Here is a 72,089-nt window from a genome sequence, read left to right on the forward strand (position 1 = left end):
ACGGTAAAGCTCTATTGAAGGTACCGATATGTTTAGTACCAAGACCCCCCTCCGCCTTTTCACCATGTTGATGCCTTTTTGTTAGCCTTTGACTCACAACCCAATAGAATAACACTATTCACATCACCATATCTATTAACCAGCATTCGTTTTCATAGAGTTCCATCTTCTATTAGAATCAGCCATTTCCATTTGCACAGTAAAACTCTATTGAAGGTAGCGATATGTTTAATACCAAGACCCCCCTCCGCCTTCTGCTTACACGTATTATACCAAGACCCCCTCATAGCAGACCTGATGTGCAATGTGGCTAGTGGAGCGCTCCAAAACAGCTTTTTTAAATTTTATCCTTTAGCGCTCATCCTTATGCATTAAGTTTTCCAACTCAGCCTTAATTTCATCCCTTAAATCTCTGCCCTATCAGTCCTAACGTTGAGATTAAAAATATCTACCAACATCTTCTGGCTAAAGGCATGGTGAGTAGTGTTTATAAGCTCCTGATGTGAAATAACTTGTCACTAGAACTACTCCTGCACACACACACACAAATACATTAAAAACAACAAAAGAGAGCACATAGTGTACTCCATCCTATTTAATCTAAATTCATACAAAATACAATGAAATAGCACTAATAAATGTTAATTCTACCAGATAATTTAAATATTTCACAAATAATGATGCGTCTAGTATTTTGTAGAAAAACGTGTACACCAAACCAAACCTTGCCTTAAATTACTTTGAATCTGACTCATGCACTATAAATTAGCATTATCATTGCCAATGTATCATATTTAAATTATAGGGTTAAATATGTTTGACGTCCTCATAAATATCTTGGTTTTCGTTTTTAGTCCCTGTAAATATTTCCTTCAAACAATGGTCCCTGTAAACTTTTCCGTCCATAAAATTGGTCCTTCCCGTTAAAAAACGCAAACGGCTGCAGACGTGGCAGTGCTTAAGTTAATTTTGTTGTCCACATAATGCTTAGTGTTGCTGCCACGTACTTAATTATTTATTATTTAATTTTTTTGTACATAAAATATTAACCCTAATTTTGTCCCCAAACTTATTTCTTCCCAATCTATTCTGCTCTCCCCGTGTTCGTCTTCTATCCCCAAGTCTTCTTCTTCTTCTCTTTCAGTTCATGGCTTCTTCAACCAGACGTAGCAAGGCGGCCTCATCCCAGGACACAACAGGAAGGAATTTCGTTCAAGGGAGAAAGTGTGCTTGCAACCTTCGTTTGATTTCGTACCGTTGCAAGCAAGGATTTAACAAAGGGAAGCTTTTCTGGAGATGCCCTCTATGGCAAAGTGAAGAAGAAACCTGCAATTTGTTCATCTGGGATGAAGACCTGGGTAAAGAAGAAGAGATTCATGACGATGTGAACAAACTGAAAGAAATGCAAGCAATTTTGAAGGAACTCTATGAATCCTCACTGAAGAAGAATAAGAAGTTGAACATGAAGATGAAGGCTGAGGCTTTTTCTGGAAAATTGAAGCTAATGTTACTTGTAGTGTCAATGTTGATCAATATTTACTTGTTAGGGAAATGTAATTGCTGAGGCTGTTTTTGGTTTAGTTCTATATAATAGGTTTAGTTATATGTAATATTGTTATGAATATTGTTATGAATGTTGGTTTTGGTTTACTTGAAACAATTGATATTGTTGAAGACATGTAATGATGTTTAATATTCTGGTTTAAGTATTGTTATAAAAGTTGTTTTGAAGACTTGTAATATTGTCTTTGTTACAAAACTATGGTTATATTGTTGTTAAAGTTGTTGTTTTGAATACATGTTGAAGACATGTTGTATATGTCAGTTTATGTTGTATTGAAGACAAGTAGTATGTTATGAAACAAAGTAGATTAACAAAAATATCATCATTGCATAAGTTGTCACAGTACATAATATTGTCAATATTACAACATGAAATTAACCAAAATATGATGTTTAACCAAAACACATGACCAAAAGATGCTTGTAGTACACATATCTTCTCAGTTTGACCAAAAGAGTAAGTTTACATTACATTAACTAAAAGACCAGACAAGGCATAAAACATGACAGTTCCACATTCAATTCACTGGGTCATACTCCTGCAAATATCTTCCCAATTTTTGGAGTTGTTTTCATCACCATCATCTTCATTGATGACCACTGGATTATCAGGTTCTCGACCTGGGCCAGGAATGTCCCTCACTTTGAGTGTCTTGAGTCTCTCACTCTGCCTCTTTGATTGTGTGGAAGCCAATCCAGTCTTGATCTTTGCCTTTTTAGTGGGACTCAAAATTTTAACCTAAAACAAGAAGTAAAAGAATAATGAAATACACACCAAAACTGTAATAGTGAAATAACCAAAACTATGAAGAAAATATTATGCTCACAGGATCACTTTTGCTTGGCACTTGTTTAGAAGCTGGTGGTTTTTTACCAAAGAACACCTTAAGCCTTGACTGAGTTGCTTTTGATGGGCTATTCTTTGACTGATCTGCTGTAGATGAAGTTGCATTTGTATGATTTTTTTCCACAGGGATTGGAACTGACTTAGCTTTTTTGACAGGTGTGGTGTCAACTCTAATTGGTGGAATGTCCAACACACCTTCACAACTCAAAATAGCTTCCAAAGTTTCAGCATCCCAGTCACAATACTTGTCAAAAATGTTATGTTCTTCAGCATTCCCTCCTTCCACATTTTGTTGAGCATTCCCTCCTTCCACAGTTTCTTCAGCATTCCCTCCTTCCACATTTTCTTCACCATTCCCTCCTTCCACATTTTGTTGAGCATTCCCTCCATCTCCAGTTTGTTGAGCATCCCCTCCTTCCACAGTTTGTTGAGTACTTGTCTTAGCAGCAGTTTTGTTGTTCTTCTTTTTCTGAGGTTTGTCTTGCTTGTTCATTTTGTTGGAATTGCTGGTGCCTGCATTCATGGATCCCTTTGGCCTCCACTAATACCAACACAACCATCAGAAATATTCATCTAAAATTTAAAAACTTTATGAAATTTAAATATTCTGAAAAAGAAGTTTACCCTTTTTTTTGGTCCATTAGTTGTAGCAGGCTCAGTTGCTTGGTTTGGAACATTACCTTCAACAGTTTGACTTGCTTGTGTAGGTATGTCCTGCCTTACATTCTCAGATGGAACAAGCACAATTTGTTTGTTTTTCTTGCAAGTTCTAGCATTATGACCAAGTTCTTGACAAGTTTTGCACCTATGACTAGTGTTTGTCCTTTGCCATTTATGTTGGTTTGCCTCATCAGGTTCCCTCCTACGAAGTTTCTTAGGCCTGCCTGGGCCACGCTTGTACATGGGTGGTAATATAACTGGATCAGAGGTCTTAGGCCACTTGTTCTGACCATTCAAAGGTGTGATGACCTCACTATAACATCTCTCATAAGTGCTCTTGTGATAGTATTCACTAACATAGTTTCTAGGGTCATCCCCTTTTCTATATATTGCTGCCACACTATGCCTGCAAGGTATTCCCACCAACTCCCACATATTACAAGTACAAGTTTTTTGGGCCAGGTCCACTACAAAGCTATCAGATAGAAGGGTATGTGAGACTTGGAAAGTTAACCTCCCTGCATATGTTGGAGTCCAACTAGCAGATTTCTCTATTTCCCTATCCAATCTCCTAAGAGGTTTGGCCATTACCAGTCCCTTATACCTATCTACCTTTTCCCTAAGGGTTGCAAACCTACCCATCAAGTAATTCCTTATCCACTCAAACATAGTCAATATTGGTTTGTCCCTTTGTAACAAAATGGTTGCATTGAAAGACTCACTTAAATTGTTCATAAGGACATCACATTTAGAATAAAAAGGAAAGGCATGCTTACACCATTTGGACTTGGGAATAGCTTCTAACCATTCATATGCTTCCAAGCTTGCAGTCTTGATTTCAAGCATTTTAGCTTCATGTGCTTCATAATAAGTGGACTTAGCAGCAGCCATCATTAAGTCTCTAAATAAGGTTCCTCCTCCAAACTTCTTCTTGAAGTTTGCATACAAATGACGTAGGCAAAACCTGTGTTCCAGCCCTGGGTACTCTTCTTCAAATACATTTACCAGGCCCTAGAAAACAACAAGTATAAAACATTGAACAAAGTAAAACACATGTATAAAACATTGATCACAGTAATAAAACACATAGTAAAACACACTTGCCTTTTGCTGATCAGAAATAAAACACCAACTTTGTTCTCCAATGTCTTCAATGAGCAACTTCATAAACCAACTCCAAGTGTCCTTTGATTCTGTCTCCACAACAGCAAAAGCAATAGGTAGGTATTGATCATTAGGGTCACGTCCAACTGCAATTAGTAGTATACCACCATACTTGTTTTTCAAGTGACATCCATCTAAACCAATGAAAGGTCTGCAAGCTTTTATCAGAGCCTTTTTGCATCCATCAAAGCACATGTAGCATCTCTCATATCTAGGTTGCAGCCCAGGAGCAGGTGTCATAGTGTTTAACTTGAAAGTATTTCCTGATGATGCTCTTCTCAACTCAGCACCATATGACCATAATAAACTATACTGCTTGCTAGAGTCACCTTCCACTATTCTTCTAGCCAACTGTCTTGCTTTGAAAGCTCTACATCCAGGAATTTCAGTTGCATACTTAAGCCTTACATCTGCCACAACCTCATTCAACTTCATTTTTGTATTGTTCTTCAAACCATCAACTATCACCTTTGCAACCCATTCAGCTTTGGCACTTTTGTTAAAGAAATGTCTTCCACACTTGTGTTTGTGAAACAAAGTCTTGATCCTAAAAGTGGTAGTCTTCAAAACCCTACTACACAAGACAGTATAGTTACATATCTTCTTTTCATTACATACCACCCTACACCTATCAGCATCATTCTTTTCAAACTTCACTTCGCTCCCATTCAACACATTGTGCTCTAGGACTACTTTCTTAAACTGTTTGAGTGAAGAGAATTCCATCCCAACCTTGAATTTGAAGTTCTTACTCAAACCATCATCTTCTTTGAACCTAATTGTAGTTGGTCTATCATCACAACTGTCATCATCTGCCCCACTATCCAGTTCATCAGTGAGGTATTCTTCATCAATTACATGCTCTTTACCCATCTCATCTGTGATAAAAATGTTATCTGGCTTTTCACTAGCCTGCCCATCATCAGCTCCTTCTGCCTGCCCATCATCACCTCCTTCTGCCTGCCCATCATCACCTCCATGAATACCTTCATCTACACCATCATCTTCAACTTCAATCCCATCATCAGATTCCTTCATCCTTTCCTCCTCACTGTCTTCAAAGTGTACATCCTTGACTGATTCATCACTAGATTCATACTCAACCTCATCTCTCTTTCTTCCCTTTCCTTTATCTATAACCTTCTCCATGAATGTTGCCTCTCCTGTCTCTGGTTTTTCCTCACTATATATCTCAACATCAACATCGTTTGCACACGCATAGACACCCAGCTCAACAGCATCTCCATCATCCCTAAATGGTTTCAAATCTACTTCAAAGCTGCCACCATCATGTTTCCACCACATCCTGACTTTGCTAGCATCAAAATCAGGAGTAATCCCTTTAACTAAATCTATAGCTTCAAAATATGACCAAATATCTGGATCTTGACCAGTAACGGCAAACACATTTTCACCCTCGTATCGTATCTTGGGGTCTTTTACAAATGAACCCTTTGTGAAGAATATCACTTTAAAATTGCCCATTGAAGTCTGTGGGGTCATTAATAATGCAGAAAAAACAAAGTTACGACAAAAACGTGAAGGGGACATGGGGGACATAGTTAGGGCACAGAAATAAAAATTGGGACAAGTTTAGGGCACAGAACATAGAAAAACATTGGGACCACAGATATTGTTAAACAAACCAAAAACGGAGCAAAAGAGACAAACCTTTGAATGCAGTAAACGAAGAAGAGGGACCACCACCGATTAAACAATGTTGCTTTCAGAGAATCCAAGACGCACAGGGACCACCACTGGGACCGGCGATTTAAAAAGGCAGATTATGTGGATTTGGGGCCACGAAGGAAGAAGATTGATTTGGGGATTAGGGCGAAAATGGTTAGTGTGGATAGACTAAGTGAGAGCTGAGATTTTGTGGTAAGTATGAAGATTTCCCTAAGTGTGGATAGACTAAACACATTGGTTTTGATTCAATGTGAGCACACGCCACGTAGGTAAAATTTTAATAAACAATGCCACATGTAAAATGACACGTATGCAGCCGTTAGTTTTTTTTAACGGGAGGGACTCAATTTGTGGACGGAAAAGTTTTCAGGGACTATTGTTTGAAGGAAATATTTAGAGGGACTAAAAACGAAAAGTGCAATATTTATAAGGACTAAAAACTTATTTAACCCTAAATTATATTATTCTCCTAGTAAATTTTATGCTAAATACTTTTTTTTATCCCTTAAATTTATCTCGGAAGTCCACTGTGGTCCTTTATTTTTAAATAGTTTGTTCAGGTTCAAGGGAAGGGTTATCGAGGGGACCCAGACTTTAGATCTCTTTCTTCTCTATTCTATGGCAGGAGGTTTATTTCGTATCAAGAGTGTGTTGGGGAGGCCAGGTAAAGACTACTTTAATTATTCAAAAAGTCCACCAATTTTTTAAAACGATGTTAACTTTTGCACTAGTGGCATCTGACGTGGCACCTGTTTATACGCCAAAATTAAAGGTTATCAAAATTTTCAAAAAAAAATCCAAAATTTTGGCTTGACCTAAGATTCAAACCAAGGACACTTTGGATCTTGGATGTTACGCATCATGTTTACAACTAGGTTGATCTGAGTTTTGTGATACATGTTTGAATCAGTGTGATATCGTATTATAGCCATAGAGTTGAATGCACAATTCAGTGGTTTGCTTTTTTTCAATTTTTCATTTTCTTTGTCAATCTTCATAAGCGGAATTGAAATTTTAAGAGGCTTGGAATTATGAAAAGAGAAGGAACTAAAAGTACCCCTTTTGATTATTGATTTTGTTGCTTTGTTTTTCATTCTTAAACAAAGGCTTTGCATAGTTACCCAGAGTGATTTCAACATTGGAATCAATTTCTAATATTCTAATTTATTTGCATATCCGGACAGAAAAATGAAATACGTTTTCATATCGTATTACTGTGTAGTTTCAAAGAGTTTTTCATGAGGAAATAAAATCTTTTCTGGTTATATTACTAACCTGTTGTACAAAGGAAATAAAATCTCTTATAGTAATTATTATATTGTTGCCATTTTTCCACTGAGTAATTATCCATATTATTTAATTTAATTTCTAAGCTCTAGGGTTTTTGAACAAAATTTAAAATTAAATAAGGTTGACACGATTCTGGATTTGGTTTGGAGATTCGAGTTAAGGGCAAAAAAACGAGTTAAATCATATCTTTATTTTTAATTTTCCGTTGAATTTCGAGGTTGAGAAAAATTTGACCATGGAGGTTTTTAGAAGGGATGAACGAAGAAGATGACGAGAAGAGAGAGAGAAGACTGAAGGAGTTACTCTCTCTCATATTTCTCTTTTTTTATAAATTATATCATTTCTAAAGTATATTAACATGAGGTACATTGGCTCGGTGGTGAGCTTGTTGTTTAGTTAACGCTCTTTTAAAAAATTGGATAGAAAGGACTAATCAAAAAAAGGTATTTAGCTTATATTTAGTATATTTTAAAGTAATTGAAATACTTGGTCTATTTTTATTTTCTACATTATTTAATCTAGATGGTAGTTCATAGATTGGGATAATAATACTAACAACACGATGTTCACGCAACAGTTTGGTAGAAGATGAAGTCGTGCACAATGCGATTTAATTTATTCTCATAAAATGGACATTTGAAATCCACATCCACCATTTGAATGGGTTCCCGAACAAGCAATTCAAGAGTGAAATGATGTGTCCAGTTAAGCTTCCACAATCAAAAGTTAAACATCAACCTTGTGGATTTTATGGTGGAATCGATTTATTTTCCTAATGGACCAATGTTGTTGTCTGAGTTCTTGACTTTTACATCTCAAATACATATTGGAAGCAACAGGCATTTTTTAACTCGTCTTCTTGGAAGAATGTCTCACAATTTTTTGACTTTGTCTAATGCAATTACTAAAATATTGATTGCCTACCCCGCTTAAATAAGGTAAATTTGACAAAATTAAGTTAAACTAACATAATTTTTTGAAAGTTATTAATGTAGATTAGGATAGGTAGTTGTTTTTATACATCCCATTATAGCTTGATGCACATAATTATTCTATATTTATCACATTATAAATTATGATAGTTATTTGAGTGGTAGTTAGAGGAACTGGAATATAAGGAGTCATAATGGAGAAAGAAATTACTAGGATTGAATCGGCATCTTCTATTGGAGGAGTTGAAGTCATTGTCGTAGAATCGGGAGCGTTAACTCTCGTGACAATAGAGACGTCACATTACACTGGAAAGCTAATCGAGCAGACTTCGCATTATTTGAACAAAATTTTCTAGATGTTGGAGTAAAAGAGGATCAGTTCGATAGGATTGTTAAAATAATCAAACATTGGACTTCCAAACTACTTAGTTATGCTGGTTGTCTACAATTGATCAATAATGTGTTGTTTGATGTTACCTCATATCGGATGCAGGTATTTCCGTTACCGCACAAAGTTACTCGATAAATCGAAGCCATATGTCACAGCTACCTTTGGAGTGGGGTGGAGACAAGGCCGGTCCCGACTTTTTAGAGGCCCGGGGCAAATTATAAAAAATGACCCCTAACAAAAACATTGAATAATTAATCAAAACCAGGACCGTTTTATAAAATTAATTTTCATTAGATCTTTATGATCTATTTAGTCACGATAACATAATTAAAAATAATATAATAATTTTAGCAATATATCTCTCTATAATCAAAAGAGAAAAAATAAATCAAATCACATATAATAATTAATTGAATTTCATCATAAAAAATTGATAGTAAATAAGTTGGTTTATGATGAACTTCTAAATATTTAAGTATAACTTATAAATAGTCTATAAAATTTATACTAAAATAGATTAAAATAAAATTATTTTATAATAAAAATTTGGTTGCCATACTAATACATATATGTAACTATGTTCTTTGTTGCAAAATAAATAAATAATTGAAATTTTGAGAAAAGTTGAGCATGTCACTGTGTTCTTAGTTGTTTTTTTTAATAAACATATGTTCTTAATTGTAAAAAAATAAATAATTGAAGTTTTGGAAAGAGTTGAGTATTTAATTAAATAAATAATTGGTTGTAAGAAAAATAAATAATTCAAGTTTTGTAAGAAAAATAAATAATTCAAGTTTAGGAAAGAATTGAGTATTTAACTGCTCTTGGTTGTAAAAAATCTATAAACTTACAAATTTGGTCTCAAATGAGATTTGAACTCCTGACATTCAGCTTTATAGTCTTGAACTAAACCACTAAGCTGTAGGTTCAAGTTGCCAAGTAACTTCGCAAACAATATATATGTTTTAATGTTTCAGTATTATAATTTCAACCCCCCCCCCCCCCCCAAATTTTGAGGCCTTCATATTTTTGAGGCCCTGAGCTGTGGGCCTGCTTGCCCTGGCTTGATATAGAATATGCGATCCAAAAAACGCAAGAGGTTTGAATGTCACGTCCCTTCGAGAATGGAACAAAGCATTAATTGACAAATTATTATGGAACCATCAAGCTAAAGCGAATAAACTATGGATAAGGTGGATGAACATGTATTACCTCAAGGGTCATGATGTGAACGAAATTATTCTACTCATGATTTAGAACTGGATGCACTAATGTTTGTGTTAAAGATTCAGAGACATTACCTTTATGGCTCCAGGTTTGAAGTGTTTAGTAATCACATAAGTTTGAAATACTTGTTTGACCATAAAGAACTGAATATGAGGCAACGCAGGTGGTCAGAGTTATTAAAGGATTATAACTTTGGTTTGAATTACCATCCATGTATAACTAATGTTGTTGCGAATGCTTTTAGTCAGAAATCCTTACATATGTTTGGTATGATGGTTAGAGAGCTAGAATTGATTGACCAATTTAGAAATTTGAGTCTAGCCTATGAATTGGCGTCGCAGAGTGTTATGCTGGGAATGTTGAAGATTAACAATGATTTAATGAATAACATTTAAGAAGCTCGAAAGTTAGATGTGAAGTTAGTAGACTCGAAGTTTGCGAGTAATTGATTAGAGGATAATGATTTCAAAGTAGATGAGCAAGGTGTGTTGAGATTCCACAATAGAATTTATATTCCTGATAACGCAGAGATAAAGAAGATGATTCTAGAAGAGAGTCATAGAAGCAATTTGAGTATCCATCAGAGAGCTACTAAAATGAATCAAGACTTGAAGAAGTTATTTTGGTGGCCTGGATTGAAACGCGATGTGGCGCAGTTAGATTTTCTGGAATGGAAATGGGATAGTATATCAATGGATATTATGACGGGATTGTCCAGTACTCCAAGAGGAAATGATATGATTTGGGCGATTGTTGATAGACTGACAAAAACGGCTCGTTTCATTCTGATTAATATGAGCTTTCCTGTAACGAAGTTAGTAGAGATTTATATGTGTGTAGTCGTGTAGCTTCATGGGATTCCGTTGAATATTTTTTATGATAGGGATCCGAGTTTACTTATGAATTTTGGAAGATTTTGCAAAATGCATTGGGTTATAAGGTGAGATTGAGTTCTGTGTATCATCCATAGACAGATGGTCAAACATAGATGATTATTAAGTCATTGGAGGATTTGTTGAGAGCTTGTGTTCTTGAGTAGGGAGGTACATGGGATAGTTATCTTCCACTGATAGGGTTCACATGTAACAATTGTTATCATTCTAGTTTTGGTATGTCATATTTAGAAGCATTGTATGGTCATAGGTGTAGAACGCCTTTGTGTTGGTATGAATTCGGTAAAACTATAGTTTTTGACCCTGAGGTTGTTCGACAAACTGGAAAAAGGTGAAAAAGTTATCATGATAAGATAAATACTTTGCAGAGTAACAAAAAAATTTATCATGATAAGAAGAGGAAGGATGTAGAGTTTTAAGAGGGAGACCATGTGTTCTTGAGAGTCACTCCGGTGACTGGTGTTTGACGCGCCTTGAAATTGAGAAAGCTTACTCATCAGTTTATTGGTTCGTATCAGATTTCTATCAAGGTGGGGACGGTTTTGTATATGTGTCGCACCCTCGCAAAAAATACTAACTCGAAAAATAGAGTCTCCACCAAACTTTATTTATCTCCATGGAGAAGGGAAAATATTGATAAAACTCAGAAGGAAGAAAGGATAAGAAAAAGGTCTTACGACCAGAGATCGGGTAAAGAAGTCGGTTACGCAAAGGGAAGGTATAAACACCCCTCACATTTGTGGTACTCCACAGGATCCACTTAAGTTTGCTTTCTAATCTAAGGGTGTGTTATCTAAGTTTCTAAAGTCTAGTGCTAAGGAAAATGCATGCAAAAGAGGGAAAAGAAAATACGGGGAAAAGAAGGAAATATTTACAAATTTGTGCTCGTTCAGGCCCCACGACCCAATGCCTACGTATCCATTTTGAGGAATCAGAGTGTCGTAGTTCGGCTCAATATTATTTGTTTGTGCTTTTTAAGGAACAGTTACATTCACATTCTAGCATTAGGATAGCTGCTCGCTAGGTGGAGTCTTATGCGTTACCTGTCTGCGATCGAAAGGAAATAACGTGTCCGTTTAAGGGAAAGAAAGCCCTGAAGGCGAGAGAGAAGAGAATCATTTGGTTGAGTGTTTTTTTTATGTAGATAATGATGAATTAAATCTCAATGCAAGGATACTCACCCTTCTCTACTTTTTTAAGAGTCTGAAATTTATTACATATTTTATGTGTTTTGTTGGGTGTTTTTTTATGTAGATAATGATGAATTAAATCCTAATGAAAGAATACTCACTCTTCTCTACCTTTTTAAGAGTTTGAAATATTATTAAGTGTTTTGAAGGTTGAAAAAGAATAGAAGGAATGAAAATGAGGGGAATGACTATCCTATTATTATTATTATTATTATTATTATTATTATTATTATTATTATTATTATTATTATTATTATTATTATTATTATTATTATTATTATTATTATTATTATTATTATTATTATTATGTGAATCCTACCTTATATTTTTTTGGGTTTTTTTTTTATTATCTAAAGAAACATAAAAATCTAATTAATAGAATATATCTAATGTATTTTTGGATTTTTTTAATATAACAAATCAATTAAAATTAAGCACAATAAACAAATAAAAATAATAACAAAAACTAACTACAATTGGGCTAATCAAAGAAATAAGACAAGGGAGGTGCATTAAATATAGACAATTTCTTTATCCACCCCCTACCTTCTTAGAAACCCGCGACGAAATTCCTTAAATGTCTCTAAATTTCGGAAGTGCATCTCCGAATTCACTTTTTTCTTAAGAAAAAAAAAGTGATTTCGGAAATGCACTTCTGAAATCACCTTTTATCAAACAGGTATACAATGAACGGTACAATCTTAAAGTTGAGCAAATGGACCCGAGGTCGGAATTGCAACACCTTTTGAAGCTCTTACGAAATAAAAAGGGTATTTTGGGGTTTTCAGCAGGAGTTCTCACCACATGGGTTGGATAAAAAATTGTCTAAAAATAAGAGAGGCGCTGGGCCTAGTTGCAGAATGGCCGAAGATTAAATTAAAACCAGCTCAAGGAGAGTGTATGGATAGAAATCGGGTTGGGCTTCAAATATGCTAGTCCCAAATGACATTGAAACAAAAGAAACCCTAAACCCTGAACTATAAAACTATAAAATTATTTATAAAATTATTTTTTTTTAATTTTTTAAAACCTTTTTTTTACCTTTTTTAATTACTTGTCATATGACAAGTCATCACATACTCATAAGGCATATGCACCTAGAACTTTTTAGTTTTAATACATTTTTTCGTCCCGTATCTTATCGAAGTCCCCGTCTTGCTTGAAAATTTCATTCTTTTGAGCACATACAACTTATAATTTTAGGAAACTGAATTAAAGGCCTTCTTAAAATCCACTTTGAAGGCGAAAAGGTCTTTCTTATTCCTACAAGTGTAATCCACTACCTCATTGACCACAAGGATTATATATAGTATGTTTCTATTCGGAAATAATGTCGTTTGATTATTTAAGACAAGATATACTAATGATTTTCTTTAATCTTCCTACTAGGAGTTTTGAGATTATCTTTGAAGACACTAGTCATGAGATAGACAGGCCATAAATCATTAAAGAACTAGGGGTTATGAGACTTAGGTTAGTGCAATAAACATGATTGAGAATTCCTTAGAAAGATGGACCTTTGAGAAGAATTCATTGACACCTTCATGGAGATTATGACTAATGATCTTCCAACTTGCTTTATAGAAAGACATAATGAACCCATCCCGATTGAGACTTTCGTCCCCTACTAAATTTCAAATCTTTATGTCTTGCAATGAGAATGGAGGTTTAAAGCCTGGGCTTTCATTTGGAGATAGTGCTTTGAAGTCCATTCCATCCGATCTAGGGCGTCTAAAGTTTGGTTCATGGAATCTATTTGAAGTGATTCAGGGTCAAAGCCTTAATGTCATATACATCCTCAATTAAATAGTTACATGATCTTAAGGCCACTATTCCATTCCGCCTAAATCTTGCTTTCGTAAAAGCATAAAAAAGCTTGGAATTTTGATCACCATCTTTTATCCAATTGCACTTGGATTTTTGCCTTATGATAGACTCCTTGAGATTAACTTGTTTTCAAACTTGGTTATGAGATTTAACTCTCAACTCATAAATGATTGTGATCCAAAGGTGTGTCTTCATGTACCCAGCTGGTCCAATCTATTTAGATCATTTTACTGCTTCAACAATGTCTAGATCCAGCATCCCAAAAACTTCATAATTCCAAGCTTTCAATCTAGATTTCAACAACTTAAGTTTCTCTTTGAATATGAACATTTTCATACCTTGAATATTAGAGAAATTCCACACTTCATTAACTACCGAGAGAAATTCAGGGTGATCAAGCTAATGTGAAAAAATCTTGAAGGGTTTTGGCCTCCAGTGAGTAGGGGTGGGAATAGGCCAGGCCGACCTACAGGGGCTTATAGCCTAGCCTACTTAAGGTCAGGCCAGGCCAGACCTATTTGATAAAAAGGCTAGGCTTGGGCTTTTTTAAAAGCCTATTTAATAAAATAGGCCAGACCTAGGCTATTAAAAAAGCCTATAAAGCCTTGTAGGCCCGCCTATATTTTCATATATATTAAAATTAGTCTAAATAGGTTGGCCTATATATGCATATATATTAGAAAAAGTGTTAAATAGATTGGTCTATATATGCATATATATTAGAAAAAAATGCTAAATAAGTTGGTCTAAATGTTCATATATATGCGACCTATAAGACTTCTTAAGTAATATGAATTAATTGAAAACATTAATAAGAAAGAGGCTTTTAAATAGGCTTTCAGGTCAGGTCAGGCTTTTAAAAAGGTCAGGCCAGGCTGAAAAAACAAGCCTATAGTAGGCCATATACCAGGCTCAGGCCTTATAAGTTTATCGTAGGCCAGGCCCATGCCTTATAAAGCCTAGCCTAGCCTAGCCTAGCCTATTCCCACCCCTACCAGTGAGTAATATTGGCTTTAAACAAGATTGGACAATGGTCTGAAACTTCACGATTCCCTATGAATTGCCCCCTTTATGAACCATTTACTGATTAAACTTCCATAGATCAAGAAATAGTCGACCCTGCTTGTGGAATTTCCTGCAACGTTGAACCATGTGAACTTGTTTCCCAAAGCTGGTAGATCGATTAATTCCATTTCAACAGTGAATTCTCCAAAATTTTCATTTCTGAGAAGTTGTTTTGAGCTCTAAGTCCCCGCCTTTCACTTGGTCTCTTAATGGCGCTACAGTCCCCAACGATGCACCAATCTCCTAGGGGCAAAGAGTATTTCAACCTGCATAAATCAGCCCAAAATTCCTTCCTTTTTCTCAAGGAAACAAGAAGAATATACGTCGACTATATAAATAGTACTCCCTCCGTCCCATATTATAAACAAAAGTTACCTTTTCAGATTCATTGAATTATTAATGTATCTGAACTATATATTGTCCAGATACATTAATAATTAAATGAATCTAAAAAGGTAACTTTTGCTTATAATATGGGACGGACGGAGTATACTCTATCCAGATCACTTGAATCCTTTCAAAGCCCTCACCATTAGAACTGGAAAGAGAATTTATACGATCTGAATTTCACAAAAGTAATAACTCTCATCATCTTTCTGAGACCCCTCTCATCGTCCACATTACATCTTTATTTCCCCACATAGAATGCACTACTGATTCCTCTATGAATTGCAATTTTGTCTTTATTTTCCCAAATAGAACGCACTATTGATTCCTCTATGAATTGCAATTTTGTCTCCTGTAACCGACACAAATCTACGTTGTTTGATGCGATAAGCTTTATGATCGATTTTTTCTTTGCCGAATTTTCGCTCCCTCAAATATTATAAGATATAGGAGATTCATTTAACAACAGATTTGTTTCAATCCTTCGATTTGAGCTTCTATTTTTCCTTCAATTTGAACCGCTTAATTTCAGCTTCATATGCAATGTCGTCGTCATCCCCTATGATTCCCAGGTCTGATGCTTTCTTCCACACTTATGATGCCACTGGTTCCTCTTCTTTTTCCTAGAACCTCTAATTGCCTTGGATGACATTCCTATCTAAGGTGGGTTCACTGCATAGCGCCGAACCACCTGAATATATATCCATGGAGTCTGAGCCGAACCACCTGAATATCTATCCATGGAGTCTGAAGGAGATTGGGATTGGTTGGATTTAAAAGATGATTTAGGCGAAATTAGAGAGGAGAAGTAGGATGAATTTGCAAAAGATGTCATCCTTGGGATTTTTTGAGTTTGAGATTTTGAAGTAGAATGAGTGATAAGAACCTATACTTCTCAATTTTTCTCAAGAGGTTCCTAATTCTCCGAGAATTTATCTTGCCCCCCTAAATTATACATGCCACCCCTCCCTTTTTTATTCCAATTTTATCTCTTATGAGATATAAAGAATTTCCGGACGAAATTTCTGGTTCACCCTACCAAATTTTCGGTAGTGTATTTGAAATTTCCGATATACCAGAAATTTCAAATTTTCGGACAGATCCAGAAATTTCAAATTTTCGGACAGATCCAGAAATTTCATTATAGCTGTAATTTTTGGTATGTTTCAATATTAGGTTTTTCCAACGGTTGAGATTTTGCCGACACTTTTGGAGGGTCCTGATTGCACTGAAACATATGTGTGGTCTAGAATGCATCACCATTTGTATAAATAGGGGTCTTGGGGTTATTGGATAACATATCTCAACAAAATGTCTCTTCCTCGGTATTTGATTAATGTAGAAGTGTATTTCAATGGCTGCAACCCTGTTGTTGAAACCAAGATTCCAGATGGCCCCGAATCCTTTCACATCTTGAAAGAAACGTTCAATAATTTGTTGCTTGATTCCGATAACAGAAGGGTGACAAAAATCAAGTTTCAAGAGGACTGGATTGATACAAATGAAATGGTGAAATACAACCTAATCGAGTTGAAGAATGATGAAGATGTGAAGGCCATGTGGAAATCATTTCGCCGTAGGATAACTAAAGGTCTGATCGAGTTGGGCGCACAGATCCGAAGATCCCTGGACGACATAGGAAAATATAAGGAAAATAGCTTATTTTTATTTAAATTGAATACCTGAAATTTCGAAATTTTCAGTATGATAATAGACAAAATTTTCCGGTATCGTCAGAGAAAATCCGGTTCTTCTCGTAAATTTGTGAAAATGTGGTTATGAAAATTAGTTGGATAATTTAGTCTTTTCATAAGTTTGGCGGGTGGCATGTATAATTTGGAGGGTGACAAGATAAATTCTCTAATTCTCCGATACACTTTATTTATGAGTGGGTGAGATCAGTTTGGAAAGTAACCAAGCCCACTAGCAACAGACTGAAGCCCAGGACCTCCGGGGGGGGCAACTATTGGGATTTGGATTGGGTATGGTATGGCCCTTTGGACAAAATCTTGAGTGGATGCATTCTAAGTTCATTTGTGTTTTTTTCTCTAAAATAATTTGAAATTATCAACAAAAACAGTGTTATCGTGACTTCAAACATATTACAAACATTTTATGCAAAGAAATAAATTTCGAATCATACAATACAATACAGGACAAGGCCAAAAACCATATAGAAAACATTGAACTTGCACATTACTTTTTTTTAGGCAAAAGATAAAGCCACAAGCAACCTTTCTTATAAGGCAATTCAATAGCTATAGCATATTACGCATTATCTAGAAATAGAATAAATTAATAAATTCGGCTGCTAGTTATAGTTGTCACTTGTCACCAATTTCCTCAGTTTATAAGTGCATTTTAACATTTCTTTGGCAACAATATGATAAGGAAACAACCCCAAAACCCAGCTTTGATCCAAGTTTGTATATAAGGTTAGAAGCTTCATCTTGCTTAACAAATTCTTCTTATTGCTTTCTATTTATCACTCATCTGTGCCTACGCCTTTTCCCAGTATCCTCCGAGAATGACTCCCATTTATTATGATCAAGGTGACTCAAATCATCAAGCTCAGCAATGGCTAGTAAGTATTGGGTAAGTTTCACAAGCTCCTGGTCAGTGTCGCGGTTTGCATGAGCCTTCCTGAACGGTTTAATTGTCAAACCATTCTGCGGGTTCATCACAAAATTTCTTCGAAGGTCGTCAAACATAATAGTATTAGAAGCACTGTAGAACTGAAACAAAACAAGAAAGAAACCACCGTCAAGATAAACAGATCATGGCTGATTTTTGCAAAAAAATCTAACACTAGAAAACTTAAAACCAGATAGTGATTACAATTTGGCTTGTCAGATAGTTACAGTTTGCGTTTTAGTTTAAGTTATATCAACATTCTCCATACTCCACCAGTCTGCCTAGGGTTATATACTGTATAATACCACTAACACTGAACATCTTTTAAGTTTATAGAAAAACTTTACAATAGTACTTATTCCAGTTGTCCTGTTTCTCCCCAGAAAAAAAATGTAAACTTTGTGGGTGGCCGTATATGGAAAAGTATGACTATGACTATGATAGAACAAACATCTAAACCCAATTCTACTATTTACTTTGCATAATGAAGATATGACATTGTACATACCTCAGGGAACTGAGCCCAGATCAACCCAAGTGGCTTGCAATCAAAGACCCCACGTGAGGCTGTCTGGACAGTGATCATTGCCAAATGGTCAAGACATGCTGTAATTTTGTAGTTAGGATTGTCCAGAACCCCAAGTTGGCTCATCTTGAGGGTAATCCATTTCATACTGCAAGTCAAAAGATGAAGCATCGGATGAAACAAGCATACATTCATTCAATTATAGGGAACATAATATGTGTCCCAGTTGCAGTGAATCACAGCAAGTGTTATAGATTCTCCAAAAAGAACAAGATTTTTGATACAAGAGAAAAAATTAATGTACCTTGTCGCAGACCATATCATAATGTCATACTCAGCATAAACTGCTGTTAGAAACTCATGAAGGTCTGCAAAGAAGGATAAAAAAACATTGCATTCCAAAATCGCAAACACAGTAAATAATACTCCTTCCGTTCCAAATATTTGGTAGTGTTGACATTTTATTTATGTTTTTTGCATTGAAAAATAAGAATTTGCAAAACAGTCAATGATAAAGTCCTTAAACCACCAAAGATATGAAACGGAGGGTGTAACTAAACAAATAATTGAATGAAAAACAATTAAGAAGTGGAGAAAGCAATACAAGGTCTCATGAGTTGAAGAGGATTTTCGGCAGTAGACCGGTGATCAAAAAGGGTGTAATCAATATCCAGAACAAGGAGTTTCTTTCCTTGACGACAAGGGTTTTGAATCTCAACCTGCATTATCATAATCACATAATATAGTAAGGGTTTAATTTCGATACACTATATAAACAATCTCCTCAATTTTTTAATATCATGACACAACGAAAATGCAGAACAAATAAAAGAAATGAAATTGAGATAGTAGTATTACTTTGAAGTGATTAATGCGTCTGGTCAATTTCTGTTTGTTAACAAGCATATCTTTAGTATCAATAGCTTCTTCTTGAGCAAGTTCAAAATCATCGAGAATCTCAGGTGAATCCACAGGATCAACTATCAAATCCTCTTCAGTAGTACTGTTGTAACAAAAAGAACCAATTAAATCAATAAATTGAGAAACAAACAAACAAACCCTAAGAATGAGAGAAAGCGAACCCGATCATGGTGAATTTGACAGACGACTTATTGAGATCGATAGAAAGCTGAGAGAGTAAGAGAGAATCATCGTTGAGTTTAGAAGCAAGTTTAGGGTACAGAAGCTTCTGACGAATGGGTAAAACGTTGGTTACTTCGCAGATACGACGCTTGAGTTCTCCGACGGTGTCGTCGGCGCAGACTCGCACGGTGTATTCCTTTCCGGTCCATTTTACTTTCAGTGTTATCTCTTCCTCCGTCGCCGGTGATGAAGATGAACACGCCGCCATTTTTTCTTTGCTTCGTGTGTAGTGTAATGTAACTTCTCCTTCAACCTAACACCTTCACTTCAATTAGATTAGAATCTAACTAACTACCTAGGTCTTTACTTGTCACGCGTGGAATCCATATTTTAACTAGCATAAGAGGTGACTATAGTAAAAACATAAGGAAAGGTCTTATATGTAAAAATACAAATGATGTGACAATAATAACAAAAATGTTATTCATCAAATAACCAATAAAAAGACATGAGTTAGATTACTAAGAAAATATATTGTCAAAAAATATATATATTAGGTCTTTTAGATTTAAGCCATAATCTTAGTCTTTGGAGAGAAAGGGAGTGGGCATTTTGAAAAAAATAGAAGTATTGAGTGAAATGAATTGAATAATTTTGGTTGAGAGAGTTTTAGGACTAGGAGGTTTGTTTTTATTCATAAACCTCATAATATAAAGAATTCAAAATTTGTATCGAAGGAAAACTATGATGAGTTTTGGAGGGCTTACAAAATTTTTAAAATATCTTTAATGTTAATAAAGTATTCAAAAAATTACAAATATAATGATATACACCCTTTTATCATTATATACAAAATCATTTTTTCAAAAAACGTCAAATATTTTCCTTTATTTTTTATAAAAAAAAAATTCGGAAGTTTTTCCCTCCCCTCCCCTCCAAACTCCCAAACATAGCCAGAGAATTTCTCTTCATACATTTATACATTGGGCACGCTTTTACAAATTTTAAAATATTTTTAGATTTTTTCAGAGACATATCTCTAGACGCATCAAATTATACTTTTTGTTAAAATTTACTTTAGAGATACATCTCCATTTTTTTCTACATTATCACTGTATTGAAATCTTACAACTTCCATTCATAATTACTAGTCCATATACTATTATAGTGACAATAGTATAACAACAAAGAAAATATGATGCATAGTTCATGTCCATGCAAGTATACATGTTCTTCTATTTTCTTAATCCCAAGATGACATATCTATACATATTCAAGGTCAGAAGCGAACATATGCAAGTATGGAATTATGAATACGTTCGTCATCTGCGAAGTAATAAGTATAAGAGTATCGTACCCACAGAGAGTGCTACTACTTAGATATGACTTTGCATTAAAACTATTTTTTTGCTGTAAGCATAAGTAGGACAAAAAAACAACAATAGGTGATGGTTTTAGATCCAACGTTTTGATAATAAATTAAAATAAGCAAAGAGAACGATGTGTGTAAGAGTGTTGAGATAACGATAGTTGAGCTATGATCCATTAATAACTTTTAGTGTGTTCATGTGTTAATGATGAGTAACGTCGTGACATGCAAGGTCAGCAGGATCTAAAGGTGTATCTCTACAACAATCAGTAGCATGCATAAAAGGGCAAGGAAAGCAAATCTCTAAGTTCCACTTGTAACCCTAGTACATGTCCATTAAAAGTTCTGATCTTCCTTAATGATTGTAGTTTCTTATGTCTAAGCAACTAATTCAAGTAAATATATCTATTATACTTTTTCAACCATTTTTACTCATGAAATATACTTGTTGGATCTCTCACAACAACAAGCTTATACCTATCTCTAAGGTGATCAATCAAAGAAATATATGTTGGAGTTATAACACATGGTAAAGCATGCACTAATCACACAAGCATATAACATAAACACACTATTAATATTAACTTCACATAACTCAACTAAAAGGAGTTTAGCTCATAGTGAGTTGAGTACAAACAATGAACATGGTTCTCATAGAAAACATCTTAAGACAAGAAAATGCATAAAAGATAACAACCTAAGAGAGACTTAGAGTAGAACTTGAAACGGCTAAGTCTTCAAGAAGAAACTCTAGTCGCGCCAACGTTCATCAGCAAGCACAGGGATGAATGAGGAGAGGAAATGACAACGCTCTTCTGCAACACGCTTCAGGAAAATATGTAAACTTAGAACAAACGATGAACCCTTTCCAATGTTGCTTCAAGCTCCTTTTATAGGCCAAGGAATTAGAGTTTTTCGCCTATCTCATATCATGGGCCTATGGTCAAGAGTATCACCCAGTCCATTGCAATCAGCAACGTTTCAAACAAGACAAAGAGGATATTTGTACTACCGACCAGGGGGAGGGGACAAGGCGAAATGGACAGTCTAACGCAGCAGGTGCAGGCGGCCCGCATAGTATTTTTGTACCAGAATAGTTCTAGCGCTGCTTGCACTGCTTGGTTTCCACCTTGAATTTGAATTCATTCCACTATCTTTTTCAGTGCCATGTGAGTTTTTCCCTCCGTCAGTACTCCTTCATAATCCCTTGTTGCTAGCTTCCACGTGAGATTGATATTTCTTTATAGTTTCTCCTTCCTCACTCATAGCTCATCAACTATCTTGCCTAGTCGTGACTCAGCTTGCCTAATTGCTAACTTCTACACACAAAATAAATATTAAACTAACAAACGGGAACACCTAATGTGCTCCACACTAATTCGATTGAAATAACAAATAAATAGACAATTAAATAAATAAACATAAAAATAACATTAAACTAAATATTAATATAATGTATTAGCTCACTAAATAACGTGGATTAACATGGGTCAAGTGTGACATAGGATTCCAAAAGTTAAAAATGGTAGAAATGGTTTTCATAATTTAAATCAATATAAAATAATGAAATTTCAAGTTAGCTTTAAAAATTCCAACAAGACAACATTTAACTTTTCTGATGAAAAAACTAACGGACAGAGCAAAATATGTAACCGAAGAACCAAAATATATAACAGAAAGTTAGTTAATAGACCATTATGTAACTTTTTTTAGTCAAGGATCAAAACTAAACGTTGAAATATTGAATTAAATTAAGGATCAAAAGAAGTATTTGGCCAATATTAAAAAGAGAAAAAAGAATATGCACTTACACCGTAAACTATTTTTACACCGTAAATCAATATCTAATCAAGTCACACTTTTAATTTAAAAATATGAAAAAAGGATATACTTGACGGTGTAAAATAATGGACAAAACTTAGGTACAATTATTTAGGTGTGGTTCTTACTATTTTTCAATAAAAATAAGACAAATATACTTAACTATCATTTAGTGAGTGAAAATAGGAGAAATTTACATATGTGTAAGAGGAAATTATACACTTATCATATTTTCATTAGAAAATAGTAAGAACCACACATAAAGAATTGTACCTAAGTTTTGTCCTAAAATAATTTTATATTGTCAACCAATTACAATTATATTAAATGTCAAATCACACTGTTATTTAAAAAAAATTATGTGACACGGCTTAAATCTAGCAATAAAATTATTTTACTTTAAAATTATTTTACTTTGTTAATACAGTATCTTTGACCTCTTTAAAAATAGTGATATGACGACGTAATATTATAATTTTATAATTTTATGGGAGATGATACATCATTGTATAGCATCATAACCTCGTATTAAAAACCTTAAAATATATTTATAAAAGATGAATGAACTAAAATCAAAGTTAACTTCTTTTAGCTGCATGATTGAGTTAACTCCAAAACCATAAAGAAACAAAGAATTCAATGAATGATTTGAGTTAGTTGGCAATACAGAGCCTGAGCTGAAGTAAAGAGGAAGGGAAAAAATGACAGAAGCAAACAACCTGAGAGACGCCAGGAGACGAAAAAGAATCCTCCAACAAGGATCCGACCGTCTTGCCTTCATCCAGGGTCGCATCCAAACCCTCCCGCCTCCCGGTACCTAACCTCTTCTCTTCTCTTCTCTTTCATTTCAATTTTTCTCTTTTCTTATTGCTAATGCAATCATCCATTCTCAAACCCTAGAATTCAATTTTGATTTCACAACTGCTTTTCTTCAGATCTGCCTCACGCCACCGAGGAAGAGGAATACCCTAATTCCGTTTTGCAGAATCACGTTGATACCGAAAGAACCATCACCCAAACACCTATTTTCCCTGAAAAACAACAAACTGAAAGTGAGATTTTAAGTGTCCCCAATTCTGAAATTGAACCTGAACATGTACAAGAATCACAACCTCTATTTCAACCTCAACCGCCAACGGCACATCAAGATTCATCTAATGAAATTTCCCTGCAACAAACACGTGCAGAAGAACCTAGAAGTTTCAATTTCATAAACCCTAGCGACGTGACTAATGCTATTGATGCCTCGAGGTTTACGCGACTTTGTTGTTCAATTATAGTTGCACTATTGGTTGTTGCATCCTATCTAGGATTCTCTTTGATTAAGACTGTTATAAGCTTTAGACCACTTTACTTGGTTCTGCTCACAAATTCCTCTTTTGTTGTTGCGAAACTGTTTACTGGGAAACAAAGAGGCTCTGATGAAAGGTCGAGGAGAAAACAGAACAGCGCCAGCGACACCGCCGACTCTTCTGATCAATACGCTCAGCTTGCAAAAACATTGGAAATTGGGATGGTGCTAAAGACTGTGGCTGATGCTGTCTTCATGGATTGTGCTGTCTATGCTATTGTACTCATATGCAGTCTTTCCCTTGTGCAGCACTGACATAAGGGCTTCTTATACTTGGTTTGAATTTTGAACCCTTTTCCTTTTGTTCATTGACTTCATTGTTTTTGTGAGTTACCCCTCAACTAGGATTGTTAAATAGTATTAGTGCAGTGATTACTTTTATTCTGTGTCAATTTGATTGCTTTTTGCTTTCACTATTCATTCGCACATGTTTCTTGTGATTTTTAGATTTACTAGATTACAGATTTACTCGTTCTTTTCTTTTTTATGTCAACTAATCTATTTATATGAAGTACTCAACATCATGAAAATTAAGGCGTTAGACTTCCTTTGATATGAACCCTCTTCATTAGATGCAAGTTTTAGAGTTAGATATTGTACAATGTTTGGTGAATTATGCATCTTAGAAATTACACTAACCTTAATCAAACTTGCAATTATCCTGCAACCAGAGTGATTAGATAAATTCTTTGTCAAGGTACTCAATGATGAGATAGTTTACCTTTTCTAGGGTTTGTTTGTGCATAAGTTAAAATGATGAAGATTATCTAATGAGATATGCAGCGAGTGAAAAATTAAATGAGAATAAGAGAGATAATAATAAGAAAATTGGAGGTATGAAAGTTATACAGATCAGTTTAGATTGACCTCAAGTTTTGTTCCCTTTTCGCCTTAATCTACTATTAGTTTAAATAATAGAGCTTATTTAAACATTCAATTTTAAACATCATATTTGACATCGTATAACAAAGTCGGTTGTGGCATTGGCTCCTGCTTTTTGTAATTGTCTGTCTTTGTATTTGACTTTACTATTGGATTAACGTCAGCCTCTTTGTTTGCATGATTTTGTTTCATCATTTATCTCTTTGAACGATTTTGTTTTATTATTTTATGTCTTGAATGATTTTATTTCATCATTATGCGTCACCAATGATTTTGTTTCATCATTACTTTGACGTCTCTTATGGCGTCCAACCAATGGTATTTTCCCTTTCCCTGCTCCAATTGATAACCTGGATTGAGGCGAACGTGTTTAGGGCTTCACCGTCTGCGCTCTAGAGTGACTAGATATCAAGGGGTGCCTGGTACAGTATTGATTGTGTTGCTTTTAAATTTCGAGCTTAATCGTGTTTTCAGCCATGCTCTGTTTTTCCCCAAAAAGAAACTCATAAAATATAGTAAAAAGTCATTTCATTCTTCAATTTAATGATGTTATATTCTTGAGGCGTTGGCCATTATGCAATTATATTTAAACTATAGATGACTTAGCCGAAATATCGTTTCAACTTTGTGGTGTTCCATGTCCTTGGGACAAGCTCTTGGGATAAAGTTTTGAGGGTGTAGGCTTTGTGTTTGTGCTAACCTTGATTCGGTACGCTCCTTCCCAATTAGGGACATGTTTACTATCTTCGAAGTTTTTCCTCCGAAGTTAGCCCTTCGCACCACGAGATCACCAAGTTAAAAACTCCAGGCCTCACTTTCTTGTTGTATTTGACGATTGCAGCTTGTTTCACTACGGCGTATCTGAGGGTGGCAAAACATCTTTCTTCTTCTAAAAGTTTAACTCCTCCCTGATGGTTTGCATGTTGTCTTCCACTGGCAGGGATTTACTGTCCTCCACCTAAGCTCTCCTATTTTGACGAGGATGACAACTTAGGTCCTGTAAGTGAGCCTAAACGCGTGGGAGCTCTTCAACCTAATTTACCTTAGATCTTTTGAGTCTTCTCTTCAATCCTCTCAACAGAATCCGGTTGGCAGCTTCATTGCAAAATGATGTTTTTTTAAGTATTCAAAGAGTTTTATTTTTTTTTTTATTTTTATGCGTAAATCTCGTAAACAGTGATAACAAGTTGTGGGATTCCATATCTTGCAATGTTTCGTTTGAAGAATTTTTGTATGTTGGCCGCAATGATTTTTGCTAAGGCATCTGTTCCTACCCACTTGTCCCACTTGTTTAAATAAGCTACTGCCGCTATTAAGAAATTTAGTTGCCCCAAGGCCAAGGGAAAAGATCGAGGATGTCCGTGTCCCACTGCAAGAAAGGCCAGGGTGCAATTAATAATGGAAGCATCTGCAAGACAAATTCCCTTCTAAGAAAAACCTATTCAAGCGAAAAGTCATTGTTGACCTTAAGGATATCTCTAGTATCCTCTCCTCTGTGGGAATTGGCTTGAATCAACTTTTGTAGTCTAGCTTCTAGTATTTGATATTTGATATAAGACTTTAGGTGGTTAGAGGTTTCACTTGGCTCTTTCTAGAGAGTTAGGGTGTTTTTTTAGTTTTTTACTATTTCTTTAGGTAGTAGAGCTAAGTCTAGTAGTGGTTTTGCCATGATTTTGCATAGTTTGCCTGGTTAGTTCTTTATAGGTGGTAAGTAGTTTTCTTTAGCTCTTAATTTTTTTAAAATGTTTATCGACCTCCTAACTAATTTTTTGTATGCATTGGGCTGACATCTTGGCTAGTTTAGGTCTAACCTTTAGAAAGTATAAGTGGTGGGATATCATTCATAGTGATATCAAAAATGCATATATTAGAAATTTGCAAGGTTTACATAATTTTAGATTTTGTAAGTTGGTTTTGGCCTAGTCTCCTTCATTTTTGTTCCTCTCTCCATTATTAAATCTTTGGGCTTTGCTCCTTTTTAAAAAAGATAGATAAATTATGTTTGACCATTAATCTGGCCTATGTTAAATTTATGAATAAAAAAATCATTATATACAAATTTAATATTTTTACATATTATACCAATTATATTTTACACATTATTCAAAAGTTACAAATTAGTTTTTAATAATTTTTCAATTTTACAAATCAATCCTTTAAAATTTCAAAATGTACAAATTTGATCCTTATATTTTCAAAATTTAAATTTAATTTAAAACTTTTAAATTTTATAAAAATGACCCTCAAAATTTAATAATGAATAATTTTTTAATATTTTATTCAAAAAAATTAAAAAAAAAAAATTCAATTGAGTATTTGAATTACTTAGAATTCTAAACTCTTTAAATTTTTTTTAATTATTTCATCCAAACATATCGTGAGGTTGATTTAATGATCTTTGACTTATTTATTACTCAAGTTGTTAAGAATCAACTACGAACTGTATTAGAATTAAAGCTGGTCATAACTAATAACTGTAAGTATATATATGGCTAAAAGACAACATTGGTTATTAAGAAATTAGGGTGCGTTTGATTTGCAAAACATGAAGTACTGGACAGAACAGTACTAGACAGTACATAACAGTACAAGACAACTTTTTGTATTGTACTGTGTTTGATGGTTACTGGACTGGACAACTGTTTTCTCGATTTTGCTTGATATGTTTATGCACCAAACAAAATAATATAATTTCTAATATAATATTATTTATTGATATGTAAGTATAATATTTATGAATCAAAATATTAAATAATAAGAAAGAAAAGATGAAGAAATAGTTTTTCTACTCTATTTTGTTTAATATGTTTATGCAGCAGACAAAATAATATAATTTTTTATACAATATTTTTGAATCAAAATATTAAATAATGAGAAGAGAAGAAAAATAATAAATTGAGATTTTTTCTCTACTTTATTTGATATGTCAATGAACCGAATAAAAACAGTATAATTTTTATTATAACATTTTTTTATATATAAAATATTAATATTATATTTATGAATTAAAATATTAAATAATAATATAGAGAGTAAAAAAAAATAATGTTTTGATACTTTTTTGATAATTAGTGTTTGGGAGAAAAAGTTGTCCCATGGTTTAGTGGGAGACAAGAAATTATGATTTTGTCCAGTACCTTGCTATATTTTTTGTCCAGTGCCACGATTAGTTTCTGCATCAAACAGAGTACAAAAAAAGTTGTCCTGTCCAGTACCTCGTTTTTTAGCAAATCAAACGCACCCTTAGAGTTTTCGTGTTGTTGCAAGATGAATGATGTGATGAGAATAATTATGCTTTCCTGTGTAGTACATTGGTGTCACAAAATTCTCTCTATCCACTTGGGCAAATTTTCAATTTGTTTATAATATTACAACAATAATATAAATTTTCAGTATTTAATAAAGGATTAATACCTTTTTTCACCTCTGTCATATGGTTTGAAAAATCAATTAAGAGTATTAAGGTCATTGTGTTGGGTGAATATATGAGATCGAAAATCAATTAATTAAAAAGTTAAAAAAAACACTCTCACATCAGACTTTTTGATGATGTGGCATGATAAAGGTCAGAAATGAAACATTTGAAATTTGTTAAGGTAATTATTGCAACTTTTTTATTGGCAGGGAGATTTTTGAAACCGACCCCATATGGCAGAGGTGAAAATATGTATTAACCTTTTAATAAATTATTTAATATTTTAACTATTAAGAATGAATTAGTTTATTAAAAATTAAATATTAAATAGTTGAAATAATATAATCATTAAAAGTTAACTATTAATTACTCCCTCCGTCTCATAATAAGTGTCCCATTTGCAGTTTTTCTTTGTCTCAAATTAATTGTCCATTTACAATTCCATTGCATCAATCATTATTATTTTTCCACTATTATACCCCTATTTATTAACTTTCACGTTATTCAACTTCTATTAATAGGGGTATTCTAGTAAATGACATTAACTTTTTTACTAAAATCAACACATCCAATCATTTTCTTAAAAACCGCGCATTGCTCAAATGGGACACTTATTATGAGACGGAGGGAGTAAATGATTAAATAAATTAATTTTAACTATTAATTTATTAAATTACAAAATAATTAAATATTAAATAAATTTAATTGGAATACACTGACAATGTAAATAAATTTTACACTGTCAGTGAATGGTAACAATCCGATCTTAGATTATATTTCTTTTATTTTAAATATATCTAAAGTAATAATTATGAATTGTAATGATTCACTGATCGTGTAAAACTTTTTACATAACAAATAATCTCATAGTTAAAATAATTCAATTATTTAATCATTAAAATGTTAAATATTTTATTAAAAATTTATTTATTATAGTTATTACATATTTTTCAACTATTGAATTAGTAATTTAACTATTTAATATTTTAACTATTCATATCTTAACTATTAATATTTTAAATATTTAATTTATTGGATTATTTAGTTGAAATATTAAATAGTTAAAAAAAAATTATTTAATCATTAAAATATAAAATAGTTTATTAAAATAAATTCTTTAAGATTCAAAATTTTTATATTTAAATTTTTATAATAAATAAATATTTGTTGCTATCCAATAACAATAAATATTATAATTTGTTATTATTATAATAAATAATTTGCTGCTATTATAAATATTTTTAAAATATGTTTAAATATTTTAAAAGTTTCATGTAAAAAAAAATTCAACACAATTTTTTTCAATCCAAAATATTTTAATTATTATTTTATTATATTTAGAATTTTAAGCAAATTTTAACTTTACAATATATATTTGCTGTTAATATCCATCATATACATAAGCATTGCAAATTATAATTAAAAAATAGGAGTGGCTTAGTGGAGAGCAATGAACCACGTAGGTGTTTTTGTAACTATTATAATTTGCTATTATTATAATAAATAAATTATACGTACACATTGATATACAATTGATATAGGAATAAAAATATAAGATTCAAGTGATTACATAATTCATTAAGTCTTCAAAACTAAATTATGTAGTTTTAAGCTTAAATAACATTTGAACTCATGTGTAATGTTTATCATCAATGATAAGTAAGATAGAGTGGCAATTTTTGTAATTTTCATTTCTAATCTTATGTTTTCACTATTCTCAATAAATTTCATTTTTAAGTAATGTTTATAGATATGATTCAACCAAGAAAAAAATCTTAACAAACCAGTCATTTATCTATATTAATCTTTAATCTTAACAAACCATCAAAAGTCACTAATAAAAATAAACGTTATAATAATACAAATTTATTGATAAAAATAAATAAAAAATATTAAAGATCATAAACATGACATTACTATGTTTTTTTTTTTTGTTTTTGCACAAAATGATGTTATAATTTAAAAAAAAAAACAAACAAACATGAAATTTATTTTGACAATTAAAACTAGCTAAAATATAAAAAATCTATAAAAACTACCCTTAATAAAAATAATACAGCAACAAAAATTATCCATTTGAAATCTATTTGTTAGGCTTGGCTTTAATCAATGGAAAAAGAATCAAATCAAAAGTTATGAAAAATCTTAATCAAAACCCATAAAATGAATGTGATGTCTCTAAACAGTTACTAATTAAATTGATTTAATCGAATAAATAAAATATTTTATTAGTTCTATTTATGTAAAATCGTTTAATTTGTTTATTATGGTTTAAATGTTTCTTTGAAATTTTAACTAAATATTTTTTAATATTTTTTTATAAAAATAGTTAAACTATTTCAATATGAAAAGTTTTAAAGTGAAAAATTATTTATACTCTCCTTGTACTTATTCGCGTAATTTTATCTTCATACATGAGCCAATATTATGCTTAAAATATGAATGACAAAAAAAAAGTAATTTATGCATGAGGCATGGACAAAAATAAAATAAAATAAAAATGTCTCACTAAAAAAATCTAAAGTTAAAAATAAAATGCATTAGACATGATTTGTAAATTGTAGGGGAAAAAAGATTATTAGAATATTTTATTTGCAATTCTTTTATTGGAAACTTTTATGAAAAGTTATTAAAAATAATTTAATAATTTAATAATTTTTTGGAATTTTAATTTGTCGATACTTATAGAAGACGGATAAATGATCTAATATTGGTTTTTATAAGAAATTATTTAAATCAACTTCGTGTTATAAGTTTTCATTTTAAGTCTACTTTAATATTTATTTTAACAAAAACATGTCATGTATATTATTAGATTAAGTATAAGTTGAGATATCATACAACAATGAACTAACTATGAAATAAAATACTTATTTAGTTGTGTGTAGAATTGTTTGGATTTATTCTTGTATGGTTTAAATGTTTTTATAAATTAAAAAAAATCAAATAAGAAATAATAAAAATTAAACTAAAATAATAAAAATTAAACTATTTTGACGTGCAAACATGTTTTAGAGTGAAGACTTGCTTTTATTACCATAAAACTCTTCTATTATTTATACTCACAACTTCATCTTCATGCATAAGCCAAGAGTATGCATAAAATATAAATAAAAAAATTATGCATGAAACAAAGACAAAATAAAAAAGAAAAAATGCATGAAACAAAGACAAAATAAAAAAGAAAAAATGCATGAAACAAAGACAAGATAAAAAATATGTGAAACATGAAGTGCAATGCATGTGCTCCATTATAAGAATCTTCATTATAAATCAAAATGCATGTGACATGATTCAATTAAGATAAGAATTATTTTCTTTTGAGAATTGTTATTGAAAATAAAAATTTAATGAATTTTCAAAAAGATATATCTTTAAAATGATTTTTATAATAAAAATTATCAAAATAATTTTATATTTTAATGATTTTTTAAAATTTAATATAAAAAAGTCATTGAAAACAAATGAAATACAAGAAGAAAAAGTGGGAGACAATATGACAAACAAAAATTAAAGGTTTAATTAATTTCGAGATCCATTAACTTAATTTATAATTTTATGTTGGTCTCTTAATTAATAAATATTATTTTTAAGTTCTTCAACTTGGTTTTTTTTGTGAAACATGGAAAAAAAAATTAGATTTTTTTTTCTTTTCATCAATTTTATTCATTATTTGTATCGGACAGGCAAATCTCATCTTATCGAAATGTATTACTTCTAATATATACTTTGTTGATAAATTCTTTAGAACTAAAAAAATAATAAAATAGATTTTTGAAAATTCGGGTAATATTATTCTTAAACTTTATAATTATAAATCACTCTAATATAAATAACATCATAGCTCTCTATTTAAAATAAAATATTCATTAATCTTTAATGAAAATATTATAATCTTCAATGCCATAAATAATAATCCTTGATCAAACGCCGAAGGCACATAAACTTGTTCCCAATTCGAAGCAAGGTATTTTGTTGTCCTTTATTTTTATTTGCGAACACAACTTACTTGCTGCCAATTCAAAATAAAGAGTTCATTTAAAGGATGAATATGTATAGAGTATCATAGTAATCTTCAATGCAAAGGTGAGACACAAACTTGATCCTGATCTAAAGCAAAGCATATATGCTTATCTAAAAAATAATTAAAAAACACTAAAGTTATTTAAAAGAACTTAAAAGAATTATAGGAACACAAAGCAGAATTTAATGCTTTTCTAAAGATACAAAATATATTAAACTCTTATTTTTATTCCAATTACAATTATTGTGCAGTTTGTAAGACTTAAGACACACAGTTTCAATGACATAAAGAAAATAATTAAATGATCCGAACATGTGCACTTTTTCTCCCTTGAGATAGGCTACTCCTTCCACAAAAGTCTTATCAACGGTCCAAATCCGTCAGACGACTAACCGCGATTCACTTCTTACTCCACGCTTTTAGTTTTCAAGCGTTTTTCCTATTTTAGTGACAAAGCATGTCATTTACCAGGTATTCAAAATTATTCTTACTCGCACATCACATTTTCACCCTCTTATTGACTTGAGCGTTTGAGTGCAAACTTTGCAGATTATCCGAAAGCACCTGGTTAATCTGACTTAAAGTCCCTTTACTGGTCCAATGTAATTCTTCTTACCATTGAGACTCTCAACAATATTTTTGACTATAGCTCAATTCTATTGTATCCTTTGTTCACTGCCAACTTGATACTCTCCAAAACCTCCATACTTCTGCCACTTATATATTGCATATACTGATGTATTTCGATAAACCTCCAAACCAACTCCCCTTGTGATCACAAAGAAACCCTCCACAGACTACCTTATAATGCTTAATCACCGCCCCATCCATATTTAATCCAATCTAGCCATCTGTTGGCGGAATCCATCTGATATTCTTCACAACCTGCAAGTTCACGATTATGTCTTGTTGGAAAGGCGCACTAGCAGAGTATTCTTGCACCCTGTTTATAATAAAGTGAATTAAATTACTAGGCATAACATATGTTTCATCATGCTTCATCTTATTCATCCAATACAACAAAGTATGACATGTTGTTGCCCACACTTCTCCCCAATTCATGAAGCCATCGGATTTATCCCTGTTAGTTAGATTCCTAGAGATCCAAACTTGTAAATTAACATCAAAGAAATCAGAAATGTGGTACTCTCAGATCAATTGCAACCACACAACCATTGCTGTTAGAACAATATTTGATTCTGCATTCAATCTTTAGTTTTGATGATAACAATACATATATTTTACATGTAACAATTTTATACTCTAATAGTTTCTTGAGTGTGCAAATTAATTATTTTGATTATTTATGGATTGCTATCTAAAAGATCATCAAAATCAGCACTGACACATCTCAGAAGAACTATTCATTCATTTTTGAAGTAACATCAGCAATTATGAAGAATTTTGAATGTTCGTTAGAAAAAGATTATCAAGTATTTCTAAGATAAGCTACTATTCCAAATCAGAAGTCAATATTTCAAAGCTCATATAAGCTTTTGCTTCCAGCTCAGAAATCAATATATGTCATTCAGATAAGCTGTTGCGTTCAACTCAAAAGACAACGTTATGACTGTGAAGACTCAAATACTCTTGGGATATTCACGTTACTTGATCTCTTATATGCTTTCACTACTTTAGATCAGTATATTTTTAAAAGGTAAGATCAGAAACTTACGCTAGAAGCATAATGGTACAATAGTACATCACCTTATCCACTATTGCAAGGACGTATGTACAACCCCAATTTTTTTTGTGCTCTTTGCCTCCCACGATCACGTTTGATCCGTTATGTCAGCTAGCAAGGAAATGATGTCTTGTCCTTCTCAACGGTCTACTTTTTGGGACTATATTTAGAGGCACTCACCTTTGAAGAAAAATGAAGAAGAAACGTTGTGAAGTTGCGAAGCTGCTGTTCAACTATTATTCAATTACTGCATACTAAACTTCAACGTGAAAGAAAAGCAAGAGAAAGAAATCAGAGAGATTATATTATTCTAAACACTCCATTGTGAGAAATCTATTTCTAAGAGAATCCCTATAACACAAGAGTTGTTGCTCATTATTTGTGTTAACATTTGTTCTTCAATTTTGTTTCATTATGCTTATTTAGAAGCATTTTTGTAAATACTTTTCATTGTAAATATGTTGAGATTTGTTTTCCTTAAGTGACTAGGTTGTTAGTCTGAATACTTGAGAGGGCTAAGGTGTCTTTCTAGACTTTTAGAGGTTGTTTGTAATCTTTCAAGATTAGTGGATTAAGTTATTTCTAAGGCGAAATCACCTTGGCGGGTGGACAAGATTAATCTTTTTTAAGGTGAACTTGTAAAAACAGAAAGTGTCGTTCTCTCTTTCTCATCTTGTCTATCTCATTTGATTTGGTGAATAGTTTATCTATAAAAAAAAGCTTTTGAAAATCCAATTCAAACTCCCCTTTCTTGTGTTTTTCTCAACCTTCAATAATCATATAACAATCTCTTAACACGTGAATGATAATCTCAGTTGCATCCTCACAGTATAAGCACCAAGGATCACAAAAAAAGTTTGTGCAGGTACTCAATTGTCAGCAATCTGTTGTGATTAATCATCCAAACAAAAGCCTCTATCCTCTTAAGAATTCTCATACTCTAAATGTGTTTCCAAGTTTGGACAAATTCACTTATGCCTAACAATTAGTTTCCCATATGCACTAGATACATAAAAGGCTCCATTATGTGTTTCTCTCCATAAACAAACATCTTCACCATGATCAACTCTTGGTAGATGAATGGATGGAATTTCCACAACAATATCTCGGTCGAATAAGTTGTTAAAAAGACTAAGGAAGGAGAATAGTCTGACGTGAATATAACATCAAATGCTTTCGTAGTTGCATCGCTGAAAGTCTTTCGTAGATACACCAATGGAACACATGAGCTTTAAAACAAAAAAAGTACTTCCGAAGTTACATCTACGAAAACAGGAGATATTTTTGACAACGCGCATGTTGTAAAAGAGACCCAAAAGAGTGTTAGAGTTTCTCTTATTTTTTTTCAACACCAATTTTTATTACCTTTTGATTTTTTAACCTGTGTCATAATAAAAGTTAGAATAAAATAGAAATATATTCACATAATAATCATATTTCATCATGGCTCATATTTAAAAGATGCCTTAAAAAAATACCATAAAAAAGAAAGAGAAAATAGAAAAAAGAAAATAAAAAAAGCAGAAAAAAAATAAAATAAAGAAAGGTTCCACAAGTGTCGTTAAATTGCATCACCCATCACCACCACCGAATAGAAGCAATCTCTGAAGACAAAGTGTTTGCGTTACACTCTTTGACAATCAAATCAAGATCCATCTTTCTTCTCCCGTCCTTTTCTGATTTCGATTTCAACCAAACTCACGAAACCCTAAACCCCCTTTTCGTTCCGATCCGAGATCCAAGAAAATGGATGAAGAGTACGACGTCATCGTTTTGGGAACCGGTCTCAAGGAATGCATTCTCAGTGGTCTTCTCTCCGTCGACGGCCTCAAGGTAACAACACTTCACACACCGTTCCGTTTTCTGTTATCGATTCAGTGATAGATCCAATCGATCGATGAATTTTGTTTGATTCGTTCGTGTTTAGGTTCTTCATATGGATAGAAATGACTACTACGGAGGAGAATCCACCTCGCTCAATCTTATTCAGGTTCTTTTTGATATAAATCTTATCCGAATTTGTTAACTCTGAAATGAATGATGATTTGATTTATATTTTTGATTTTTGATGATTCAGCTTTGGAAGAAATTCAGAGGAGATGATAAGCCTCCTCCACACTTGGGTTCTAGCAAAGACTATAACATTGATATGAATCCCAAGGTTGGTTATTCATTTTCCGTTTTCTTGTTTTTAATTCTTTAGGTCCATTACTGGTTCGTGTGATATATTTGTTTTCCGTTTACTTGTTTTATGATATGATTGTCAATATTCTGAAATTATTTTTGGATGGCTAGTTCATTATGGCTAATGGCATGTTAGTGAGGGTTCTCATTCATACTGATGTTACCAAGTATCTCTATTTTAAAGCTGTGGATGGAAGTTTTGTCTTTAACAAAGCCAAGGTATGTTTGTGTTTTGTTTCTTCTTTTCACATTGATTGCGTTGGATATATGATGATGCATTGATTGCTTTCTGCTGGGAAATTTCTCTTTTATAGGTTCACAAGGTACCTTCGAATGACATGGAGGCCTTGAAGTCCCCGCTTATGGGGATATTTGAAAAACGACGTGCACGCAAGTTTTTCATTTATGTTCAAGATTATAATGAGAGTGATCCTAAAACTCATGAAGGGTTGGACTTGACAAGAGTTACTACTAAGGATCTGATTGCGTATGTATATGTGCCCTTTCTATTGCTTTTAATACTCTGCGTAATCAGTTGGAAATTGGTTTGGAACTAACTGCCATGTCTTTTGACTTAATATGGTATCATCTTTAATTTTTTAGTCCGAGTCGATAGTGAAATGTAAGTGTATGGACATGTCTTCTATCAGTTTTATATACAGATTATGCACATTCTTGAATTCAAATTCTAAAAGTATGTGGCGATTTACCTTAAGTTGGCATTTATATTTATGTAAATATGTAATTGCGTGTCAAATTCATTTTGCATGTCATGATATAGTTCTCCTCATCCCTATATTCCTATACTAAGAAGGAAAGTATAACATTTTATGGTTGGTCAGGAAAATATTTTAAGATCCTTTTGCCGTTCTTGTTTACCCATGGCAGAAAATTTGGCCTTGATGATAACACCGTGGATTTCATTGGTCATGCTTTGGCGCTTCATAGAGATGATCGCTACTTGAGTGAGCCAGCTCTGGACACTGTGAAGAGAATGAAAGTGAGTATGCTTGATTATTATGAACTTGTTATTCTTTCTGAGTTATGGATTCTTAATTGGAAGTTTCATCTATTCCGCTTGGATCGTTATTTGTGTCCTTGTTCATGGGCTTATATTTCCTACTCGTAGTTATATGCAGAGTCTCTTGCGCGATTTCAAGGGGGATCACCCTACATATACCCTTTGTATGGTTTAGGAGAGCTTCCCCAGGTATCCCTGCCTACATCTATATTTACCTGTCTGCTCTCTCCTGTTGAGGATGTAGTGTGTTGGACTTGTTTTGCTCTTGGTTTTTAATTCTTTATCTTTTGTTGGTTCAGGCATTTGCAAGGCTTAGTGCTGTTTATGGTGGTACCTATATGTTGAATAAACCTGAATGCAAGGTAGACATACAATTATACACTGATATGGATATATACACACACTCTCTTATGTTTTCATATAATTCACACTAATGTGTGACTTGGCTCACTTGACAGTTACAACTTTCTCTAGAAACTTTTTTGGATTGATCCATTTGCTTAGTTATTATCTAGATCTTGAATGAAATCATCCAAAATATATATCTAATAAAATTTGTTGATATTGTAGTTTCTTTGAATTAGTTAATGTTTGTTGGAAGACACTTTTATTGAGTGGGAAACAATATTGAATCATGTGAAAATTCATGCGCATTGTACTAGGTTATATGGGAAAAATGATTAATTCGGTTATTTGGTTTTGATTTACAGCGCTGTTAAATGAATCCTGTCCCAATATACACGGCCTCTTATACTCGTTGAACGTGTCATTTATTTTGTCAATTGCTTTCAAATGGAATATCCTACCCTTTCTTTTTAATTGTTATTTTGATCTGCATTTGAACAATCTGTCAGTATACATTCTTTCCTTAGAAATTGCTTATTATTTTGTTTGAATTCCAGGTAGAATTTGATGCTGAAGGAAAGGTTACTGGTGTCACATCTGAAGGGGAAACTGCCAAATGCAAAAAAGTTGTTTGTGATCCATCATATTTGCCCGGCAAGGTAATAGAATCAATTCCTATTCTTGACTACATGCTGCCAGTTCAGGTTATAGTGAGACTGAAAATTTCTTTGCTCCTAAAATCTCTATGCTAATAATCTACTGTGGACTTTCTTCTTGAAGGAAGTTTGTCCTGACTAAAGTTAGAAAAAAATGAAATTAGTGCCAAATGTTGAACTGATTTTAATCTCTGAAATGACTCTTGATGGAGGATTGCCCCATTGTCTTAATCAAAATTTCAACCATTTCAACAGGTGAGGAAGGTTGGTAAGGTTGCAAGGGCAATAGCCATCATGAGCCATCCGATCCCCAGCACCAATGACTCCCAATCGGTGCAAGTTATTCTCCCACAGAAGCAATTGGGTCGAAAGTCAGACATGTAAGTTATCAACTAGTATAACAGAAAATATATATTGGGTTAGATTCATAGAATCTATTGCAGTAGATATGCAGTAGATCGACAAGATATATCCTGCTATTTAGACTATCAAAATAAGACTTGTTTATCATTCAATTGTAAGTTCTTCCAATGACTTGGGGTTTCTTAGGGATGCTAATGTCCATATTTCTGAAAACTTTGTGTCTGACCTATAACTGAGAGACTCCCTCAGGTCTTGAATATAAGCAACAAAAAAGTCACGTTTTATGGTCTCAAATGTAAACAAATCTTAACTAATTCTATTTTACGTATTTAATTCTATCATTCCTAAAATACCATTTAATTAATTTGAATTTTATTTTTCAATAAATATTTTAATATCCATGGAACGAGTTCCCATGTTGGTATTTGAAAAAATACAATTACTTTTTTCATTCCTCTAAATTAAGCAAACTACTTTTCTTAAAGGGTGTGAGGGTTTTTTCTTTTTTGGCTTATATATAGGAGACATGAGGGAGTTTTGTTTTACTATTTAGTGACCCCTGTACATGAAATTTTTTTATTAATAATATTTTGAGCATTGATATCTAAAAGATGGTAGATCATATTTTTCCTGTTTCACTGATTGTTTGATTTTGTTTTCCTGGGCAGGTACCTATTCTGTTGCTCGTATTCTCACAATGTTTGCCCAAAGGGAAAATATATTGCATTTGTATCAACTGAGGCAGAGACAGATCAGCCTGCTATTGAACTTAAACCTGGAATTGACCTTCTAGGACCCGTTGAGGAGATATTTTTTGATATGTACGATAGATTTGAACCAGTCAACGAACCCACTCTAGACAACTGCTTTATATCGACAGTGAGTTTACTTTATCTTACACATATACTTATGCATTCTATCAGTAAGTCAATTATAATATATACTTATGCATACTATAAATAAGTCAACTGTAATATTTAATTTTTTCAACAGAGTTATGATGCTACCACACACTTTGAATCAACCGTAGTGGATGTCCTCAACATGTATACATTGATAACCGGCAAGGTACTTTTTCTGTTCTAGTGGCCAATTGTTTTCTGTGCTTGCTTTTACCGTAGTCATTTACTCCAATAGTCAAGACTATGATGATTGTAATCTATCATAGTATGCATCTTTGTTTTTTAATTCATTCATATCCTTATACACAACAAAACGAAGATTCTAAATAACCCCGCAATGAGATTGATAGGAATCCCATGAATGTACTGGTCTGACCCTGCGGTTGTGCATCAGATATCTACAAAATATTCATCATATTCTCGTGATAGTTGTGATTAATTGGTTAATTTCATGATTTTGGGAATTCTTAACATGGTGAACGAACTTGAACAGGTTCTCGACCTCTCTGTGGATCTTAGTGCCGCCAGCGCCGCAGAAGAGTAAAGAAAAAAGAATGATGATTTCCTTTGTGTTTGTTATGTGTTGCCAATGGAATCCTTGGACTTTATGACAAATGTTATCAGTTTATAATAAGTTATTATATAGATTGTTTTTGTTTTGATAAAAGAAAACTCTGAATCTTGTAGAACAGATTTGTTTGCAGGGAGTGCATTTGTTATCTTGACATGTATGATGTGTGCTGCATTTCTTTTAGTTACTTGATAGAGCTTTATTTTTTCTCTTTGGTACAAATGGCCCTTTTTTTAGCGATCAAGTAGTATTTATTATTTGAGGAAGTCTCGAGTAAAATAAGGTTATGTTTGTAAAAGGTAGCTGATAAGCTAGTTGAATTTGAATTTCACATTTTCTTTGATGAAGTCTCATTTTGATTTCCTGAAAAATAACGCAACTTAATTTTAGTTTCTGAGAATATTCAATAAACTTTCAATCTCTTGTTAAAATAAACATAAGTTATGTTTCTGAGAATATACATTTATTTTGGTCAACTTTTGTTTTTTTAACATTGTTAAAACATACTGAGGTTGACGTAATACCTCACTAAAGTATTTGGTCGAGTGTGGAAAACTGAAAAATACATTTAGCTCTACACCTATAAATACAACTGAATAATCTAAAATATTTTTGTCCCAACAAAATATAACCATCAAAATAAGTGGAATATACAAAACATAATACAACCAACAAAAAAACAGCTAGGAGGGAGAAGTAAATTGTTTATATAAGGATATAAGATTTGGAGGCACTAACTTTATAAAGATGAAATGTTTGATTTTGGGATTTTAAACTAGTGGGGACAAAATTGTCTCCAAATGTTTTAGACCATGTATAACTATACTATTATAATAAAATTTTCATTAACCATACTATTATAATAAAAATTTCATAAATTAAACTATATACTGATTTAAGATGAAAATTATATATAATTTTTCATAAATATTTTCTATTAATGTGAATTGTATTTATACTATTATTTCACTTTATAATATTTCATTTGTTTACTGCTTTTTTCTACATATACATTATTTCATAAATTATTTATTTGTTTACTATACTAATTTGTTTACTGCTACTTCATAAATTATTTATTTTATAAAGTTATTTGAATATGAAGTAATACTTATAGTTAATAAATTTTTTTATTTAATATTAATTTTATATATTAACGATATTTTTTTAATTATATAAAGTGCAATTAATATAAACGTTATTTTTTTAAATATATATTAACGTTATTAAATTATTTTTTTATTATAAATTTATTTAAATAATTATATTGTAACTAGTTATATGTAACTATGTATAGTATATATTGTACCTATTTAAGAATTGAAAATAATTATATTGTTCAAATTTGTAACTAATTATATTGTTTAGTTTTAATATGGTGTATCTATATTGTTCAACCTAAAACATGTAGCTCACTTGGTGGGAGTATCCCATTGTAACATACAAGTTAACAAAAAAAAATTAATTTTTTTTTTTTTTAAAGAAAATACAAATTTCCACTTGGAAATTAAAAAAAAATAAAAATACCACGTGTACAACAAATACACAGTCAGCACATTTTTTTGTCCACATAGACAAGATTCTAAGAAGTTTGGCCAAAAAAATGGAATTTAATGATGAAACGTTTTTTTGTTAAGGTATGCCTTAAATTTTTTTAAGTGGGGTAAATCAAAACACGCATATATGACAGGGGTAAAAGTCATTTAACCCTATATATATTAATGCGTATGTCGGATCCCCATGTTCCTTCGATACCTCCTATATTATAAATTAAACCATACACTGATTTAATAAGATAAAAATATCTTATATAAATTATTCAATTATGATCCATAATACAATCAAAATAGAAAATTACAAACCGCAATACTATCTATAATCTATAGTATAAATACTATACTACTACGTATGTCGGATCCCCATGTTCCTTCGTTGCCTCCTATATTACAATGTCGTATGTGTACAAAAGACATCTACAAAGGCCTTTTCAAAAGTGCTTTTCGTAAAGTCTCATTTGTATATACCCACTTGCATAAGATCCATTGTACAATGACATGCACATAACACATCAACGACACGAGCTGCCTAGCCTTCTTCTCCTCTAATATCTTCTGATGAGTTGGCCTAGATGACTCTCCCTCAACATTTGATATCATGTCAAGATGTGACACTCTAAAATATCACTAGACGTAGTCGAATGCACAACTTCATCCGCTAGGAGCTACAACACCTCATGCTTGAACCAATACTAGATGATTAAACAAATCAACATACATGACATCTACATCTCTACAGACCATAATAGGAAGAGCAAATACATAAGGATCTTTTGGAATAATTAACATATACCCGAACTGACACATGAATCACTCAGGTAGATGTGAATATATCAGACATGACCCACAAGTCAAACATCTAGAGTAAAAGTCTATGTCATCTAAGGGATGCGTCTGGCGACGAAGGTTGTACGCGATCAAGAAACACTATGAAAGGCTCGGTCGATTGATTCCATCTGAACGGAAGGAATGCACAAGCACATGGCATATCCTTAGTATAGTGATCAACATATGACCATCCAAGGATGAGTGGAAAGTGCTGGAGGATCCATGTCTTAAAATGGTACAAATGAATTATTAGTAATGACGTAGCACAAGTGTTATGAAATGGTATATAAACACTAGAAGGTTTTTCTAGTGCAAATATATTAATTACCGTCAATAGCGTGCAACTAATTGTCATTTGTTTGGTCTTCTAAAGACAACATTCTGCTAACTTGGAGTATAGGTAAACTAAACAAGCGATCCTTCGGTTGTGCTCATGAATTTGTTCAAAGTCAGCAAGGTATCTGAGGAAAATCACATCCACATAATAGGCACGATCATCCACAAATATGGACTTCCAAACCAAGTACAATAGATATGACCTCAATGCATATGCTCTATGATACATAACTTGTTCATCATCACCATCGGCCTACTCTATTGTAACCAGGTGGTATGCATACAAACTCTCTAGGAATCCAAATCTAGCAAGACACCCTTTAGTATCTTCTATCTCCTTCAGGGAATACTCTGACTCGACTCCCAAATATGTCACCAGCATATACATTGTATCAACTCAATTAATTTTGGAGTGGTCTAATAGTCTTCCCCTGATCGAAATATGTAGCAGACATGACACACCATCCGTTGTGATACACATCTCACCATGTAGAAAATGAAAAGATGACGTCTCATAGTATCATCTCTCAACGAACGCTAAAGCATACCATGATTAATAGTAGTATAATCGGTCATGAATAAATTTCACAACCCAGATAACTGCATGACATCATGAAACCACTACTCATCACAATGCCGAGTCTCAAAATCTTCCAACCATGATTGATGCATTTTAAAGCATTACGAAACTGCAAAAAATACATCATTGTGATAAATTTCAAATATTATAAATAATGTGTTTCAAATAATAAATACGGAAAATTTTTTAACTCTCCATCCCACATGTGCCCGATACAGAGGTAGTAGTGATGTGTCATACGTTCCTCCTCCAAATTCCTCAAGAATTGATAACATGTGCATTAACCTGAATAGGAGAGGCTTTCAGGACAACAACAGGTGACACTTGCCTCCTTAGGGAAGACGAATTGGAAGATGATTGACCCCTAAAAATTGAACCATCCGCATAAAATGAACTAACATTGATCGATGACCGCGAGGGTTGGGCTATTTTCCTGCAAACCGATGCATGCTACCACACTTTCTCGAGTCTCAATCAATTTTGGTTATCAACCATGTTACTTATAATAAAACCAAACAAACAATACAAAGCATAAAGGTATATAAACACTAAAAGATTTTACTGATGCAAATATATTACCGTCGACAGCGTGCAACTAACTAATCATATGTTTGGTCTTCTAAATACAACATTTTGCTAACTTGAAGTATAGGTAAACCAAACAAGCGATCCTTTGGTTGTACTCATAAATTTGTTCAAAGTAAGTGCAGTATCTGAGGTAAATCACATACATATAATAGGCACGACCGTCCCCAAATATGAATGTCTCAACCAAGTACAATAGATAGGACCTCAATGCATATGCTCTATGATACATAACTTGTTCATCATCACCATCCGCCTGCTCTGCCGCAACCAGGTAGTGTGCATACAAACTCTCTAGGAATCCAAATCTAGCAAGACACCCTCTAGTGTCTTATATCTCCTTCAGAGCATACTCTGACTCGACTCCCAAATATGTCACCATCCATCATACATTCTGTATCAACTCAATTAATTTTGGAGTGGTCTAATAGACTTCTCCTGATCGAAATATGTAGCATACATGACACACCATCCACTGTGATAAACATTTCACCGTATGGAAAATGAAAATATGACGTCTCATAGTATCATCTCTCAACGAACGCTAAAGTATACCATGATCAATAGTAGTATAATCGGTTATAAATTAATCTCACAACCCAGATAGCTGCACGATATCATGAAACCACTACTCATCAGACTGTTGAGTCTCAAAATCTTCCGACCATGGTGGATGCATTTTAAAGCATCACGAAACTCCAAAAAATGCATCATTGTCATAAAGTTTAAATATTGTAAAAATTATGTTTCAAATAATAAATACGGAAAAATTTTAACTCTCCGTCCCACATGTGCCCGACAACGTGGTTTGCATACATAATGTAGAAGTGATGTGTTATACGGGCCTCCTCCAAATTCCTCAAGAACGTGTGCATGTATAACATGTGCATCAACTTGGACATGGGAGGCTTTTGGGACAGAAACAGGTGACACTTGCCTCCTAAGGGAAGACGAAGCCGAAGATGCTTGAACCCTAGAAATTGACGCATCCACATAAAATGAACTAACATCAGTCGATGAAATGAACTAACATCAGTCGATGATCGCGATGGTCGGGTTGTTTTCTTGCACATTGGTGCATACTGCAACACTTTCTCGAGTCTCAATCAATTTTGATTATCAACCATGTTACTTATAATTAAACCAGACAAGCAATACAAATCATAAAAAATCAAACTCAGATGAGTGACATTAAAAATCAAACCAAACAATGCAGACAAATAAAATACAAAAAATGCACTTCTGGATTCCTTGAAAATAAAATCTTGAACAAATACAAAACTGCACTTTCATATTTACATGCAACTTAGAAAAAATGCAAATGGCAGAATTGCAAGGAAACCAAAAATGTTAATATCGCATTGTTGAGTAGTACTATCTAACAAACATATTGTTAAGTTATACTATCTAACAAACACATTGCTCAGTTATACTACCTATATATTGATGTATATTACACAAATTAATGTTCCTATTTTGCAATGCATGTATAAAAAATTAAATGTGAAAAACTTGGATTCAAAAACTTATCAAATGTGTAGTTGATGCTGAACACTTCGATTGATTGAATGTTGAGAGTAAAAACATTGAAAGTGACTTGAGAGAGTTTGAGATTTTCCTAATTAATTTTAGATTTTCCGAATTAATTGGGAAAATTCCAATATTTACTATGTTCTAAGGCTTCCGTAGATGAATTTACCGAAAGATTCTGTTTTTGCATCTACTGAACAAAACAACATTAAACAAAAAAAAACGTATTTCCGGAGATGCATCTACGAAAGCACGAGGACAAATTGGTCAATTCGATAGTGCGTAAAAGACTTATAAGATGAAATGAGAAATTGTCTTTATTTGTAACAAACTAAAGTTATTTTTGAGGGAAAAAAACACTCCATTCTACTCATTCAATGATCCTTTCACATATTAAAAAAATTCCATAAATGCAACAGAGATAATAGTACAATTACCTTAAATACAAAATGGTGCAAATAATACTCCCTCCGGTCTCAATTATAAGCAAACATTTAATTTTTAGATTCATTCAACAATCAATGTATTTAGTCTAATAATAGACTAAATACATTAATTGTTGAATGAATCTAAAAATTAAATTTTTGCTTATAAATGAGACCAGAGGGAGTATTAAATTAGATTAGACATTAACAACAACAACAATAATAATAATAATAATAATAATAATAATAATAATAATAATAATAATAATAATAATAATAATAATAATAATAATAATAATAATAATAATAATAATAATAATAATAATAATAATATTGAATTGAAAAAATGTTTATTTTGATTTTATCATCCAATCACCTTAAGAGTTGCTTCCACATATTTATAAAAAATTTAAAATTTTCTTCAAATACAAAAATACATTTTTGGGCGCACCATAAAAAAAAATCTTGAACCGTACTTATGAAATTTATTGTGCTTAAAAACCAGAAATATAAACATAAACAAATGTAGAAAACTAACATAAATTAACATCGATAATTATAGCCCCCAAGGGTTGGTCTAGCGGTGGAGGCTTAGGTTTTGAGAGTGTGCTCCTCTCAAGGTCCACCTGTCCATAGAGAACTTTGTTTTGGATTAAAATGGGGTCCCCGCTAGCGGACGGTGGGTTTGGTCTCTCTTGGATTAATCGGTAGCAAGATCAGATACCAAGATTTCCAAAAAACTATTGAATGTATTCCACATAACAATGAAATCTTCACCCGTCTTTAGCTCAAACCAGTTGAAATGTATCTTGTCTTTGCTTTCAATTGAAGGTATCAATAATATGGCTTCAAAACTCTTTCATTATCTTGATAAAGATTCTCTAGCATTGATTTTAGATCAACAAAACAGGTGATCTCTATGAACCTAAATTGAAGAGGGGGCCTCTTGTCGTTGAAGTAGACAAAAGCAAGATATGCATATCGGGACATTCTGTGTTTTAAAAGTATATTGGAACCCATATTGAGACAAAAGCAAGACATTTTGTGCTAACAAGTATACTGGAACCCATATTTATCAATGTTTTAATACTCATACCGACACAACCAGTTTAACAGATTAGACTGTGAATCAGAAGGTAAGGCGGACTGAAAAGATCAAAAGACCTAATATGCAATGTAAGTGGAAATCAATGTGAATCGCCAGTTCAACGATCAAACCAGTGAATCGATGGGTGTGTTTGAGCTGACAAATTGTATGTTTTATTTTTACATTATATAAATTTGTTTATTGAATTTCTTGTGTTCTTAAGTTTGATTACGGCGTATGTATTGAAAATTTGTTTAAATTTTATATAATTTTTTTAAGGATTTCATTCATAATTTCATATCAATTAAGAATTTTGTATTTTTATGCATTAGATACACAATCAGGGGTCGGAACAGTGACTCACCGGTCTGACAAATTATTCATTATCCATTAATCCAATATCTTAACCGGACTGATCACTGGTCCGAGCTTAAAATTTTAGATCGTTATGAACCTTAAAATCTCAATCATTTCTCAGAGGATATTCTGAAGACGTACTTCTGAATGCACCCTGTTTTGTTATTAAACATGTATTTTCAAATAAACCTTTACTAATATTTTTTTTAAGAATATGAGGTGAGTCTGTTGATGCATTTTCGAACAAACCTCTATTAGTATTTTAAAAAAAAATGAATGCATTTAAAAATGTATTTCCGAATTCAACCGTAACTGTTCAAGCAAAACATGTTATAGAAACAAAATCAGTTATGAAAAATTTAGAAAACGAAAATATACATCAAAATCAAAATGTATGAAAACCTATACAATTTACATAGTTAATATCAATCCAACATTACATACAAAACATGTGTCACCACCTAAATATATTATTAGATAAAAAAAATTAAAATGAATCAAAACATGTGTCACAAATTCACAACTAAATCTATATCTGTAGGTGATTTCACCTTTCACTTTTGTTTATTTGATTCTCTTTCAATTTCACTCTACTTGATTAATTTTTCCATATTATTCCATTGAAAAGGTTCGCCCAAAGATATACTTCTTGACTAATTTTTGGATAAATAAAGGGTGTCTTAATTAGAACGTGTTTTGGTGTGAATTAAGTGCATCCGAAAAATATGTACTTTCAGAATTAAGAGAATATTTTCAAACTTCATTAGGGTGTTTTTCCACCACTAGTGTGGGAGACATAATCGCGTATGTTTTCAAGAAACAACCCCACTATAGTCAGGCCAATATGTAGGTTAATGGGAACTCAGATTCATTTACAAATTATCATACGTATTATGAGCCATTTCCCCAGTTGGATGAACACCAGCTAACCGTGCTTCTTCCAAAAACAAATTTAAAACGACCGAAAAGGTAAGGGAAATGAAGTTTTTTTTTTTTTTTTATGAAAGAAATATCCAAGATGGAATTCGAAGCCTAGAACTGATTAAAGAGTCTATAGCTACAGAGTATAGATAGTATAATCATTTGCAAATCACTAAAACTCAACATTATAGTTATAGAAGGCCAAAATACAAGCAAGCACAGCATAAGTTAAAGCTCTACAAGCCGAAAAAACTGAGCCCTCCCTTGTCCAGAAGAAGAACTTAATTACATAGGAAAAGCATATCCACGCAGGTACTTGGAGTCCACTCCTGATTCCCGGGCCAGTGCTATACGCCCAGTTCGTGCCACCTGAAACAAAAGAAGAAACACCATTGAGGTACATGATAGGAAGTTAAGAGCATTGGTTTACAGGTGCTACTCTGGCAGGGGCAGCACCAAACTATTGATCCAACCCATCATGGGATTGCCTGTTTATAGACCCGCTAAGCATTGTTAATGTAATAGTTGATGCAAACAGAAAATGTCTTTTCTTCTGACAATTAAAGGGTGTATTATGGGGTTGCAATTTTAATAAGTAATATCGCACTTGTTCTCAAGGGTGTTAAAACCCCAACCTCCTGGAAGAAGGCATATATAGGATATCAAACACAACACAATATAGCAAGGATAGTGAAGCACAATTTTATGGACGCATTTTTCTACAGTAAACAAGTGTATTAATTCAGACAGTATCCTGATGACAAACTATAATTAAAGTAGATGCAGCCTTACTTGTTATGGTGACAAATTCATTTAGAGAAGCTTTAATTGCAAATATTGTTTTCACATTAAATTTTCTGTTTCTATAAAAACTTGAGAAAAAAGATGACTGTTTGGTAATAAAAAATGACTCTCAAAGTAAATGGCCCTTGTTCTCCCTTTCTTTTCTTTACCAAAACCTTCCATCCAAATATAAATGGCCCTTGTTCTCCCTTTTTTTCTTTACCAAAACCCTCCATCCAAACATATCCTAAGTAAACCATGTTAGGAAGAACTAACAAATACAAAAAGGAAGCAATTGCATCCAGTGTGACACTGAAAATATATGGAATCATTTTTGTTTATCGGGGGCAATGAAATAGAGTAAACAGTCGCAACAAAATATCTATCAGATATGTGAGAAAGATTAATAAAACAGACCTCACAAATGCCATATGGTTCTAACAATCTTTGCAATGCAACCATCTTGTCCAGATCTCCAGTAAGCTGACATAGGAGCATATTACTTAGTTCCAGAAACAACTTTAAAATATTAATGGATCCGTGGATCCAGAGTCAGTACTTGGATAATTTCATCTATATTTATCGCAGAAGTATGAAATGCTTCAATGCAAACTAACGAGAATTAAAAAAAAAGTTGAAATCAAGTTCCCTATTCTTCTGATTATCCTAACCATATCAAGTAAAAAAAACTTCTACTATGTAAAACGGAACCCTGATGCTGTAAACTCCTACCATGTAAACGGTCAAGGAAAGGGTTGGACTCAAACATGTGACTAAATATTGTATTTGTACAACAATTTTTCCCTACACTAAACTGGTTTTGGTGCAACTTGTGCGTGTGTGTGGGTGTGCTCATGTTCGTGTGTGTGTGTGCTGTTGAAAAAGCTACATTGACTTTACCTCTAGGGTTATAGTATGATCGGACACATCAACAGCTCTAGCCCTGAAAATGCTGGCAATATCAAGAACATCACGTCGTGCGGCAGCATTTACAGCAATCTTTATTAACATCAACTCTCTCTCAGCAAAAGGCAAGTGGGTTATATCTTGGACCTGGAAAAGTAGGTCAAGCGTTATTGCACTATATGCGTCAATGAAGTTCTGAATGATAAAGTACAAAGCAAGACAAAAATGTATTTGTTGAGAAGATATTTTATAGCTTCTTGGGTTGATGTTCCTGAATAAGATTAATCATGAAGGTCAGCACACTAAAACACTAGTTAGTTTCATTAACAGGAGGCAATATATGTTTTCAAATTTTCTTAATAGAAAGACCGCTCAAATATTGAACTGCGAGTCGTGACTCATCAATTTCGTTACTATGGGTCGCCAAATCCTAATAAAGGCTTCCAACACAAATGTCCTGTTGTGGTCAGGTGGATAAACAGAGAAAAACAAAGAACTTTATGTGGTTTGACCTAGAGTATACTATAGACCTATGTCCATAGGCATCAACAAGAAAAAAGTCACAATCAATGAAGATTACAAGGATTAGCCATTCCACACTCAAATTCTAAAACCAATTCACCTAAATGAATCCTCACTGTCACTGAGAATTAACTACTGACTTTACAATATAATAGGATCATGCCCCGTGAAATGACAGAACAGGGACCATTCAACTTGTCATCCTGTTTCCCCATAAATCTCCTTGAAAAAGCTTAGTTGGTTCGTATTTGTAAACGTCTCTTATTGATTAACTTGTGGTCGGGATGTTTCCCATATGTTCATTTTTTATTCTATCATGACAATGGTGGAGATCGGCACTTAAAATGCTAGAGAACTCTACAGCCAGTAATACTAGAAAGCATAAAAACTAAAAGCAAACAGTTCATTTTTTGGGCATGATGCATTTAATTTGGTAGAGATATTGAACCTTATGCAGATCCACTAACTTATAGAGTTGCTGCACCAACTTGCTGATTGACTCATCTGTACCAGGAACCACAGTTGTAAGCCGTGAAATTCCTTCAATTTCTGAATGTCCTACAGCTAAACTCTGAAAATAAAAGAGAGCACATTCAAGCAACCGAAATATCGGAGAAATTAAAATGGTGAGAATTGTGTTTATACAATTTTACACAAACATCATAGTGAAAAACAGCAGTGAAGAAGCAAACCTGAATGTTATAGCCCCTTCTCGCAAAGACCCCGGTAACGATGTTCAAAACTCCGGGAGCATCGTTCACAAGCATGGATAAAGTGTGTGATCGAATTCCGCTAGTCTAAAGGCATTATCCCAACGATTAGGAAATATCATGCAAATCAATGAAAATGACTCCCTCCGTTCCTTTTTAATTGTCACTTTTTGAAAAAAATTATGTTTTTTTTTAATTGTCACTTTCAAAGTTCAATGTAGTAATGATTATTTTGTCAAAATTACCCCAAATATTTATTATGGAGAGAGAGAAAAAGTAAATTAAAATAATGAATAGTTAAAGGTATTATAGGTAAAATGAAAGTTATTGTCTAAAAAGTAACAATAATTATTACATTAATTGGTAATAAAATATTCACACAATAAGTAGAAATTGCACAAAGCAAAACGTTGTTAGTGAAATACAAACTTCAGCAGTAAAAGATTTTTAACTTATTACAAATAAAAACTTAGAACTGTGTTGAATATGCTTTATTTATAGCATGCAGTGAGACCATTCAGAATAATGTTTATTTCACATGATACAATTTCACACAAAAAAATTAATATTTGGTGGCTTGAGCCAAAATTGACCGTTTGTAAACCCTCCTCAGTCTGAGTAAAAGTGATGGCACAAACACACGCGAACCCTCCTCCATATGAGTAAAAATTGACTTTGAGCCAACTCACTTTTAAACAATTTTTAAATGCTAACCCAAACAGACATCTAAAAGAATAACATTCCTAAGCTATGAGAAGTTCAACCAGAAAGGGAAAAGAAACAGAATGAATAAGCTAGCATTTCTAAATCTCTAAGAAGAGCATCAGACACAGTTTTTATCTTATCCTCCCATAAGAATACAAGTATATGAAACCTTGATACCCACATGAGACATGTTAAAGCCGTTGTTAGCTAATTAATCTTATTTTAAGTATTTTAATGGCTAGAAATAATGTGAAGTGTTCTAAAATTGCAAATTTGACCTCAACATGACCAACTATGAGCATAGTGTACAAGACTCCTGTCATGGTAAATAATACTACTAACTATACAACTTGACAAATAATTTCAAATGCATAAGCAAAAAAATCAAATAGAAATGTCATTTTTCTATAATAAAAAAAAGGGTTAAAGAACACTAGCAAGAGCCTGCAAATAAGGATTACAATGCATTACAAGAAAACATAAAAAGGGGACATTTAAGAACAATATAAGACTTTAAACCACTTACATCTTCATCATGGAGAAAACCCCATTGGGCGTCAAGTACTTGATTGACTGTAAAACTGTCTGAAGGCTCTATAGGATAAACATCTCCCTTCATACAAACAAACATTTCAAAAGAAACGATAAGGTCAGAGACTAGATCGGAATATAAATATACTATTTGCTAAGGACCGAATAAATCAAGTACATAAGGGACATAAAATATTGACCATGTTGATAATGAAATGCATTCAGGTCACTGTTAGCATCATTCTGTGAAATAGTTAAAAAAATTGTTTATCTTCTAGTTGGTCATAAAAGTTTTATCGAACACTAAAAAATAAAAACAGTTGATGAGCAAAGACAATAAAAATTCAACAAGAATATACTTTGTTGCTCGAGTGACCTAGAACATATCACTGAATTTCTACCACGGCCTGACAAGTGGCAAGAATGAAATAACTGCTTTGAAATCTGGTACTAAAGGGAAGCTGGAGACAAAGAATGAAAAGCATTATATGGATAATGAGCAAAAATAAAAACCATAGACAACTCACAGTCAATATGAGTGATCTAAAGGCCTCGTAGACAAAAATAATTGTGGGAGATAAAATATTCTCACAAATAGAGAAAAAAGACACAGCAAAAAATACCAAAAAAAATGAGAATATAGAAAGGCTGGGCAGCCAGCAAAGGTGCATGTTAGAAATCACAACTCAGCTTAAAATGGCAATTAGCAGAATACCAAAGGGAAGACCTAAACAGAGTTTTATTTCATAACAAGCTAATGGAAAAAAGGTTGCAATCATAAAGGCAAGATTGTTGTTACTTAGATGCACAAAAGAATTGCATAAACGGCAGACTACCATAAAACTTCAGCCTTAGTATGATCAATCATCAATTAAATTATCAAATGCTATTCTAAAGTAGAAGGGATAAATGATGGTCAATAATAAGGATCATTAGCTGAAATCTGAACGTCAGGTCTACATAAGCGTTGAAACTATTGTTCACTAGCGTTGAAACTATTAAAACCTAACATTTTTAATAGGACTTTTTTAAAGTAAAATGTATTTAAAATTTGAATTGTTTCAAAATATAGGTGAAAATACGGAAATGGTAGGATTATAGAGTATGTAAGATCATACCCCCACAGGCATATCAGTTTTGTCAACAGGATTCACGCTTTTCTTTCCAACAAGGGCATTAATAGCTGTTTTTTCTTCAAGATCTGGATACGAAGCAGCCGAATACCGCCAAAATGGGGCAGATGCACCCATCTTTTCCCTTCTTAATGCAATCTAAGTATAGTTAATTCATCAGATTAGTAAATTATGAATGAGAAAGTGGACAACATAAAAAAGAGTTGTGGTATTTTCTTAGGTACTCAGTTGGGCTTTCGAACCTTTCCAGTTCTAGCTATTTCTTTAATTCCAAACTTGCTAAAAATTGTTTGAACTGCTACCATCTTCCCTGGGTCTCCAGTAACCTGTAACATATACCACGGAATGACTCACTTGAAGTTACCATGTTATTGTATCACCGAATTACAAAATGGTAATGATGATGTCTAGATTACTTTTGAAAGAAAAATATGAAACTAAACACATGAGTAAATATGGTTGACGGTTGAATATATCCCACTCTTATCAGCACATTTTTTATTCCCAGTGTAATTTAACGACAAACGAAATCATATTCATATTCATATAAAGAATGAAAGACAAGAAATCAACCAAACAATATTGTAAAAACAGCCAGCCCAGCAACAATACAGTCATACTCCTACCTTAGTGTCTTAAGGATACAATTTGTATACATGAGATGAAAGGATGACTACATTAACATGTATCTTCTCAAGATGAGTCACTCACAAGGCACTGTACTACATTGTAGTAATGCAATTTTTTAATCCAATATGAGTAATTACCTTAGCAACAAACAACAATGATAAGTTTCCCTATTTATAAAAAAATAAATGATTTCCCCTTTTCCAAATGTCACTGAATTAATTGGGAAGCCCACAGCCAATGAGCAATCATAACCACAAAAATAAAGACCCAGCAGCTACAATCCAGAACTTTGATGATGGTAATATAGTGACTCTGGATCCTATTCATATATACCTAAATTAAATGTGCTCTTAAAAGGACACAAACATAGCTAGGTTCAAAAAAGAGAATTTTATAGAGATATTAGGATCTAAAAGAGAAAACAATCGCAGCTTTTTATATCAACTTGTAACTTACTGTCATAAACTAATAGAGAAATCAACAAAATCAAATATGCATTGGAAAAAAGACAGGCAAAAGAGGTTGATAAATATGATAGTTGTTGATCATGGAGCCTATACATGAAATGCATACAAAGCACAAAGCAGACTTCATTTAAAATTAGTTTTACAGGTTGCATAATGCATATACATGGAAAAGATGCACTAAAACTTGATACTAACTAATGACTAAAACACATCCAAATATGACCAACAGTTACCTCAATCGTCACAGAACCTTCCGAGATGTCCACAATCTTAGCTCTGAAGGTGTCCACTAACCACTTAATCTGTGAATTCTCAGCAAAAAAAAACCGGTAACGAGAAGTAAACAATGCACATGTCCAAATCCAAGCAAACAAGAACGAGATAAGCGCGTACCTCGGCACGGTTTTGGTTATCTACATGCACTTTTATGAGCATCAATTCACGTTCCACCTGAGGTTCATTGGAAAGATCTTCTACCTAGTCCAAAAATCACAAAACAAGCATAAATGATAAACCCTCAGATTAATCTTCAACCTACAAAAAATAATATTATAATAATCGCATGCGAAAGGTGAAAGTGAAACCTTCAAAACATTGACAAGCTTCTGAAGCTGCTCAACAACTTGACGAAGAACGTTATCAGTTCCAGAAACAACAATGGAGAAAAGAGCCCTATCTTGATTAAGACCAACAGCAAGCGACTCAATGTTGTATCCTCTTCTCGCGAAAACTCCAGCGATTCGGTTAATCATTCCACTCTCATCGCCAACGAAAACCGAAATCATGTGTCGCCGAACTCTGCATTACAATTCATTCATCGTGCATTATAGTTAAAAAATCAGAATACTAATCGAATAACGCGGTAATATGAAGAAAAAATTGAGTAGAAGACTTGCTTTGATCGGGAAGGGGGAGGAGGGAGACCGTTGGGGGAAACGGTTGTGTCACCGGAAGTAGCGGCGGAGAGGATGAGTTTGTTGCGGCGGGAGGTGGATGTTGAAACGGAAGGCGGGAAAGAGAGAGTGGTTGAAGTTTGTTGGAGTGGAAAGGGGGAATGGAGGAATTTGAAGATTTGAATTGGAGTTAGTGTGGCGGCCATGGTGATGGTGCAGAGAAGAGAAGAGAAGAAAGTTGAAGTGAAAAAACTGTGGTCAGTGCTGTGGCTGCGCTTTCTTCTTCTACTAGTTTTTTTAAAATTTATATTTTATTTTAAATTTTAAATATTTAAATTGGCCTTGGCAAAAAAATACTGACACTTCGCCAAGACGCCAACTGGAGTATAAAATAGAATAAGCTTATAACTTTTGGACGGAAAAAGTGTTCACGTTTAGAACTCAACACGAGTTTGGATTTTATGTCTCATATAGAGCAGAATAATTTTAAAAAACCTTAGAATAATTTAAAATTTTATTTGGATCAAAATTTAATTTTTTGTTTATAGCATAAACACTTATTAAAATGAGACAAAATTAATATATTAGTTAGTATAAAATATTATTTTCATTTTTTTTAAAAGACTAATTTGACTAATCCTAATTTTTTCCAGCAAGTATGGAATATTATATAAAGATACAAATATTGAGATTATATAAACATATGCCAAATTAATTTTAATAGGAAATTTTTATAAACATTATTAAATAATGATTGTTTGAGTTTATATTTGACCAATGGTTTAATAACCAGATAATACCATTAGTAAATTTGGAAGGTTACTAATTTCTTTTTCTAATTTAATTTAATTTTAAGACTAACCTTTCAAAAAAATTAAAGACCTAAATAAGTTTTTATTTTTAAATATAGAACTATCCAAATTATACGCATCGTTCCATATTGGATAGGTAATCAAATTATAAGTATCTTTAACTATTTTTTAAATCATATTAAATTTAGCTAATATACATCAGATTCGGTATGGTATTAGATCCGAAAGTGTAGTTTTTGTGATAAGGAGGAAACATCGGATCATATCTTCTTTGGATGCAATGTGCTTTGTGAAACTTGGAAGAGAGTTCTAAGTTGGATAGGTATACATAGAACTCCTTTGGATTGGAATATGGAACGGGAATGACTAAGTGGGGAAACTCGGAAAAAAGGTTGGAACGGCAAATTTTAAAAATTGCTTGTGCGGAAACGATTTATGAGCCTTTGGAAATGGAGGAATGAGAAGATTTTTTTCCATATTGATCTGGCCCCAAATGTTGATGATAAGATCATAGATAGTATCATTTGGAGATGTAATTCGAACAAATTGTTAAGTACTCATGTTAATGTGAGTACTCGTAGCATAGCTTAGTTTGTTTGGTGCATGGATCCTTGCGATCGGCGTGTACTTATCTGTTTTTGGTTATAATAATATAAATGCTTTATTTCCAAAAAAAAAATAGCTAATATAAATTATGACGTGATATTTTAAAAGTTTGTTTGATGGTCCGTGTTCACGTAAGAACACTAATTGATAATTTTTTTATGCATGTAAGAAATAGTTATATTGGATAACTTTTCAATAAAGAAATTGAAGGCATATAGGAATGAGAATAGGTTAGATTGACTTACAGGTTACATGAGCCTATAATCTCGATTAATTAAATAGGTCAGACTTATACAATTAAAAAAACTTATAAATTCTTATAGGTCAGACTATATATTCATATATATTTAAAATAGGCTATATATATATATATATATATATATATATATATATATATATATATTAGAAAATAGACTAAATAAATCGGCATGTATATTCATATATGTAGGCTAGGCTATAAGGCTTCATAGATAAAATGGACTATTTAAAAGTTTTAATATGAAATTGATTTCTAAATAAGCTTTCAAGTCAAATTAAACTTTTAAAAAGGTCACGTCAGACCAAAAAAAGAAGCCTATAATAAGCCATAGGTTAGACTCATGCCTTTTAAATTTATTGTAGGCCAGACTCATACTCCATTCGGCCATAATTATAAGCAACTATTCTCTTTTTAGGTTCATTGAATAATGAATTTATCTGGTCTTTTTTGCATATCAGATACATTTATTACTCAAAGAACCTAAAAAGAGAATCTTTGCTTATAATTATGGCAGGAGGGAGTACCTTCTAAGGCCTAGCATAGCCTGACTATTTCCATCCCTATCTACATCATTTGGACTTTTCTTTTATGCTTGTTTTTTGCCACCTAACTGAGACAAAGGCATTAATTGTCATTGCTCACCATAATGAATAGTTATGGCCATTGATTTGATTCATAAATGATAGTTACTCCACTTAAGGGACATACTTAAGTGTGTTGATATCATGCGATAATGATTCATAAATGCTTGTCTACTAACAGCTCGTCTAAGGCGGCCTAACTCGCCAACATCTCCATAATTGGGCTATCTTATTCTCAGACATGGCCGTAAATCGACCATGGTAATTTCTCGGGACGTAGATAGCTCCCAAGCATAAGGACCAATGGGGCGAGATGCTTAAGGAGAAAGTCATCGAACCAATCAGACTGTTGTACTCAAATTGAAACTCCAAATTCGACCATGGTAATTTCCCGAGATTTACACAGGCCCCAAACATAACCCAATAAAGCGAGATGCTTAAAGAGAAAGTCATCAGAAAATTCGATAGTTGCAATTTTTTGGGATGTGCACAACCCCTCAAGCATGAGGCGCAATAGGGGAAGATGTTTAAGGAAGAAGTCATTTGGGAAATTTGATCATTGTATGCAAATGGAACCTCCAAATCTGACCATAATAATTTCCCGGGATGTGCACCCCCAAGCATGAGGCTCAATTAGAAGAAATTCTTAAGGAATAAAAGTAATATGTGGTGTGGATTATGTGTGACCACATCATTGTTTAAATCTGTCTTGTTCGGGCTTCTGTTTGCCTACAATTCTTGGCCTTCTACGTTTCAGGAAGTGACTTAATGTTTAATGATTGCTTTTTATTTGGAATCACATCACACTTGTTGTCATCATTACACCTAATTATGCTTCCTAGTTTTTAATTATGAGGCCTTTTGTATACCTAATGTGCTTTGAAATAGTGACCGTTCATTCCAAACCTTTCATTACCTCTTTCCAAAACTTCTGCAAATATATCCTTCTCTCTCAACACTTCCTTTTATGAGTTTTTGTGTGTCTTGTTCCACGACAAAAATCATTTCAACTCCTCAAGGTTTTCCTTGTCTCTCCCTACTTCAGGTATTGTCTTTGTTTTCCCTTCGTTTTTATTCTCTATTTAACAATTCCAATGGTCTTAATTTGTGAGTGTGGTGAATGGGTGGGGGTTATTTCCCCTAAATTTGTTCCATAGAGAAATGTGTTATGTTAGTATTGCGTGGAAGCGTCTAAACACGCTAAGTGAAAGGTGAATTGGGAGTTGTGGAGAGAGAGGTGTAGGGCTTCTTTGATAGCACTTCTAATGATAATGACACTAACTCTGTGTCTTCTTTATCATATTCGGTTAAAATCCTCATGGAGATTTCTGAGTGATCTTTTAATGAAGAGGTATTAATTTACGTCTTGTTTTTCCTCGATAATAACTAGGCGGGGGCCTTTCAATTCGGGGTGGAACTATCCAATTCCGGCAACAAAGTTGATATCATCTTGGAACCTTACTCCCCTAGCAAGAAGGTTTGCATGCGGGAGCCTTCAAGCGTGCCCAATGAGTATTTCTATTTTTATTCTGGGATCATTGATATCTTTGGTATGGGTATCCTTTTTACTTTCTTCTAGACCCAACTCCTTAAAACTCTTAACGTTGCCCCCTCATAGTTTCATCCTAACAACTGGCCTTTCGTCAAGGCATTTGAGGTTGATTGTTGGGGTCTTAACATCATGCCTACATTTGACATTTTATTCTCTTTTTACAAGGCCAAAGGTGTGTATAAAGGAGGTTGGGTCCCTGTAAGTGTTACACATGGGAGGGCAAATTTGTTCTCCAGACACTTTAAATTACAAAGGTTGGAAAGACAAGTTTGTTCGGATTAGGGGTAACGTACATTGCCTGAAAATTATATATGAAGAGAATATAAAACATTGGTTTCCCTTTTACTAGACTAGTGATCTCATACCGATTATGGGTTATGAGCCACATAAGTTGAGCACAATTGAGAGAGAAACGGTTGATCTTTTAGAGAGATTCTGCATTATGAATGTGTGCAATTTGTTCAAGTATGAAGGCGATTTGCAGAAGTTGGGTGAATTATTCTGTATAATAACTTTCATACTAATCTATTTTTTTCCTTTATCATACTCCAAACCCAATCTTATTATTTGTGCAGCGAGGATGACTCATGTCCCAGAGGTTGAGAAGAAAACTCTTATGGCTCAAGCCAAAGCTCATCGAGGAAAACTCTACCCGTGCACCAGAGTGATCAAACCAGTTTGCAAACCTGGATCACCTAGAAGAGGAAAATGGTGTCAGAGGGTCCAGTGATTAAGGTTGTTCTAGTTTCATCAATTTGTGTCCTTGGAGGCTCCAAGTTGCCTCCAATAAAGAAGAGTACGACGAATGCAGGAAAGTCTATTATTGATGAGATGACTCCAACTTTAATTGACCAAGAAGCACGTGGCTTGCTGAGGGAATGGAAGAAATGACAGTAAAATAGGTGGCTTTTCTACACAGGGAGACTAGAAGTTCAAATTGTGGGATCAAAGCTTTGATGGCTTAGGCTTTATATATGACCATATTAACGCTACTGAAGTTGTTAAGAAAGCCAATACCATACGTGCCCAAAAACGGCTTCAACATTTGGGTACTTACCTTATGAGGAATGTTGTATTGGTGAGGGATATTTTTGAGGTTTCAGATTCATTTGTCCAAAGAAAGAATGAGCCAAAGCTTGGGATTTCCAAAATGAATGAAGCTTAAGATCTTAGTCAGACCTTGTTCTCTTTGGCTAATGATAGGATTGTTAGACTCAAAAATGATTTAAAATAATACAGGGAGAGCGCGAATTGATCCAAAGGAGAGAGTCTTTAGAGACTAACTACAAGTCTTGTTGTGAGAAGCTTTTCCAGGTTGAGCGAGAAGCAAACTCGTTCAAGGAAACTGCTGAGAAGCCCCAAAATGACCTTGAGGGGGAGCACATGAACGACCTTCTTTTTGTGGATCAAGGTTTTCAGAAGGCTAAAACTCAAACTCCCGGTCTCTATCCCCATATCGACCTGAACAAATTAGGCTACTCAAAGTACAATAATTATAATTTATTTTGACAAATGAAATTTCTCTTAACTAAAATAGTTCCTCAAACTCGCTGCATTACACGTTCTTGGAACCTCATTCCCTTTTAGGCTCTCTATTTGATATGCCCCCTGGAGTGATTTCTGTTGTACTCTATATGGTCCTTCTCAGTTGGGTTGTAGCTTGTCCTTTTCCCTGGATCTACCATTCACTTCAACACTAGATCGCTCTCTTCCGTTGTTCTTGGCTTCACTTTGGTATCGTACATTCTTGTTGTTCTCTGCTTTGCCACATACTCTTGGATGTGAGCCATCTTTCAAACTTCTTCCATTAAATCAGTTGAACTTTCCAACTCGACTTGACTGTCCTTTTCATTGAAGCGCTCTCTTCGCCACTTAGGGGTATTGATTTCCTGTAACACCCGAGGCCGAAGAAGGCGGGGGGTGATTGCACCGCATGGAACACCTAAGGCCGAAGATAGCAAGGGTGGTCGCCACATCTGAATGAGAGGAATCGTGAGACTGTGTAGGTATGGGACTCCATGGTTGAAGGAAATCTTATAAGGATTGATGGGTACTACCTATACCAACAAGATGCATCTTCTTTTCGGTAGCTCATTCCATAAGAACTCCACAGTTAAGCGTGCTTGACTTGGAGTAGTATTGGGATGGGTGACCTTCTGGGAAGTTTCTCGGAATGCGTGCGAGTGAGGTCAAAGCATGCTGAAAAGACCCGTGTTGGTTTGTGGGGTCAGTCGGTCATCCCGAAAGCAGTCTGGGGTGTTACATTTCCCACTAGCAACATAGTGACTGTACCCTTTTCGTCGTTATGTTGGCCCCGACCTCACTTTCCACTCATTTAGTGAAATAGCCGGCCATGACCAATATAAACTTTAACCGACATAGGGCTAGTGGAAAGGATCCAGTATGCCCACACCCCATTTATAGAATGGACACAACAAGATTACTGAATGTAGGAGCTCAATTGGGGTGTGGATGAAAGGCGCATACCTTTGACATCTATCAAACTCACGGACAAACCTGGCGCTTTCCTTCAACATTTTCGGCTAGTAGTACCCAACCCTTATAAGCTTGCTCGCCAACGCTCTTCCACCGATGTGGCTTCCACATATACCTCCACGTACTTCAGCAACAACTAAGCTTACTTCTTCTTTGGTGATACATCTCAACATGGGTGTCAATCTTTTCAATTTTGTAGAGTTTACTCACTACTAGAATGTATATGACAGTGAATCTTCGAATCCTCCGAACTTCCACCTCTTCTTATGGCATATGCTCTCTAGTTAGGCATTCGATGATGGGAGAAATCCAACTTTCACCATTTTCTATCATCATGATCTCTCCGACTGATGTGCTCGGAGTTTCGAGGGTTTCTTGTATCAACGTTCTATTCAGACATGACTTCTTAGTGTTGGCGAGCTTTGTTAAGAGATCGGTGCAAATATTTCAATTTTATATTAATTAGTCATTAAATTAATTAATTAATTACTTTTCTTGCTAACCACTTGGGTCAAAGTACTAGTCAGAGTGATTTAAAGTGAGTTTGTTTTATATTAAAAAATTAATTTTTTTTCTCTTAAAAATAATATAACAAACGCACTCTTAGTACGATGATTAATACTTCTACGGTTCTACCATCAGTCAATATCCTATATTTATTGATTTAAACGTATTTTGATGAAAAATACAATCTATCTAGAATTTAAGTAAAAATAGTTTATAGGACTCCTTAGGCAACAATACATAAATGTGAGACCACCAAAGGCCTAATACTTTGCTTTGTTGGCCATAGTCAAATTAAAAGGTTATTATATATATTGACAATTAAAAGACTATGAGAACTAACAACTAACAATTAACAGACTATGATCCTTAAAACAAGTATAAAACATGGCAAAGGCAAACCATATTACACAGGAAGGGGGTCTCGTAATGAATCTGGAGCACCACTACTACTACCATTGAGCACAATCACATTGCCATCAGAATCAGCATCCACTATAACAGAATCACCCTCTTTAATCTCTCTAGCAAGCATCTTCTCAGCCATGCTGTCCTCCAGAAGTCGCATGATCGCTCTTCTTAGAGGCCTCGCACCATAACTAGGATCATAACCTTCGTCAACCACTCTCTCCCTAAATCTCTCTGTCACCGAGAGCTCAATCTCTTTGGCTTTTAGTCTCTCAAACACCTCCTTCAGCATTATGTCAGCTATATCCTTAACCTCCAGTTTTGTTAATTGCCTGAACACAATCATTTCATCTAGCCTATTCAAGAACTCTGGCCTAAAGTACTGCTTCAGCTCCTCGGTCACCAGGCTCTTGATTCGGTTATAACTGCTGTCCTTCTCGTCATAGTCAAGGTCAAATCCCATACGACGGCCTCCTTTCTCAATCACACTGCTTCCAACATTTGATGTCATTATAAGAAGCGTGTTCTTGAAGTCAACAGTTCTTCCTTTACTGTCTGTTAGCCTCCCATCTTCCAGGATTTGGAGCATCATGTTGAAGACATCAGGGTGGGCTTTCTCAATTTCATCAAAGAGTACAACAGTGTAGGGACGACGCCGAACTGCCTCGGTCAGTTGACCACCCTCGGTGTAACCAACATATCCAGGAGGTGAACCAATGAGCTTGGAGACTGTGTGCCTTTCCATAAATTCACTCATGTCAAGTCGAATCATGGCTTCTTCAGATCCAAAATAGTATGAGGCTAATGTTTTGGCCAACTCTGACTTCCCCACACCAGTAGGACCAGAAAAGATGAAGCTAGCGATTGGCCGGTCAGGGTTCTTAAGTCCAACACGAGCTCGACGGATAGCCCGGCTAATGGCTTCTACTGCTTCGTGCTGACCAATAATGCGTTTGTGTAGGGTCTCTTCCATTTTGAGAAGGCGGTCAGATTCATCAACCGAGACTTTGTCCACAGGGATACCAGTCCAGGCGGAAACAACATGCTGTATGTTAACTTCAGTCACAAGTGCATCTACATCTCCTGCCTCACTCTCTGCCTTGCTCATCTCCTTGTGTTTTTCTAAAAGTGCTGACATCTGATTCTTAAGATCCATTTCTTTATCCCGTAGCTCTCCAGCCTATTCAAAGTTAATGTATCATCAGGCTACTAATTACTAGTCTAAAATGTTGGGTAAAGTTAAAGCTTAAACCAAAGCATTACCTTTTCATAATCTTGGTTGCGAATAGCTTCATTTTTCTTCTTGACTATCTGCCCAACCTCCTTTTCAAGACCTCTTGCGCCTTTAGGTAACTGCAAGTATGTAAATTTAGCAAAATTAGCTCAACAATATACGAGACGAGAACTACTAGTTGGGAATGGTAGATGAACATTACCCGCGCATGTTGAAGTCGAACTCGGGAACCAGCTTCATCGATCAAATCTATAGCTTTGTCAGGCAAAAATCGATCACTGCAGAAGATGTAATTATTTTATGAACTAGAAAATACTTAAGATAAACAGCAAGTATAAAATACCAAGATAGAAGTTTCAGTTTGATTCATTCATATTCAACTACTATAAAAAATGGTATATTTTTCACAGCATAAATTAAAATTGAAAATGAGCAGAAAATGTGTGCACATATATTTTATGACAAACCTGATATATTGATGCGAAAGCTCTGCAGCAGCTACAAGAGCTTCATCGGTATAACTGAGCTTGTGGTGAATCTCATAGCGCTCTCTAAGCCCTTTCAGAATTTGTATAGCCTCACTCACAGTTGGTTCTGGCACTTTAACTGGTTGGAATCGCCTCTCCAAAGCAGGATCTTTTTCAATGTGCTTCCTATATTCATCTAGTGTAGTGGCTCCTATACACTGCATAAGTATTTTAAGTATGTCTTTAGTCTTCGCATTTCATAGCCAATCCAAAGTAATTTTTAAATTTTGTATGCTATTAATTAAAACTGAACCATTGAAAATGTGTACACTTATTCACAGATAAAAGTATTCCAAAATTAATTACCGAAACTTCTGCAAACATATGTTGATTGATCCGCAAGTCAAGAGTGCAGCATATCTATTTTTGAGCTGTCAAAAGAAAACATTACCTGTAGTTCACCTCTAGCAAGAGCTGGTTTCAATATGTTTGCTGCATCAATTGCCCCTTCAGCTGCTCCTGCTCCAATTAGAGTGTGCACTTCATCAATGAAAAGTATTATATCATCATTTTGTTTGATTTCTTCCATTAGTTTTTTCAATCTCTCCTCAAATTCTCCACGGTATTTAGTTCCAGCTATAAGTAGACCCATATCTAAGGTTATAACCTACACCATGCAGAACAAGGCTTTCACGTCATTTAGGACATCGGAAAGTATGCTAAGATAGAGCAAGCTAATCCGATGAATCAAACAAACAACAATTTATAGACTTGAAATAGAAACAAAGCACCAACCTTCTTTCCTGCTATTGTTTCGGGGACAACACCGTTTGCAATCTGTTGAGCAAGACCTTCAGCAATAGCTGTCTTTCCGACACCAGGTTCCCCAATAAGACAAGGATTATTTTTGGTACGACGACCTAAGATTTGAATGACACGTTCAATTTGAGGCTGCCTACCCACAACAGGATCCAATCTTCCCTGGGATTTTTATTTTTGGGGACAAGATCAAAAGAGAAAAATTAGTAACCTTCAACACAGAATGAAACATCATCTACCATCTCTCATGAAGAAAACTAGGAATTACAAGTTACCTCCTCAGCAAGCTTCGTCAAATTGGTGCCATACTCCTCCAAGGTTGACATCTTATTTTTACCAGATCCATAGCCAAAAGTTGCCACGACATTGTCAGCAGCCTCACCAACCATGCGAACGACCTGTTCTCATCCAGCGGAGTATAAAATTAACGCACAAAAGCATAGACTAAGATGAAAATATGTTCCTATAAAACAAAAATATGTAAAAGGAATAAATGAGAGTATAACACTAGCCTGGCTTCGAATATTAGTTGGATCAACGCTCAAATTTTCAAGAACACGCGCTGCCACACCTTCACCCTCTCGAAGAAGACCCAAAAGCAAGTGCTCGGGTCCAATATAATTGTGACCTGGAAATTCAAAACGTGAGCCAAACAAAGTATTGCACATGCATGCAACTTTTAACCACACTCCAAATATAAACTAACATCAATTCATACATAAATTTCAACTCACTTCGAATGTATTTAAGTCAAGTTCAAATTGGTCATCCAAGGCAAGTCATGTTTGGAATATATCATACAAATAATAACTCTTGAACACATTTTCCCTAAACAAAGTAGTTGATTAGATATGTAAATCGACAAATAAAGATATGCTATTTTTTACCAAGATGGCGAGCTTCCTCCAACGTGAGTTCCAAAACTCTCTTGGCACGAGGAGTAAACGGAATCTCAACAGAAACAAAACCACTACCTCTTCCAATTATCTTTTCCACTTCCATACGCGCGTCTTTCAAGCTAATCCCCATAGACTTTAGAACTTTAGCAGCAATACCAGTACTTTCACCAATAAGACCCAACAGAATCTGTTCTGTTCCTACAAAATTATGTCCCAGCCTCCTTGCTTCCTCCTGAGCCAACAAAATTACTTTGATTGCTTTATCCGTGTAACGCTCAAACATAGCTTTAGTCACGAATCTCCTACCTCTACCACCACAGCCCTTTGCTCGATTAGTACCAATCTGAGTAAACACCTTAGCATGAAAATCTTGTCCAGGTCTCAACATAGAATCCAAAGAGTTCAAAGTTCGTAATCCTGAGAAACTGGACAGTCTAAGTGCAGCAGTTCGTATAGCATACATCATTCTAACAGACCTTGGTTTCACTGATCCCTTACTATTATGGCCATGCCTTTGCGAAGCCACTATATTAATCGACTGTGACAAAACCCTAGACATGATTATTACTCAATTGTTCACTGCATTAATGGATGAAAAAATATATTAGCAATAGCATACCAGTAATAGTAATAATACACACGTGAAATAACATAATGCATTTAAAAAACTAAACGTGTTATTGCATTTTAACTATATAACTAGAAGAATAAACAAACATATTCTAGAATCAATGTACAGTTAAGTTACACAAGACGAGATTACAATTCTTTTGAAACCTATGGAGTTAGTTAATAGCTGTGAATTATTTTGAAGAATAAAAATATGGATAGAGAAACCTGAAGAAACACAGTAGAAGTGTAGAAGCTATGAAAAATAAGAATAGGAAGGAGGATGAAGAAGCGGCGGGGTTGAACTAACCGTGCTGCATATTTTGTTACGTGAAACTGAAAAGAAGGCTTTAGAATTAGGAAACAACCGAAAACTTTGGCCACGTACTGGTGTTTTTCAATTTGGTTATTGAAATTTTAAAAATTTTAAATAAGTTTGAGAGTAAAGAGACAGTATAGTCCCTAGATAAAGTATTTAATTCTAGATTAATTTTCAAAAATAAATAAAATTTATTTATTTTGGATGAAAACAAATTATATTTAATCTTTACAAAAATAAAATTATTTGAGTGTCCTTAAATATTTTTCTTCTATTCAATTTTTCTTTTAATTTGAGTTATGACTGAATAGTTATATGTATTTAGAGGTGGAAATATGTTAAACTGACTAAGAGGGGCCTATAGCCCAATCTACATAGGTCTAGGTTAGGTTAGACTTTTTATGTAAATAAAAAAGGTCTAGGTTTTTATATAAGTTGATTTACCTAAAAAGGTTAGGTCACATGCCATATAAAAAACATTTTAAGTCTATGAGGCCGACCTATTTCAATAAATATAAATAATTTTTTTTTATTATTATATTGTATTTTGTACTTTGAATTAAAATATAAAAATAAATCTTAGTTATCTTAAAGAAATTATGAAAATAAGATGAAAAAAACTTATGAACAATGTCATAAGTTCTCTCAAACAAATAGTATTATAAAATTTATGCTACTATAAAAACTCAAATAAGTCAATGCAAACAAACATTTTTTCTCAGACATGTTTTAATTTGTTAGTCTATATAAAATTGAGTTGAATGACTTATTTATAAATGTTAAAATGAAATAGGCTTTTAAGTAGGCTAATAAGTCAATCAAATCTTCAAAAAGGTCAGACTTAGGCCCAAAAAATAAGTTTACGATAGCCTACACACCAGACTTAGGCTTTGGATTTTTTAGCAGACCAGACTCAGACTTGACAAACCTAACTCGGTCCAACCTATTCCCATGTATTATTTACAAATATATGAGACAAGTTAGTCTTATATTAATTTTTTTCAGAATAGTTTAATCTCATAACTTTTTTGTAAAAGTAAAATTATTTGACATTTATTTTTTTTTTTATAAAAATTGACATTTATTTTAATCTTTACAAAAACGGCAAAACTCAAATTAATAAAAAAAAAAAACAAAAAGGTCATATTTAATGTTTTACAAAATTAAATTGATATACGTTACAAAATGCTATTCGTGAAGAAAATATAAACAAGACGGAGTGTAGGGCAGTGTTTAGTGATATTCCAATCTAATTGATGAGCATAAAATTGTGACAGTCTCTCATAGTTTCAGGGAAACAAATAAATGCATAGATGTTCTAGCCAACATTGGATGCTACCATATCCAATTTTACATTTACCATAAAGCTCTGCATATATTTAGGTTCTCCCTGGATGATGATTCTTTAGGTTTACACACTCTGAGGGATATCCTTTTGTAGTTTCTTTTTTCTAAGTTTCGACTCTATTTTGTATGAAAAAATTGATATATGTTAGTCGCTCCTTATAAATTTAATTGGGCTATATTATTCTCTTAAAAATTTCATAAATGTCTTCAACACCACGCAAATTTTTATTTTTGTCCCCTGTTTCTATAGATACACATCCAGAAGCACTTCATTTTTTTTAGATGCATCTAGGAAGCTTATTATAAATCAGTGAAACTTAGGATTTTCCTAATTAATTGGAAAATTCCCAAGTAGATCTACTACGGAAGATTTTTCCCAATTATTAAGAATTTAGGATTTTCTCAATTAATTTGTAATTTAATTGGAGATTTTTCCAATTAATTGAGAAAATCCCAAATTAATTAAATTCCATTACATCTACGTAATCGTTAAAACATACTGAAATTTGATCTACGTAATCATTTTAGTAAAATTCCAAATTAATTTCTCAATTAATTGAGAAAATCTCAAATTAATTCTTGAAATATTTCGTAGGTGTATATACGGAACATTCTGATTTTCTCAATTAATTGGAAAAATCTCACGTTTGTAGATGCATCTACGGTGCATCTACAGAAGTGCTTTCAAAAATGCATCTACGAAAGCACAAAGACAAATTAGTCAATTCGGTAGTGCGTAAGAAGAACACGTGTTAAAGTTTTTTTCAAAATTGTTTTTCTTTAAAATAAGCATTTGAAATTCTTCAATAAAATATTTATACATGACTTTCTTTTCTTGTCAAAAAAAGTATGTGATCATAAATAAATAAAAAATAAAAAAAGAGGAAAGTAGTTGAAACTAAATTGAATAAAAAAGAATGACTCCTCATTAATCTTAATTATTGGATGATAACAAAGTATATAAGTCTTTGTTTTGAAGTTAAAAAAAAAGATGGAGGAAGTTTTAGATTAAAAGATGAGTGAAAAAATTGGAAAAAAAATATAATACTTTATATTTATTGTTTGAGAAATGTTAGATGATGAAAATTACTTTTTTTCATTTGTATTATTTTTCTTACCACCTTTTGTAATGATGATTATTTTCTTTTTCATGTTTCTGAGGATAAGTATTTAATAAATTATTTTATATTTAACTATCAAAAATTAATTAATTTATTGAAGATTAAATAAATTATTTTAATATTTTAACTATTTAATATTTTAACTCTTAATATTTTTATTATTTATTATTTTTATCATTTAATATTTCAACTATTAAAATTATAATTATCTAGTTCATTAAATAATTATTTTAGTGAATATTTCAGTTATTTATTAAATAATTTATTAAATAATTTATTAAATAGTTTAATTTTTTTATATCACTAAATACTATAATTAATATGTAAATGAAATATTTGTCTATAATATATTTAATTATTGTTAAAATATTAAATAATTGATATATTTAATAAATTAAATAATTTATTTTATTTTAACTATTTAATTTATTAAATAATCAATTATTTAAATATTTTAACTATTAATATCCGTTTCTTGCATATTAACTATTTAAAACTATTTAAAACTAAAGTTGCATCCATATCTATTTCAAGTATTGCAAATATTATAAATATTATAATAGATAATATGGTTATGTAATACTCCCTCCGTCCCAAATTATAAGAGAAAATTACTTTTTAGATTCATTGAATATTTAATGTATCTGGTCTGTATATAGACCAGATACATTAATTATTCAATGAATCAAAAATGTAAAATTCTCTTATAATTTGGGACAGAGGGAGTATATACATATGCATTGCAAATGTTAAACAAAATATTGGAATGGCTCAGTGGATAAGTATTTAAGTTAACATAGAAAGGTCTTGGGTTCAAAATTCATTGACGCCAATTATACCAACAGAGAGTGAAGCATTGATGCCTGCAGGTCTTACACAGGTACATAAGATTGAGATGATAGATAAAGCTAGAAGTCTCCAGGGAGCTTTGCTCCTGTTGAGTTCATTATCCAGATCCTAAGATACTATTATTTTGGATGAACTCCAAACGGCGGTGAAATCCAAAGAATTTTCAAAGTCAAAAGATTTGAAGATTGAAGATAGTGGCGAAGTCTTAAATGTGTCAATAAGAAGAGGTGAGCGTAAAGGGGTGTTCTAATCAAATAGTTCTGACAAGTCAAAGAAGATTCAGTTCAAGCTGTAGTTACCTTGGATGAGGAAAGTTATGAGGATGTCCATGTACTAGTAGTAGAGAGTTTGGAAACTGAAGATAGTTGGGTGATTGACCCAGGTTGCTCTTATCAGTTCAAGCTGTAGTTACCTTGGATGAGGAAAGTTATGAGGATGTCCAGGTACTAGTAGTAGAGAGTTTGGAAACTGAAGATAGTTGGGTGATTGACCCAGGTTGCTCTTATCACACGTGTCCAAGAATATAATACTTTGAAACTTTGAATATGGTGCAAGGTGGAGTAGTTCCCCTTGCTGATAATAAGACTTGCAAGGTTCATGGTATTATTATGGTCAGATTTAAACATGGAGTGTTGAAGAATTCACATGATGAAGTGATTATTGATAAAGGTTCTAAAATATGTGGTCTATATATTTTAGAAGGTGAAAATATTGTCATTCATTCATCAGTAACTAGTGGAGGTTTTAATGACAAGGAAAAACTATGGGATTTGAGTTTATGGCGTTATGAATGCCTTAAGAAAGTTCTAGACGAGTATAATGAATTTTGCAGAAATCAAAGGATAAAAATGCATGTTACCGCTGAGTTGTTATTGAGTTTTTGGGGAATAATTGAGGTTAAGATAACTTATTTCGTTGGTAAAAATTTCTTCAGAGGAAGAATAGTGAAAACCAAGGGAGAAACCTGGTAGAAACTATAACGGAGGAAACTCGATTTGGGGGAGGGCTTCCTACTATGAATGCTAGTAGTAATGAGGGAATGGTTACAGAGATATCTGCTTATCATTTGACTCGTGATAAGGTAAGAAGGGTTAATGTAGCATCTCAAAAGGACGGTTATGCTAGCCTTGGATATTATATTTTTAATGTGCTTGAAACACTGCAAAATAATAGAAGAATCACCTTCAGAGAGGCAATTGAAAACAGGTGGAGTCAATGGTGTTTGAAAAATCATACTTGTAGGCTTGTTAAATTATCTAGGTAGAAAAAGGTAATTGCAAACAAGTGGATGCAAGTGGCGAGATCAAGATTCAAGGGTTATTTAAATTTGATCAATGTTATTGATTAGAGTTTCAACCTGGTAGAGATCAGTAATGTTGTTGATGGTTAAATTGGTATCAACACAGTTTAAAGTCAAGGTGGATATTGTTGAAGTATGCCTTAAAAACCTTTATTGATGAAGGGAATGAAAATATGTTTTGAGATTGTTAGAAATTAGAAAATTAAAAGGTATTCTAGTCCGAGTGGTTTACGGGTATCGAACTCGGTTGGTTCGGTTCTTTGATCATTCATTAATGTTAGAATATTATATATATATATATATATATATATATATATATATATATATATATATATATATATATATATATATATAGAGAGAGAGAGAGAGAGAGAGAGAGAGAGAGAGAGAGAGAGAGAGAGGAGGGATATTCTTACTCCAGGAGTAAGTTATTAAAACTTACTCCTCATTATGACCATTAATTCTT

The 72,089-nt window shown here is 33.3% G+C and overlaps 5 protein-coding genes across 6 annotated transcripts; 2 read left to right on the forward strand and 3 right to left on the reverse strand.

Annotated features, from left to right (window-relative positions):
* Positions 1–17,297: 17,297 nt before the first annotated feature.
* LOC131607852 (ubiquitin-like domain-containing CTD phosphatase) lies at positions 17,298–19,737 on the reverse strand. The gene is made up of 6 exons (XM_058879806.1): positions 19,368–19,737; positions 19,144–19,288; positions 18,890–19,004; positions 18,590–18,653; positions 18,268–18,433; positions 17,298–17,860 (listed from the first exon to the last, which is right to left on the reverse strand). The coding sequence occupies exons 1-6, from the start codon at positions 19,634–19,636 to the stop codon at positions 17,615–17,617; spliced, it is 1,005 nt and encodes a 334-aa protein (XP_058735789.1). The 5' UTR covers positions 19,637–19,737; the 3' UTR covers positions 17,298–17,614.
* Positions 19,738–23,109: 3,372 nt separating this feature from the next.
* Positions 23,110–24,322, forward strand: LOC131603313 (uncharacterized). Its single transcript, XM_058875610.1, has 2 exons — positions 23,110–23,371; positions 23,494–24,322. Exons 1-2 carry the CDS (start codon positions 23,260–23,262, stop codon positions 24,162–24,164), a joined length of 783 nt encoding a protein of 260 aa, XP_058731593.1. The 5' UTR covers positions 23,110–23,259; the 3' UTR covers positions 24,165–24,322.
* An 11,146-nt stretch (positions 24,323–35,468) lies between these two features.
* LOC131603314 (guanosine nucleotide diphosphate dissociation inhibitor 1) lies at positions 35,469–40,116 on the forward strand. The gene is made up of 13 exons (XM_058875611.1): positions 35,469–35,747; positions 35,842–35,904; positions 35,992–36,075; positions 36,210–36,317; positions 36,413–36,585; positions 36,987–37,098; positions 37,228–37,308; positions 37,419–37,481; positions 38,022–38,123; positions 38,376–38,500; positions 39,152–39,362; positions 39,477–39,551; positions 39,879–40,116. The coding sequence occupies exons 1-13, from the start codon at positions 35,661–35,663 to the stop codon at positions 39,927–39,929; spliced, it is 1,335 nt and encodes a 444-aa protein (XP_058731594.1). The 5' UTR covers positions 35,469–35,660; the 3' UTR covers positions 39,930–40,116.
* Positions 40,117–48,210: 8,094 nt separating this feature from the next.
* Positions 48,211–55,735, reverse strand: LOC131603315 (acetolactate synthase small subunit 1, chloroplastic-like). The gene is made up of 12 exons (XM_058875612.1): positions 55,445–55,735; positions 55,133–55,346; positions 54,942–55,025; positions 54,782–54,850; positions 53,694–53,777; positions 53,437–53,589; positions 52,314–52,400; positions 51,065–51,169; positions 50,821–50,943; positions 49,845–49,997; positions 49,362–49,427; positions 48,211–48,530 (listed from the first exon to the last, which is right to left on the reverse strand). The coding sequence occupies exons 1-12, from the start codon at positions 55,645–55,647 to the stop codon at positions 48,447–48,449; spliced, it is 1,425 nt and encodes a 474-aa protein (XP_058731595.1). The 5' UTR covers positions 55,648–55,735; the 3' UTR covers positions 48,211–48,446.
* Positions 55,736–62,485: 6,750 nt separating this feature from the next.
* On the reverse strand, positions 62,486–67,078 carry LOC131607853 (chaperone protein ClpC, chloroplastic-like). 2 transcript variants are annotated; one of them, XM_058879808.1, is made up of 10 exons: positions 66,998–67,078; positions 66,067–66,657; positions 65,692–65,807; positions 65,455–65,577; positions 65,156–65,341; positions 64,812–65,027; positions 64,361–64,578; positions 64,096–64,171; positions 63,923–64,012; positions 62,486–63,839 (listed from the first exon to the last, which is right to left on the reverse strand). In XM_058879808.1, the coding sequence occupies exons 2-10, from the start codon at positions 66,635–66,637 to the stop codon at positions 62,658–62,660; spliced, it is 2,778 nt and encodes a 925-aa protein (XP_058735791.1). In that variant the 5' UTR covers positions 66,638–66,657; positions 66,998–67,078; the 3' UTR covers positions 62,486–62,657. The 2 variants fall into 2 exon arrangements, with proteins under 2 accessions (XP_058735791.1, XP_058735790.1); XM_058879807.1 differs by having other exon boundaries at positions 66,916–67,042.
* Between the last annotated feature and the right edge of the window lie 5,011 nt (positions 67,079–72,089).

Source organism: Vicia villosa, linkage group LG5 (assembly GCF_029867415.1).
Source record: "Vicia villosa cultivar HV-30 ecotype Madison, WI linkage group LG5, Vvil1.0, whole genome shotgun sequence".
NCBI classification, from domain to species: Eukaryota; Viridiplantae; Streptophyta; class Magnoliopsida; order Fabales; family Fabaceae; genus Vicia; species Vicia villosa.

Coding starts and splice junctions, on each gene's coding strand:
- LOC131603314 (XM_058875611.1), top strand. CDS start 35,661: ATGGATGAAGAGTACGACGTCATCGTTTTGGGAACCGGTCTCAAGGAA. Junction 36,586..36,986: donor ACTACTAAGGATCTGATTGC/GTATGTATATGT, acceptor TACCCATGGCAG/AAAATTTGGCCTTGATGATA. Junction 39,363..39,476: donor ACAACTGCTTTATATCGACA/GTGAGTTTACTT, acceptor TTTTTTCAACAG/AGTTATGATGCTACCACACA.
- LOC131607853 (XM_058879808.1), bottom strand. CDS start 66,637: ATGTCTAGGGTTTTGTCACAGTCGATTAATATAGTGGCTTCGCAAAGG. Junction 65,808..66,066: donor GGAGGAAGCTCGCCATCTTG/GTAAAAAATAGC, acceptor TTGAATTTCCAG/GTCACAATTATATTGGACCC. Junction 65,342..65,454: donor TGACGAAGCTTGCTGAGGAG/GTAACTTGTAAT, acceptor TAAAAATCCCAG/GGAAGATTGGATCCTGTTGT.
- LOC131607852 (XM_058879806.1), bottom strand. CDS start 19,636: ATGGCGGCGTGTTCATCTTCATCACCGGCGACGGAGGAAGAGATAACA. Junction 18,434..18,589: donor ATGATATGGTCTGCGACAAG/GTACATTAATTT, acceptor TTTGACTTGCAG/TATGAAATGGATTACCCTCA. Junction 17,861..18,267: donor TCTGGGCTCAGTTCCCTGAG/GTATGTACAATG, acceptor GTTTTGTTTCAG/TTCTACAGTGCTTCTAATAC.
- LOC131603313 (XM_058875610.1), top strand. CDS start 23,260: ATGACAGAAGCAAACAACCTGAGAGACGCCAGGAGACGAAAAAGAATC. Junction 23,372..23,493: donor CCAAACCCTCCCGCCTCCCG/GTACCTAACCTC, acceptor GCTTTTCTTCAG/ATCTGCCTCACGCCACCGAG.
- LOC131603315 (XM_058875612.1), bottom strand. CDS start 55,647: ATGGCCGCCACACTAACTCCAATTCAAATCTTCAAATTCCTCCATTCC. Junction 52,401..53,436: donor AAACTGATATGCCTGTGGGG/GTATGATCTTAC, acceptor GTTTGTATGAAG/GGAGATGTTTATCCTATAGA. Junction 49,998..50,820: donor AGTTAGTGGATCTGCATAAG/GTTCAATATCTC, acceptor CTACTTTTCCAG/GTCCAAGATATAACCCACTT.